Source organism: Pinus tabuliformis, chromosome 3_2 (genome assembly GCF_031772625.1).
Source record: "Pinus tabuliformis cultivar Carrire ecotype Pingquan chromosome 3_2, CPIR1, whole genome shotgun sequence".
NCBI classification, from domain to species: Eukaryota; Viridiplantae; Streptophyta; class Pinopsida; order Pinales; family Pinaceae; genus Pinus; species Pinus tabuliformis.
The window spans coordinates 825,474,589-825,546,677 of record NC_142302.1 but is presented as its reverse complement, the minus strand read 5'-3'; the positions used below and the strand labels follow the sequence as shown (position 1 = coordinate 825,546,677).

At 36.2% G+C, this 72,089-nt stretch overlaps 1 protein-coding gene across 1 annotated transcript; it reads right to left on the bottom strand.

Annotated features, from left to right (window-relative positions):
* Positions 1-37,738: 37,738 nt before the first annotated feature.
* Positions 37,739-38,319, bottom strand: LOC149183211 (antimicrobial ginkbilobin-2-like protein). Its single transcript, XM_089414870.1, has 2 exons — positions 38,237-38,319; positions 37,739-38,120 (listed from the first exon to the last, which is right to left on the bottom strand). Exons 1-2 carry the CDS (start codon positions 38,317-38,319, stop codon positions 37,739-37,741), a joined length of 465 nt encoding a protein of 154 aa, XP_089270996.1.
* Between the last annotated feature and the right edge of the window lie 33,770 nt (positions 38,320-72,089).

Here is a 72,089-nt window from a genome sequence, read left to right as displayed (position 1 = left end):
AATGAAATCTTACCAAAACAAAAGTGTACTTGCTAGACAATGGGGCCCTTCCAAGGATTCGTAAGCACATCAAAAGAGAAGTCAAATGTAGGAGATCAAAGAAGCTCCATTTTATTTATCTTCAATTGCAAACTATAATTACAAGTTCTACATTCCAAGAGGTTCTAAAATCTCCGTTACAATGATTCCAAATTCTAACTTCTCATTACAAACTTCTAAATTCTAACTTCTCAATTCTAAATTCTAAATTCCAAAATTACAAATGAAGGAGATAACACTCCTATTTATACAAAAGTTATGATAACAAACTCATAAATGTGGATCCACTATTCCCTCTTCAAATCCACATATCTCTCGACCAATGGTCACACATAACCCTATCCTCCATGATCTTCTCCATGAGGTCCATGAATTCCTCAAATTCGAATTTGAACATAGAGTGTCACATAAGGGTGCCTTAGAAGCTTCCTTTGTACCTACACATGTCAACAAACTCATTCTAATTATTAGGTATAAGTATATGGATATTATTCTCTAAAGTTAACCACAAATTCACTTAAAAATACTAAGAATTAATAATGTTTTGGAAAACACAATGGTAACCCATTTAATGATGAAAGTGAAGCTGATGTGGTGACATGGTGGTGGAATAGAGGTGAGAAAATGTGTGAATGGAGTGAAAGTGGATGTATTTAAAGGATAATTCTTATGCCGAGCAATCTACATGGATGATTCATTCCTTATGGGTGTGACTTCCTGGAGGCTCTCTCTAACCTACAAAAATTCCTAAAGAAGTGCATTGAAATGAACCTCTTGCTTAGTCCTCAAAAGTGTGGATTCTTGATGAATGCATGGATTTTCCTTGGTCATTTGGTATCCCAGGAAGGAATACAAGTGGACCCAATCAAAATTTCCATCATAAAATGGGTCCTTACTCCTTAAAATCATAGGGATGTTAGGAGCTTCTTGGGCTTGGCTAGATATTATAGGAGACATATCAAATACTTCAGAAAAATAGCCTCACCATTATTTGGACTGCTGGCCAAGGACTCTAAATTTTGTTGGTTAGATAGTTTCCAAGAGGCCCTAGAGATCTTGAAAGAGAAATTGACTACTACACCCATACGTACAGGCAAAAATTGGGATCTTCCTTTCCACATCCATGTTGATGCATTTAACAAAGTTGTAGGAGAATCTCTAGTCCAAATAGATGGTAAATTTTCTTATGCCATTTACTTCATTAGAAAAAATGTGTCTAAGGCTAAATTGAATTCCATTGTAACTCATAAGGAACTCCTAAAAATTGTCCACTCCTTGAACAAGTTCAGACACTACATCATTGGTTATCAAACTTTTGTGCATACTAACCGTGAAGCTATCAAGTACCTAATAAACAAGCTTGATGTGAATGCTGGAATTATTAGATGGTTGCTTCTATTATAGCAGTTTGATTTAACTATCATTGATAAGCCAGGTAAAGAAAATGTAGTTGCAGATTTTTTGTCTAGACTTTCTTTTCTTGCGCGTGAGGAAGGGATGGTTGGTGATCAACTTCCAGATGAGCACTTATTTTCTATTTCAGTTCTCTCTCCATGGTTTGATGACATAGCCAACTACCTAGTGGTTGTAGAGTTCCATCCAAATATATTATCTAGGAAGAAGAGAAGATTTTTAAGGAAGAGTGCCCCTTTCACTTGGATTGGGGGAAATCTCTTCAAGCTGGGACTAGATCAAATCTTGAGGAGGCGTGTCAGGGAAGAGGAAGTCTTTGACATCCTATCAGCCTATCATGATGGGACTTGTGGAGGTCACTTTGCTGCTAAGAGGAAAACTTTTAAGGTTATACAAGCTGGCTACTACCGGCCCACTCTCTACCAAGATGCAAGAAGATACACTAGTCGATGTGATTAGTGCCAAGGAATGGGGAAACCTACTCCCAAGGATGAAATTCCCTTACAACCTCAATTGGCTTTAGAGACATTTGAAAATAAAGGGCATGGATTTCATTGGGTCAATTGATCCACCATTAGGGAAAAATTATATAATTGTATGGACTAATTATTTGAAAAAGTGGGATGAGACAAAGGCTATCAAGGTAGGAATAAAGGAGAAAGTGGCTGAGTTCTTAAGGGAGATTGTGTTCTAAAATTTTTGGTACCCTAGAGAGTGAGTCACCAATTAGGGAGCTCAATTGACATCACATCTGATCAAGAATTTATGAAGGAAGAATCATATCAAGCACATAAAATCTATTGTCTATCATCCTCATGCCAATGGACAAGTAGGGGTCACCAATAGGGCACTAGAAGGCATTCTCACCAAGGTTGTGAGCAACAATAGAAAAGATTGGGCAGACATATTAGTGGAGGCCACTTGGGCCTATAATACAACTTGGAAGGAAACTACTAGTTTCACCGCTTATGACTTGGTTTATGGAAAGAGGGATTTGCTCTCCATTGAGTTTGAGTACAATACTTTGACAATGGTAGAAAAATTGGGTTTACATGTTACAAAGGCACATAAGGAAAGGTTGCTCTAGTTAAATGGCTTGGATGAATTTAGAATGTAGGCCCTCCTACATACTAAACTTATCCAATTGTAAAGGAAGGTCCAACGCGATACGAACATCAAGGACATGTTTTTTCAAGAAGGATATTGGTCTTTGCTATATGACTCTAGGTTCAAGTAATTCAAAGGAAAATTGATAGCAAGGTGGTTAGGCGCATACCTAATAGAGAAATTCCATGACAATGGAGCTGTTCAAATCTGGACCATTGATGAGGAAGGGATTCCCTTGCTTGTGAATGGCTATATATTGAAGGTTTACATAAAGCCTCTGTTCAAGGAAGAGTTCATCAGCACCATCAACAAATAGTTGAATGTGATTGAAAGTGTCGTAGCTTCCAAGTCACAACATTCCTAGATACTATTTTTCTTATGAAAAAATGAAGGAAAAAACAATAAGAGGCCAGTGTGAAAACCTCCATGAGGAATATAAGGTCAACTCTTCGGTTGAAAACCTCCTTGAGGCAGCCTGAGAGTGAAAAAATAAAAAATAAAATATTAAAGATCCCCAGGTGAAACCCTCCCTTGAGGTGCCCAGGGAATACATGTGGATTGAAAACCTCTCTTGAGGTAGCCTATGTGTCCCGAAAAAAGAAAAGAAAAAGAAAAAAAAAGACAATGTTGTTAGAGGGATCTACAACTTGTTAATTAATAATTTATCTCATTTTATAGGATTTGAGGATAGTGGAAAATTGCAGATCTACAAGGATATCATGCTCAAGTTCCACTCAATGTTTCCCTCCATCCACTCCATTACATCCATGTAGACCATGTCCTCACCACTCTCACCCATCCTTGGGGTTCAAAAACCCATATCTAGGCCCTCTTTGGATTGCTACAAGATGTCCTCTAACTCCTAAAGGATTTGAAATTCTACACGAAAATGATCCAATTGGGAAAATCATCATGCATGGCCTATTCTAGGTTAATTAGGGTTCACACATCTTGATCTAACCACTCACCCATCCTCCATGCATCCCTTATTCACAAAAATAACTATCTCTCAAAATTAACCCTAAGCTCTCTCTCCTTCAAAGCAAAAATCAAAAATTCAAAAAAAAACCAGAAGCCTAGTTTTTCTTCCCATCAAGTTGAGGGGATGATACCATCATCCTCAAGCACCTTGGCATTCCAAGGACGACTCTACAGGAGCAACAACAACACCTGGGATATCAACAAAGCTCCTACACACATGAACAACACCAGCAATCAAATACAGAGGGGGAAAGAAAGTATACACAGGAGAAAAAAGACAACAAGGTAACTCCCTGAGCAGCAGCACAACGGTCTAGCACTCTAGCATGCATCGATCGAGCACAAGGTAGGCACATGTATGTTAACCTTTAAGCTCTTCCCTAGGTGTAAAATAATGAAAAATGTATGAATGTCGATGTAAGGTCTTTTTATAAGTTGGAGGTGGCCAGTTAACTTGGCCACCCTCAGTTATTGAATGAAAAGTGATCTATCAGTCATCGTGCAACGTAGGAGTGTCACATCATTCAAAATCAGTTAAGACGGAGTGGGTTTCAATTATGAGGGATGAGAGAATGATCACTCCAGGTGGGCCTACTATCCAAATGAGGAAACTTCGTACTACTTCCAGTCATCACACCGCTCCGAGCCCTACAAGCCCTAGCCACAAATAGAATATACCGTACCAAAGCTAAAATTTCTTGCATATTCACTTATTTTGAAATTAGTTAAAGTAGGAATGAGCTTGGGAATCTACCAAGAGATTAGAACCATACTCTATCATTCCTACAAGAGGCAGCTATAGGAATCAGCTAAAGGATGCTACAGACAATTGCTACAGGAAGCCTCCAAGGGTGCAGGAAAGGTGCCTACAGTCGATTTGGTCTTCAATTATCATTATATCAGGCCTTATTGTGAAAATTAAGTGGCCCCTCTCATTCTTTTGTCCATGATTTACATGTTGGTGCACCTTGAACTCTCTTAGTAATAACCATCATATTTTCGATTAAAATAGTTTTTCTAGCTATAAAATAGAAGGGATATAGATATTTTTCATCAACTAGATGTCCCACCACTCTATTCCTTTTGAATTCATATTGGAGCTAACACAGGATGAAACCCTCCTACACTTAGTTGAAAACAAAGAGGAAGATGAGATGGGGATTCAATAGGAGAGAGCCTAGAAATACTAAGAGAATTCACATTCATCCCCATGTAGTATACCATTTTTAGGAGCCATGAGTGGTTAGGTTTATTTGAGATTCTAAAAGGATATGATGATTATATCACTTATGCGTTTTCCATGACCCTAAACCCTGAGGCAAGAGCCAATAGTAATGCACCTAGATGCTTACACTGATTTTACCTGTTGGCAATCTAAACATGTAGCCACAAATTATGCCACTTCCTTTTTAAGATCTGGCCAATAGTAGAACCTCTTCACCACTGTTAATGTCTTATAATATCCTAGGTGACCTGAATAATGCTTAGTATGAAATTCCCTCAAGATAAGCTTCTTGAGCTCATTGTATTCTAGCACATAGATCACATTCCTTAATATGATCAAATCATATGTTGTGATATTATAGTCCACTTCGTGACCACCTATATCCTAGTGTAACCTGTGCCTAGGATACCTATAACTGTCATGCTGCTGACCTTCCTGTATGATATGATCTTGTAAATCCATCCCATATGAACTGATAGCTAAAATGTGATTTACCTATAATCTTCTGCTATGAGCATTTGCAACCCTCTTTTCCTTTCCCTTAATGTACATAATATTGAAATCAAACTCACTAATCGTGACCAACCATCTATCTTGTCTGGCACTTAGATCTAGTTGGTAAAACAAGTATCTCAATCCACTATGATCACTCATAAATACCAATATTCTTCCAAGAAGAGAGTGCCTCCACATGTTCAATGCATGGATGATCCCTACTAACTCAAGATCATGTGTAACATAATTTTATCACGGTCATTCAATTTCAATGATTTATAACATTCCACTTGTCACTGCTGCATTACGACTCATCCAAGTCCTCTCTTGCAGGTATTTGCACACACCACCAACTCTTTATCTGGAGCTTCAATCTTGAGAACTGGAGCATTTTTCAATAACTACAATTCCTCAAAACTTGTTGCATATTCGTCTGTCCATTCAAATTTCTTCCCTTTTCACTGCAATGATGTGATAGGATATGCAATCCATGAGAAGTTCATAATGAACCTATTTTAGTAACCTACTAACCCCATCAATGACCTTACCTCATCCACATTCCTAGGAATTTCACATTGCATGATAGCTCTTATCTTTTCTGGACCCACTGCTATGCCTTCCTTGGAAACGTGTCCCATGTAATGCACATTTTTCTAAAAGAAACTACATTTTCTAAGCTTGGCATACAACTGATTCTCGCTTAAAAATCTCAACACTAATGTTAAGTGTTTGGCATGATATTCCTCATTCTTAGAATATATCAATATATCGTCAATGAACACAATAACAAACTTGTCCAGATAAGGACGTAAGACACTATACATCAAGAAAATAAAAGTAGTTGGAGCATTAGTTAGACCAAAAGAAACTAAAAAAAACTAATAATTCCTATACCTCATGTGGAAAGCAGTCTTGTAGCTATCCTTTTCTTTAATGCATACTTGATGATATCTTCGAGAACACTAGTGCTCTTATCAATTGGTTAAATAGATCACTAATCCTCTACAATGGATATATATTATTGATGGTTACCTTGTTTAGTTGCATGTGATCAATACACAACCTTATAGTACCATCCTTTTTCTTCACAAACTACATTGGTGCATTGAAAGGCAATACACTTGGACTAATGTATACCATTTCAAGAATTTCCTTCAACTGCAACTTAGATTCTACTAACTTCAGTGTGCTCATCCTGTAAGTTTTATTTGATTTTGGTTTTGCCCCTTGTACCAAATCAATAGAAAATTCCACTTCCCTATGAGGTGGAAACACTGAAATATCTCTGCGAAATACATAACGAATTTTCTGTAAAACTTGATACATCTTCAAAAATTCTACATCCTTGACATCCTTACCTTTATCACTGGAAATATCTACTATAAATAAAATACACCCTTTCTTATGACTACACTTAGCCTTCATAGTTTTAACCATACTCATTGATTTAGCCTTCTCCTTACCCTATAAGATTCTTTGTTCTCCATCATTATATAAACATTTAATATCCTTGTGCTATTACTTCCACAAACAACCTCCAAAATTTTTCCTACACTCGAATTTTGGAGCCTATTGTGGATATTAGGATCAATCATTCCATATTCATTTCTTGGTCAGTTGATGCTTCTAAGCTCCCTTCTTTGATTAGAACTTGGTCAGTTGATGCTTCTAAGCTCCCTTCTTTGATTAGAAGTGTCAGAGTCACTTTCTCACACATGATCAGTCAACAACAAGTTCATCATCGAATTCTTTCACGCAATCTTGAACAAGCATAGCATGGTGCATCGAGACTATGCATGTGTGATTTCCAATCCATGTCGACAGTTAGGGTGCAATGATAATTTCTCACTTCTACTTGTGTTTGTACTTCTATTTTGGTGAGTTTTCCAAAATGTTTCTTTTGCACACCTTTGTTATCGCTAGTGTCATTTTCATGTTTCCAGCTGTCACTTTTTCTTGCTTTCACTCTAATTATTGTTTTTTTCATGTTATCTTTGCATTGTCATGTGTTCCTTTCGCTTTCGTTTGCATATCGCAAGTGTTGTTCACACTTCAGTAATTGCCTTCTTTTGGCATTTTAAATGTCACACAATGTACATAAGATTGTTTTGGTGGTTTCAAGAGGTTCTCCTTGTGTAAATGAGTCGATCTTACAATGTAAATCCTCGTCACACTGATTTCCAATGTTTTAAGAACTGTCGTACAAGTGTCGTCACGCTCATCGCAAAGTGTATCTTTAGTTTCACACTTGTCATAAGTAGCAGTAAAGGTTGTCATACTAAGGGACTATGTTGTTAGTGTGTTTTGATTGATCTGTGTTGTGTCATAAAGCACTCTAAGTTTGTGATCACAGTCAAGTCCTACTGATATACACATTAGTTTCATTGATCCCACACATAGAAAAATTTCAGAAAATTCCTAGAAACTTAGCCTCATCTGACCTTCCTAAACTGCACATTGCATAGTACCAGCCCCCAAGCTGTATCCCGACCTCTTGACACTAGGAAATATGTAGTTACTACCTTCCAGGACTTCCTACTGTGCAATTTTCTTGCTCAAGCCTAAGCCTTGCCTTCAAAAATTACACAATGCATCCCTCCTTCCTCTCTCCAACTGCACACTCCTCAACCTTTGAGTTCAAGCCCAAACCCTAAGATCTTGAACTGCATGACTGTGAAATCACCAAGCCTACTCTACCTCCCAGAACTACGCATTTGACAAAAATAGTGGAAATAACCTCAAATCTGCACAATTTGCCTGCACACTCTAGCCTATACTGCCATTACGCAGTCTCAAGGCTCAAGGTGCAGGCCCGGGCTCTTGAACTGTACAATTGTGCAATCAACTAGGATCCTAGATCTTCCATAACTGCACAATAAGATAAATCAATGTTCAAGCCCTCGGCCTAACTCCATGATCTCCCCAACTACAAAATATTTTTATTCAATCCAAGCCTAAACTATCCATTGCGCAACCTGAAGGATGAAGCCTGGCCCTTGACTACCCGAGCTACACAATTGAGCAGTCATAGAGGCCCTCTCTCATTCTGTCACCTGGTTCTAGCTCATTCAATGGATCATCATGTGACATCTTAGATTAGGGGTTTATCAGAGTCATGATGTCTTGTCATGAGTGGATTGCAGATGCATAAACTCTATCATGTTGTGGAAAGATGATGAAGAAGAAGATAGAGGAGGACATGCCAGAAGACACATATGGAGCTGAAGAGATACGATGATAATCATATAGGAAGATGAAGGAACATTGGATTACAACAAAAGCCCAAATATCAGGACCAAATGAAGACTTCATCAGATTCAAAACCCTTTGGAGGGAAGATATGAAGAACAAATCATATCTCTCGTGAAGATGAAGCATTAGATACATATATTATTCAAGACACAAAGAAAGAAGTATCAATAAGGAAAACTTCACACTGTTGCATCATCATGCAATCCATGTCATCAATTTCATGTCATGTCTGGTCATGAGTCATCATATGCCACATCATTTTTATGGGCTTTGGAATCATCTATTCGAAATTGATTGTACAGTGGAATTCCAAAGGACACATTCAGAAAAGTCATGGGAAGTCAAACAGTCATGGGGTAGTCAAAGAGTCACAAGGAAGTTAAAGAATCACCTCTTGGTTATATATAAATTGTCATTGTATGAGCAAGGGACTTTTTTCTCCTTAGTTCATTCCACAAGACATTAGAGAGACAAACTAGTCATTTTTGGGAGCAAGGAGTGGCTCCAATGCACCACCATTGAAGCTAGTGGTGTTCATTGTGTACATGTGTCTTGGAGTTTTTACTTCATATCAAAAGCCTCATGGCCAGCATGTTCTTCATGCATGGATTATGAATATTTGTAAGACTATTATGTTGATGTTTGTAATTCATGTTTTCTTGCACCTATGCTAAAGTAGTCCAACTATTTCAGTTATTTTAGTACTTATTATATTGAGAATGTGTTGTAATGGTTGTTATTGCTTTCACATCCTTGTGGACTATTCCGCTAGATATCAGACACATTTTTCTTGTTGATTGACTTTAATGACCATCGCGTCTTGGTGGACTATTCCACTGCATGACAGATCTTTCTTGGTTATGTGTGTCTCTACTAGGGTGGTACTATTACCTCTCTCTTTGAGGCTCATTTTATTTCCTCCATCCTCAATAGAAGAAACTTGACACACTCACAACGAAACACTTACCAAGAATACTCACTTTCTTTTCGAAGGCACATACACGTTCCTCTCTTTTTATGATAGTTAAAGCCAAGCAAAATCTGTAAGGGTACATTGGAACTGGACCAATACTCTAGATGGGGCTCCCATCCCAAATGGTGTGAGGTCTAATTGGGACTTCACATCAGGGAGACCACCTTGGTTGACCAATTTCCAACATCATCAACAAAATGGTGCAAGAAGGGGGGCCAGATGAAAAGTTAAGCCCCTTGAGTGTGTTTTGAATCTCTTATCGTAAATGGCTAATCCTCAAATCATAATCCCATGGTATTTTTCTAAGTTGTCCAATGGTAAACATTCAATCCTCGATGAGTCTCTCCATGACTTGTCACAACTGAGGTTTGATGGTGTGGGTGGTACATCCTTTGCCGAGCATGTATCTCCTTTTCTTAAGTTCTATGAATATTGTAAATTGATTATGAAGATGTGCCTTGTATTGTTTATTTCCTCACCCTTAAAGGTTGAGTTAGTTGATGGTGTCACACTTTACCACCTTCTTCCATTCATTCTCTGAACCATCTCGACAAGGAGCTTCATTTAGCATTTGAGAGGTATGATTACCGACATGCTTATAAAAGAATCGATAATATTAGAATGGATCTTGATGAATCAGTTGAGGATTTCTCTTCTCGATTCCTTCATCTTTGTTAAGAATTCCCTCAAGAAGATATGGATTAATATTTATTGAAACAAAATTTTGAGACTATAGAAGAATTGATATTTTAAATCTAGTTAAGAGATGAAGGAGTCTAAATTAACCATTAGTAAGCTATCAAGTTGTGTTATACTTGCACAACTAGGAAGAAAATGGTTTCCCTTCTATTATAGTGCATTTTGTTCGAAAAATGAGTAGAATGATTAACCATGGATACAAAGAGTTTTTGCATAAAATAGCATCCCACAATCCATAAGTCTCACCCCTTTGTACTTACATCCATTTTCCATTCAAAGAAAAAGAGAGTAGAGAAACCTCTTCTTCTAGTTGGGCTTTCTCTTGAAGTGTTTCTCGTGTCATATCCTACATTATTGTGGTTTGTAAATGGTTTTTATATATGTTCTCTATGTTTTTTGTAATCATAATTTCCATGCATATGAAATAAATAGTAATTAACAAATCTAGAAATCTAAGAAATTAATCCTCATAATTAGAGTTCAAATTTTCAAATATATTTTAGTAGATATGTTGTGACAAACTATCCAATGGAATAAGTTTGGTATTTAATGGATTATATTGGCATTAGAGTAGGTTTCTATGGCTATATTATGGGGAGTTGTAGTGGATCTAAATTTGTTAATCTGAAATTAATAACACCCTAATCATGGCGAAGGAATTTTTTAATAACCCTCAAATTCCTGCATAAAATAGGTTTCTGCAACCTAAAAGCACAATTTATAGATATAAAAAATAATGTGAGCCTCCTCTAGGTGGACCTAAAAATAATCTTAGGCTATTTGGAGAAGATGGAGGTTCTAACATAAAGTTTATATTAGAGGGAGCACACGAAAGAACCTAAAAGGGATCAACCCAATTCAAGTGTCATAAACCATTCACAACTCCTATTCAAAATGAAAATAAAGGTTAACCTCAAGCTATATCAAGGTGATATTGAAACTTTGACCTTAAATCATTGGTTGTAAGAGTTAGAAGTTTTTTTAGTGTTCGTTGTATAGATGGAGAACATAATTTTTTGTTTACTAATCTAAAACTAGAGGGTCATTCCCTGACCTACTGGGAAATCCACATGACGACCCTTAGGCTGGAGGTATATCCTACAATTACCAAGTGGGAGGATTTTCAAACTCTCATAAAGTCATAGTTCTATATTACCATGGATGTAGATGAGAAGTGGACATGTTGCAATTACATTAAGTAGAAATGAGGGAAGAGCGAACAAGAGTACACCATAGAATTTCAAAATGTGTCATACTAATGGGTATCTCCTTACATAATAGTTAAGTAGTCCTCAAGTATTTAGGGGTATGACATAACCATATATATAAGTAATTGTTGTTGTTCAAGCCCAAATAGGTAGACAAAGCTTGTCTACAAGCACTCTGGTTGGAGAACATAGGCAAGAAGTAAAGGAAATAAATTGGTTCAAAGAAAAAGGAGCACCAATATGCTATGAAGGAGTGGAAGAAGTATTGGAAATGGGAAAACACCAAAATATAGTTGCCATAGTGCACCAATGAAAATATCCCAGCAACAACTACAACCAATGCAACATTGATGGTCAACCTAAATAAAGAAAGAAAGAAACTAAGAAACATATCATGGCTACAACTTTGAGCAAACACATGGAAATTATCTTGGAAATGGATGATAATATTGACCGAACATCAATGTATAATGGGGAGAATCATAGTAGCCATAAACAACATAAAGAGAAATAACTGAGCAAACTCTTCCATATAAAGATATAGGTAAAGAAGACAAAATTTGATACTATATTTGACTTGAATCAGAGCTGAATCTCATAGCAACAAATCTGGTTAGGAAACAAGGACTAGAGACTCATGACCATCCTAACCCATATCCATTGGAATGGGTGAATACAGAGGTAGATATAAGAGTAATCAAATAATACATAATCAAATTTTTTATCGCCATGGAATTTATTGACGAAGTAGAATTGGGTGTAGTTCCACTATATGTATGTGGTTTTGTGTTTGGAATTTCCTATATGTACATGTATTATTTCATCTTCATGTAGAAATCTTACCATTAGTGCTTCATCAAGGATGAAAAATTCTTAATTTTAATACCCTCCCCCCACATTTACCGAAGTAACCGACCAAATGGGGTAAACATGTGACAAGAAGATACTATGATCTGATTTAGCCTCCTAGGTCACATTAACGAAGTGGAACCAACGAAACACAACCAAACTAACCATCCATAAATCCTACAAAACTTCCAAGATCTACCCCACCCTTCTAGGTGACTAACCCCTAAGGAAACTAGGCAGTTCAAGGACCTAGAGCCCCAATCACCCCTTGCAAAGCCCTCCAGGTGACTCATGGTCCCATTCGCTCCCAAGAGCCTACCCGAGCATGACTGCAGCCTTTTTTTTCCAGTGCTATGCCAAGGACTATGAGATTTAAGGCTAAACTCTAGGGCTAGGACCGAGTCACTCCCCAGAACTTCATGGAATTTACAAAAATGAAAATAAACATACAGACAATGATGCCAATGCAAATTCTTGAATAAATACTTGACTGGACCCCTACTAGCCATGATAGACATTTCATCAAACATGTCACAAATATACATTCTACAAGACCTAATAACATATGTGAGCATAAGGTTCATATACTTATTTGAGAATCACTAAGAAGCATTGATGCCTTATCACATTAGCTACATTATCATCTATTAGGTTAAATATTCATTTCTCAATCATTTACAAATAAAAACATGATGATAACCATACATTTTCATTTTCATGAAACATATTAATAACTAGCATATAAACAATAAAAATAATGAGGATACAACAACCATAAGTGCCACATATGAACCAATACATTTTCTCATAAAATACCAAGGAAAGGAACTATTATTAATGAATGTAAAAGCCAACTTGGTATGGGACTACCACATTCTACCTCACCATAGATTGGCTGAGCAAAGTCTCTCTTCATCCAATCACCCCCGTGTCATATTCCAAGCATGAATCTGGGACTCAAACCAAAAGAACCAAATAGGGATTCCCAAGGTTAAACCACCTCACCCTCATCAATAGAATCCAGATTTACCGCAATCCTCACCAAGTCATTAGGCCATAAAAAAGCATGGATGCCACCAAATATCTCCACCTACACCATGACAAATTTTCATGTCTCCTAGTCTCTAGGCTTTACCACAATCCACAGTCTGATCTAGGGAAAACTGGGCCATAATTGAGACACCACCCTCCAAGCTTTACCATATACCCCACCATTCACCAGTAAGGATTCCTAAGCCTCATCAAGGGAAACCACCTCTAGGATTTATTATATATCTATCCATTCATCGGTCGAGCATTCCTAGGCCCACTGAGGCACACAATACCTAGATTTACCACAACCCACATTCTAGTTCACGGGTAAGTAGGCCAGTATATTTACCACAATTCACATTCTAGTTCAGGGATCACTAGGCCATGTGTTCTTTCATTCAAACATCCACCTCACTCAACTTCGAATACATCCGTCAATCCAACTCAACCAAAACATGATAACCCCATCACACCATGGCTATCTAGAAATGGAAAGGCAAGGATGAAGAAAACTACCACAATTGTAAAAACCCATGTCCATGATAGCAAGAGAACCAAGAACACACATGCATAACCATGCATGACAAATCTAGCAAGGAAGTCACAACATGCAAATTGATACCTGAAAGTAAACCCGTTGTGGCTGCTTGATCCTACTCTTCCTTCCTTGATGTTTGCTTCCTGTTTTCCTTCTTGCCCTTTCTTGATCCAATGCTGAAGTACTCCAAGGAAACTCTAAGTGTTCAAGAGTGTGAGAGAGAGAATAGAGAGAGAGAGCTTGAAAAATTGAACTGACCAAAAGCCATGAACTAATCCTTAGAAGCCTTTTTATTAATGTGGCCTCTATTTTCTTCATTTTCCATTATTTTCCTTCATTTTCCTCCTCACATGTAACCTGTGACCTTTCACCTTCCTTTTCTCCTAATTTCCATTATTTTCATAAATAAATTACTGAAAATGCCTTTTCTCCTTTCCAAATACTTTTCCATTTCCTTTTCCAATTTCCTTAGCCATAATAAACCAAATGAACATCCACACTAGGATGTCTTTCCCAACATTCAACTTTGAATAAGTGTTCCATAACCGTGGTTATTATGTTTCCTTTACTAATTTTATTTACATGGAATATTCACCATTCTTGTTACATTCACCATCAATAAGCACAAAGGAAAGTAAAAAATCTCACTAGTAAGTTCCACCTAGGCCAAAAAGTTGATTAGTTATAGTAAGGGATATGTTTATGACTTTTAAGAGAAAATTTGTTTGTAAATGATTCCATGAGATTTAAGTCATTTATAGGGGGTGCACTAAGGAATAGAGATAAAAACTAGAATATTTTCTATAGGCAAATAACGGTTTATTCCAAAAGTCTAAATGGCTACCACCCAAGAGGGAAGTGGAGTACAAGATCTAACTATTTTCAAACTCTTTATTTCCAAACATTGGGCTATACAGATAGTCCATTTTAAATAAAAATGAGGTGAAGAAGTAGTTGAAACAAGTATGTGAATAGGGTGTCATTCGACCAAGTGCCCCACCATGTGGGTCAACCATCATCATTATGGTAGGGATGGATGGAACTTGATGACTATGTATTGATTACAAGATGCTAAACAAAATTATGCTCAAGGAAAGGTACCCCGTACACTAGATAAATAATTTGTCGGATTAGTTGCAGCAAACTAAATACTTGACCAAGTAAGAATTAAACTCAAAATATCAGTAGGTTTGGAGTAGAGAAGGTACTTACAGGAACACCATTAAAACTAGGAAAGGTTTGTATGAGTGGTTAGTCATGCTATGTAGCTTATGCAATGCACTAGCTACATTTATGATGTTAATGAATGAGGTAGTTTTCCCTTTCATAAATTCATTTGTTATTTTTATTTGGATGTTATATATGTATATAGTGCTGCTTGGAAGGAGCACATCTCACATTTAATGTGGGTGCTAGAGACATTAAAGAAGCACTATCTACTAGACAATATCAAGAATTTTGAGCTTGCACAACTATGTTTTGTGTTTCTAGGGTATGTAATAGGTGGAAGAGAGGTGAAGATAAATCCTTCCAAGATGGAGGTCGTCATGAAGTGGTTGATCCCTACTAATTTCTCTATGGTTGGGTATCTCATTGTGGTAAAAAAATACCTAAGGACACCAATAGCCTCAATTTAGAATTAACACCACCATTTTATGCCATAAAAATGAGTAGAAAGAGCTTCCAGTGAAGAAATGGTCAACAAAGCACACTTTAAGAGTTAAATAAGAAGATCTCTAAAGGAATTTTTTTGGGATTACTAAACTTACAATAATGCTTTTAAGTGGAGAAAAATGAAATTGGGTATTCTATGAGAGTGATCTTGATGCAAAGGGGGCGATTCCTAAATGCTACAATTATAAAGTATATCATGAGCTGGTTCTTAACTACCATACCTATGGAAAGGAGCTATAGACCCTTGTGCAAGCTATTAAAAAATAAAAATAGTATATGATGGGAAAGGATATAATAATCCCTATATATCACTATCCACTACAATACCTAGAGGCCGCAAGTAAGCTACATCAGACCAATAATTTTAAGTGGTGGAGCATCTCTAGCAATTTCATTTAGCGATCAAGTAAAAGAAGGTAAACAAAAACAAAATGGATGACATGCTTTTGACGCCACCCACATCAAAGATCATAGAATTAGGAACTATTATGAACATGGATCCTTTCACTCATCATGCATATAGAGAGGCATAAACAAAGGATGAGGACATCAAGGAGGTGTTTTAGTATTTGTGGGGCAAAATTCATGTGCATGATGGCGACAACATAGTTGAGTACAACCTCTAGAATGGATTTCTTTACATGTTTAATAAGTTATGTGTTCCTAAGGTGAGTACTTATAACTAATTAGGCAGGCTCACACCTCCAAGGTTGTAGGGAATTATGGTGTAGGGAAAGAACAAGAACACTTGTAGAGGTACGTGTATTGGCATAATATGAAGAAATAGGTGGCTAGGTTCATAAGAGTATTTATGTTTTGTTGTACTAATGAGGCTAGTAACAGAAAATAGGGTCTACATCATCTCTTTCCTTTACCCACTTGTCCTTGGGAAATCATTTTCATGGAATTCGTGGGAGATTTACCAATGACTTGGAAGGGACATGATACCTATTCACGGTTGCCAAGTTTAGGAAGATGTCTTTTCCAATGCACTATAAAAGGACCATTAGCGAGACAAAAGTAATAAACTTGTACCTTGGACAATTTTGGGTGCATTTTGGAATACCAAGGAGCATAATTTTAGATAGGAACACAATATTTCTTAGTGAATTTTGGAATACATTGAGGGAGAATATGGAATGAGAGTTGAAGAGGTCTACAATAGTCCATCCATAGAATGATGGGAAAACATAACTAGTTAGAAGGAATTCGGTACAAATTTTGAGGGGATACAATTAGAAGGTTCTGAAGACATGGGATGGTTTTTTTTATATATACAACACTCTTACAACATATAAATCAATATATCTTCTAGTAAGTCCCCATTTAAAGCCTATTAAGGATATTTTCCAAATTCACCTTTGGGTATTACATATGGAGAAAAAGGAGGAGTGAGGGAAAATCTTGTAGGGGATGCCTTAAGGGAAGAAAAAATTGTTGAGGTGATTAGGAAATCCATCTCCAGGTACATGAGGCATTGCAGAATTCATAGGAAAAATACAAGACTAGGCATGATCCACATATAACAGGGAGGTCATTCAAGGTGGGAGACAGAATATGGTTACATTTGAATAAGGAAAGGCTACAGGGCCCTGGTAAGAAGTAAGAAAATAAAGGGTCTATAATATGGTCGTTTGAGACACAAAAAAAGTGGCAAATAACATCCATAGACCCATTCTACCCCCATACACACACATCTAGTTAGTGGTGAATGTAGAGAATATGAAACTCTATGGACCTTCCATATTGAATGAAGAAGAGGAATAGGTCCTACCCTTATTACAGGATTTCACACTATATGCTCAGTCAAAGTTAACATAAGATACGATTTTGTAGAAGAGGTACAAAAATACACAACAGGGGTAACATGAACTTTAGTAGATTGGGCTGAAAGGATGGTTCCTAGGAAAGGCTAAATGGTACACCTAGGAAAAGGTAAAGGAAAAACTACTTCACCTCATTTAGTGGAATATTTTTGGGACCAAAAGACTCCCAAAATGGGGAGGTGTGATCCAAATAAGATTTTTATATTATTTTTCATCCATCTTGATGCTTTCATAATGGAAAAGATGGAGAAATCAATTCACAAGACCATTTTTACTAGTAGGCCCAAGTTTGGTGAATTTGTGTCCAAAATATTTCGGAAATAGTTTGAGACATCAAGAAACAATTTTGGATGGTAAGGTTTTTCTTCTTAATAATCATGCCATCTAGCCTATTCTATACACAAATACCTTTCTAATGGTGCAAGAAGTGCCTCAAGCATAGTCTAGATGTAAAATTTATGCCGACTTCATGTTTTGACCACCATGATTCAATAGGATGCCATGCATTTCCTCATTATTCATGGAAAAGGTTCTAGTGAAATGATCATGAAGAAGAAGGTGATAGAAGAGTCATTATTTTAACTCTAGTTAAGAATTAAAGGAGTCAAACTTAACTACTGTATTCTATCGAGTTGTGATATAATTTGGCCATGAGGAGAAAAAGGGATTTCATTCAATTCTAGTGCATTTTGTTACATATATGAGGAGAGTAGATGGGAGTGGATAGAGAGAAAAAAGAGAGGATATTTTTTCTCTAGTATCCCATGAGAAATAGGTCTCATTCCTTTTTACTTGCATCCATTTTCCATTTAGGTAAAGAGAGAGCAAAGAAATCTCACCTTCCAACTTGGTTTTTCTCTCGAAAAGGTTTACAATATCGTATCTTGCGTTAATGTGGTTTGTGAATGGCTGCTATATTTTTTCTCTATTTTCTAAAGAATTATAATTTGAATTTATACACAATAAATAATAATTAGCAAATCCAAAAATCTAGGGAGAAAATAACTCTCATAGTGTGAATTTCGTATTTTCAAAAATATTTTAGTACCTCTGTTGTGATGATCTATTTAGTGGAATATCCATAGTAATTTAGAGATCACGAAAGATAAATTCCTAATCCTAGTGTGAGAACTCATTGGAAACTAGTAGGGAAGCCACCTGATATCATCTAGGAGATCTTCCCTTATGTTTTAAGAATAAGGAAAGGTTTCCTACCCTAAATATCATCTTATTGTAAGTTAAAATAGCAATGTTGGTTAGTATAAATACTTTCTTACGGGTAGGACTAACTATGGAAACTTCTTAACCACTCACAAAGATAAATGATCCATTTAGCACATATGATTGGCATGTTGAATTATCCTTGTGAACAAATTTAAAAGATCTTCAAATTAAGCAATAACTTGTTCATGTGATGTTTGTAAATGAAATGTGAACCTAGTTGAACAAACTATGTATGAGATAATTCCAAGAACTTAAGTTGAACCATGAAACAAATACATGTGGTATGTGTCAAAAGATAAGTTATACCATAATTGTTTGTAATTGGATTACAAAATCATTTGTTTATCATAGTTTGACAACATAATTATTACACCAGTACATCAACTCAAAGAAAAATGTATCATGCCTACTGTAGTGATCATAATTTAAAATATCTATGACAACATGCATATTATAAATTTTTCTTACACATAAAGAATCAATGAGTACCTCATCTCTCATTACCAAAGAAAAGAGTGAACATATATTATACTCTTTAAATGACATGGATAAACAATAAATTTTCCCACCATAGAAAAATACGAAAATACCTTTATTCAAATCACACTAGTTACCACAAAGCACGTTGCAACTTGATGTCATGAAGCTCCATTAATAATATCTTAGGATAACATGGAATATTGTAACATATAACACGAAAACACCAATTTCAAGAAAACGTTGTTAAGAAAGGATAGTGAATTCAAATCATCAGTTTTAGCAAAGACATATGAAGCTATGTTTAAAAAAGCAATGTTTTAGTCCATGATAATTTTCCTAAGTATTACCATGGGGGAACAAACATTTACCCTTATAGGTATGTTAAGTTGTAGGATAAAGTATGCTTTCTAGGTTCCTAAGGAAAAGATAGGAAATGTGATGGAAAATCATGGAAAAAGAAGTAGAAATAATTCATGAAATGACTTTCAATGTCTAGTAATGGCGTGAAGGTTTTACATATATGATCATATAGGTTTCAAGAGATAGGAATTTCATGTATACATGCCTCTAAGGAGGGCGCTTAGCATATAGCTACCTTTCCTAACACTCTTTCCTTTTAGCCTTTTTTCCTTTTCCTTCAAGTGCCCATCTTATTGACCATGTCCCATTTGTTTAGATATTAATAGAAAACCTAGAGACTAGGGGAGATGGCCTAAAGGCAAGGTAAGAGGTTGACAACTCAAAACACTCAAGAGGTGCACTCCAATTTTCCCTTAGAGATATTGTTTGGCCACCTCTAGTAGCACTAATATAATTTTCATAAGGAAAAAAGGGAAGCCTCAAACAATGACATGTAGCATAGAAGAACCATGTTTATTTTTTATTGTATTTAATATTTGGATATACTCAAATTTAAAGTTGTGACCATCAATGCATGAAACCATTATAGAACTAAAACAATGCGCTCTACATAATGTCTAGTGAGAATAATATGGATGTGTTGAACATAGAACTATACATCACATGTCACCGGAATGAGTTCCAAAAATCACATCCATTATCATTCAATGGATCTTGATAGTTGTGAGTGATTAGGAAGTCACCACCCCACATATGCTTAACATAGGGAAATACCTTTTGACATAAATAGGAAGCCACTTATATATTCCAAAATATTCCATAAATAGATACAAACAAATAGTAAATGAAAGAGAAGACAATCTCCAACAAGCCTTTGATGATCAAATCATCACCCTATGCATTGAAAAGCATATTTTAAATTTTTGGATGCAATTCGAAGTAAGTGAAACATAGAGATGGGAAAAGGAATGAGGTAGGAGAAATACAACATCATCGGGATCACACAATCACCTAGAGACATGAGGAATGACCATAGGGGAGCTAGAGGAAATAGGAAAGCCTAAATGTGGGAGGATGGAAACCCCCTTCCCCCACCAACCCTCTCACCCACCAACTAACAAAAGATAATACAAATGCAACCATATAAGCGGAATGAGAAGAAGTAATACAAATACACTTGATGTAATTGTACAACAAGTATGAGAGAAAGGACCCAAAACACCCTCGATGCAATCATACAAAAGAGGAAAGACAAAATGTGAGTGAATCGAATGAAAGTATTTACAAAGGATGGAATGATCATTCCACAAAAATAAGATGAGATATATAAACACATATACATTAATTGTCATTGTAAGATATTATTCTGTATATGGACTATAAATTAATTTTATGGTGTAGATGAGTTGGATTTTGTAGCGTTTAGTTCCCATTAGGTCTTAAAATTTCATTGGGAAGGTTTGAGAGTGGGTGTCGTTTTCTAGGGACAAAACATATTCCAACGGACATCCAATACACTTTGTGTGGATAATTCTCACATCATTCTTTCATCGAAAATCGTAACATTTCCATTTGTTTGGATAGTTATCACCTCATTCTTGCATCCAACATTAAGACTCCCCTTCCAAGAAACAACTTAGAAATAAAAACTTCCATGAAGTCAAATATGGGTTTTAAACTATTAAAAAAATTTCATAATGTTGATAATTTATATAATTTATGAATTTTAATTTTTCTTTCTTTTTATTTCCTTGACTTATGGACCATCTAAACCTTGAATCTAATTGTTTACATAATACTTCATAAGGTTACTTCATAACAGAACTATTTCCAATTAAACTATCCCATGAATTAATTTGTGAATTCCCTCTGCGTGCTTGGTAGATGGGCAGTTAGGATGGATCCTGGATGGTATTTATGTAGTTGACATTGAAATATTTTATTTATAATTCATGTTCTCCATATTAAAATGTTAAAACATGCCCTCTCATATTTTTTTCTTGTATGCATATATTTAATTATTTTAATTATTAATATTTTCTAAAATATTATACATCAAATTCATATTAATCATTAAAAAAATTACAAATATCCCTTATACATTAAATTATAAAGTAACTATTGTGCACAGGGCACATTAGCAATCATGAAGATCAGCGAAAAATGGCTCGTGAACCATGGTAGTCTAGGATTTCTGACAAACCCTACCATGGCAAGAGAACAGGTGTGGCAAGCCTCCATTGCAGTGACGTAGTCTCTCGAGCACTGGTTCAGACGCATTGACAAAGTGTACGTAATGAATATTCAGATGGGGGAGGCCATGGGGCCTCCCCCCATAGGTAACAATGACAGCCGAAATCCCAACTTGAATACCAATGAAAATGAAAAACCATTGTCTCGAACAGTGGCACAGCCGCCGAATCAATCTGCCCAACATCAAGAGGTGGAAGCTTCGAACAAAGGGAAGGAGAAGGACTCGACGGGAAAAGAAGAACTTGTGAAGGTGACATCATCCACATGCAAGCCCATAGCAGCAGAGTGCCCCAAGATCGACTTACCAAGCCATCGAATCAATGCCCAAATACAGTTTATGAAGGATCATGCGCTTATAGGTAAATTCATTGGTTTCTGGCCAACAGAGAAAGCCTTGCAGGGATGGATTGCTTCAAAATGGAAACCAAAAGGACATGTTACCCTACAGTTAGGGCCAAAAGGTTTCTTCAATGCTATATTCAACTGCATCAAAGACAGGAATAGAATCTTAGACGGCGACCCTTATTTCTTCAATGCAGTGGGTCTGTATTTAAGGGATTGGATTGAAAGATTTAATCCAGATAAAGAGGACTTCAGCTGGGTGCCGGTTTGGATTCGAATGTAATCTCTGCCTCTGTAATACTGGGATGAAGAATCGCTAAAAGAAATTGGCAATGGCCTAGGAGAATTCATAAAGATTGTAGAGGAAACAAGGCTCAAAAGGTATACCTCGTATGCTCGCATCTCCGTTTACATGTGGCTAGGCAAAGCCCTCATGGATTTGGTAAGCCTATTTCACGATGACTTTGAATGGATTCAGCCCATAGATTATGAACATGTGCCCTTCAGATGTAGTAAATTCCATGCTCATGGCCATCTATTCCGAGACTGTCCATTAAATGCTTCCCCCAAAACCAATGATAACTCAGAGAAGTCTGATTCTGAAGGATTCACCAAGGTTACCAATCGAAAGAAGCATGCCAAAAAGCCCCCATCTGCCCCCAAAAACCCCATGCCCACTTCCTCTGCACCCTCCACTAGTAATAGCTTTTATTTTTTGTCACAACATTCCATGACTGAAGTGGATCTGTCCAAACCTATTGAACCATCCACCACGCCATCTACCTCAACTCAAGCTATTGATTCTAGTATACCTTTGCATGATCCGAAAATAGATCAAAAGATAGCAGCCTCTCCCTCCATCCCCAACCAGGAGACATATATAGTTATATGACATGCAAAAGGAATGGGCATCGATAGCTTTTTATTAGATCCTGCCAAGACAACTGACTCAATGCCTAAGAGTAGCCAACCTAGCCACATGGATGAGGAACCAGAGAGCTTTGACCTAGGAGACCTAGACATCTTTAGTCTTAAACAAGCTTGCCAAAAGAAAGAGTTTGACAAAATTCTGGATAGGCAGCTCGAAAATTTGGAAGTAGTCCTTTCAAGAGCGCATCAGTAGAGAACCTTAGGCATACAACCAGGCAGCAACTGGGATGGGAAAAATCTCCACAAAGATAGCAAGAAAAGGGGAAGAAACACAGATCTGCAAAGAACCATCATCATTGGGGAAACGTTGGTGGAGTCACGAAGATATTCCAAGTTAACTAAGTACTATAGGTCGTTACCCACTGGTCAACTATGAATCTCATCTCATGGAATTTAAGAGTGCTCAATAGCCCTAGGAAATACAGAATGATAAAAAAACATGATACAACATGAAAGACCACAAATCTTCTTTATTCAAGAAACAAAATGCAACAGTAATACATTGGGTTCCATTCTATCTAGAGCTTGGCTAAGATGTCATTCAGTTGTGGTGGATGCTTCTGGCACCTTGGGAGGACTTGCCATCGCATGGAATATGCAGGCTATCTTACTCACAGACTTTCATGCCTCCCATCATCTTATACAAACCACTTTCCACATCATAGGAACCAATATACATGGTCATCTGTCAAATGACTATTTTCCTCAGGATTCATTGCAAAATATTGCGCTGCTAAACACATTGGAAGCTCTCAATTCCACCAGAACACACCCACTATGGATCACAGGTGGGGATTTCAACATTATTACTAAACTGGAAGAGAAAAAAGGCAGTAGAGTCAAACTCGACAATGAAAGTAGCCTTCAGAGACTACATACAAAACAACTGGCTGATAGATTTACCATTCAATAATGGAATCTATACTTGGAATAATAGAATATCAGGATCCCAACAAATTGCATCTTGGTTGGATCGATTTCTCATTTCAGAAAATGCCATTCACTTGGGTGGAGACATCACAGCCTCAATCTTGCCTCTGTCAGGCTCAGACCATTGGCCCATTTCACTTCAGTTGTAAAGACCGGGAGACTCTACTAGAAGGCCTTTCCGGTTTGAAGCTTTCTAGCTCTCTCATCCAGACTTCAAAAATATGGTCAAAACAGCTTGGGAAAACTTCACTCCTCCAGAAGGATCAATCATGTATCAATTCCAACAACAACTAAAGAATCTAAAACAGAAAATCAAGTAATGGAATCATTCCACATTTGGAAATATTTTTCAAGCTCAAAAAAAAGTTGAGCAAAGCATGATTGAGCTCCAGCAGAGAATTATCGAGGAAGGGAGAACCAAAACTCTAGCAAATCAGGAACAAGATCTTCTTACTCAGCTAGAAGACAAAGCAAGAGGAGGTACTTTGGAAGAAAAAAATAAAGAATCAGATGGTTAAAAGAGGGGGAAAGGAATATGAAATTCTTTCATCTCACCACCATACAGAGACGAATGCATAATAACATTGCACAATTTCAGAATCAGCAGGGAGAAAGAATGGAGGAACAAGATGACATTGAGAGAGAACTCCTGACCCATTTTAAATTTGTACATCAAGAGCCTCAAGTAAATAGGCAACCGACCATAAAAAAAATTCTTCAGCATGTGCCTAAAATTATAACAAAAGAGCACAATCAGCTACTACTTCGATTGATTACTCTTCTGGAAGTCGAACCAGCAATAGTTCAATTCAAAGATGGGAAAGCCCCTGGACCTGACAGATTTACCTCCAACTTTTTCCATCACTTCTGCGACCTCATCAAACTAGAGGTTTGGAAAGTTGTGGAAGAATCTCGAACTATGCACTGGCTTCTTCCATCTCTAAATGCAACCTTCATAGCTCTCATTCCCAAAGAAGATCATCCAAATACTCCAGATAAGTTTAGGCCCATAGCGCTCTGCAATGTTATCTACAAAATCATATCGAAAGTCATTGCCAATGGACTCAAGTCGTTGCTCCCTATGCCCATCTCACAGGAACAATCAGGATATGTGTAGGGACGTCAAATCCTAGATGGAATAATTCTGACACATTAGATCATTCACTCCCTAAAGCATAATAAACAAGCATGTATGCTTCTCAAAATTGACTTATCTAAAGCATTTGACAAATTAAGCTTGACATATATAAAACAAATGCTTACAGCCTTTGGCTTCAGCCCAACCTAGGTCAGATGGGTTATGAATCTCATTTCATCCACCTTTTTCTCCATCTTGGTAAATGGCATCCCCTCTTGCCCCTTCTCCCCCTCTAGAGGCATACGTCAAGGTGATCCCCTCTCCCCTTTTCCTTTTGTCCTCATGGTAGAAGGCTTAGGTCGTCTCATAAAGCATGCTCTTCATTCTCAAAACCTTAGAGGCATTTTTGTCCATGGATCCTCTGCCATCACTCATCAACAATTCATGGATGATAATATGTTGTTCGGGCACCCTTCAGTCCAAGAAGCTTATACACTCAAATCCCTGTTAGATACTTTCTCTAAGGTTTCAGGAACTACCATTAACACTATTAAGTCTCAGATCTTCTTCTTTCATACTCCCTCAGTAACACAAAGAAATATTGCTAGAATCTTAGGTTTTACTGTTGCCAATCTTCCTTCCAAATACTTGGGCACACCATTGATCGACTCTGCTATAAAGCACACATCCTAGAAACTACTCCTAGGAAAACTTGAAGGCCACCTCTCTTTACGGACTTATAGAGCCCTCAATATGGCAGGCCGGCTTGTTCTTGTCAAAGCAGTACTACAAACTATGCCTCTATACCTTTTCTCTATTCCTGCAGTGCCGAAGTGGGTGCTCAAAAGGATCAAGGACATACAATGCAACATTCTCTAGGTATCCTCAGGGCAAAATCGCAAATGGGTCTTAGTGAAATGGTCAACATTTTGCACACCAAAAAAGCAGGGAGGCCTTGGATTGTGGGATCCTCAGCATAATAACGTAGTGATGGGGGCGAGACTATGGTGGCAATGGTTATCGGCCCCACACACACCATGGGCCAAATTATGGATAGAAAAATATGCAAATAATCGACCGTCGGAAGAGCTTATCAAACTCACAAATAATGATGTAGGCTCTCTAATTTGGAATGTAGTAAAACAACACAGGGTAATGATACAACAGCATAGTTTTTGGGAGATTAGATACGGTGGCACTACTAGATTTTGGGTTGACTCATGGAAACAATGACCCAAGTTATTAGAATCCATCCATCCCCAAAATCTTGAGGAACATGCTATTCATCAGGATGCCAAAGTCTCTCAGCACTGGACTCAACATATCAACCATAGATACAGGCAATGGAAAAAGGAAAAACAAATCATTCACCAAGAAATGGAGGACTTCTACAAAGCAATGGACACAGAGCTCAACAATAGGAAAATCAGATATTCAGATGGAAAGGACATTTTAAGATGGGGATACACCCCGTGGGGAATTTTTTCAACTAAGGAGGCATATGGTTTGATGATTCAAACTTAGGAACCCATGGACCCAGTCTGGCAACATATGTGGACCCCTTGAATATGGCCCAAAGTATCTACTTTCATATGGTTTCTCTCTCATAGAAGAATTATCACATGGGATAATCTCATTAAAAGAGGTTTCCACGAACCCTCATACTGCCCCAATTGCAATCAACAAAATGAAACCATTCAGAACATCATGGATTTCTGTAAGTCGGCCAAAAGATTATGGGAAAAACTCAGCTTCAGGTGTCAAAGAACTTGCAGAATTTTAGGGTATATTATTAGCACCATCCGTAACTAGGTCTCCGCTCCCTACACCAACAACAAGCTACTAAATTCTCTATGGCAAATCCTTCTAGGTCTGCTTCTTTGAACAATTTGGAAGGAAAGAAATAAGCGAATCTTTAAGAATAAATGCACTCCCCTCGACATCATTTGGAGCAATTTATGCCATAATATTCAAAAAACCTTGGCTCTCCAGAAATTGCAGGCAGATGATCTTCCTACTCAAGCACAGGAACGAAATATTTGGGAGAATTGGCATATCTTGATTTCGCCTATTCTAGATGATCTCAACATCTCTCCCACCACTTCTAGCCCTTCCACTCAATGGAATCCCCCTCCAACAGGTATGATCAAGTTAAACTTTGATGGTGCCTCAAAAGGCAACCCAGGCAAGGCAGGATATGGAGGTATATTCAAGAATCATGAAGGTAGTCCTCTTTTAATTTATTTTGGATCAATTGGCTGGGATACGAATAACTCAGCAGAACTGGAAGGTCTATGGCAGGGACTTTGTTTGGCTCATCAATACAATTTTCACCCTATTGTGATCGAAGGGGATTCCCAAATCCTCATCAACATGGCCAATCAAATTCAACTGGGGACCTCGGCTTCTAAAGTGGCTACTAGCTAGAGACTGGTGGCTCGTTTAGAACTCATTGAGCAATGGTTAAAAAACAGAAGAGTTATCACCTTCAATCATGTCAAGAGGGAAGGAAACAAGGTTGTTGATCTTTTGGCAAATACAGGGGTAGACAACGACCAAGTACTTAGATCAGGATCCCTCACCATCCTCAATGATAGCACTCAATTACAGGAATGCACTACCCTGGTGCACAAAGAAGCAAAAATCCCAGATGTGGGTGTTTTCAATGGTTGATGCAATGGTGGAGATACGGGCCTACAAGTGGCGTAGCCACATGGCCGCCCGTAATCTCACACACTGTGCCATAAAAATGTCTTACAACCCTTCGTAAATGCATTTTAATGCTACACTCACACCAATTTACCACCGCCATCCCGCCTCAGCTCTTCATTATGGAGACCTCAGGTGCTCTTCGGCCCACATCCTCAACTGTTTATGCTCCTCTGCCTCTGAAATGTAAGTGCCCCCTGGCTGTCATGGAGCTAAGCACTCGCACGACAACAAGCAGAAGATGCCAAATTCTCTGTTGTATAGAGTTTGGGAAGGGCAACCATTATTCGCAAAGCATGTTATGTAACTTGACCCTTTCTTCTGAGGCTTCCGCCTTTGATAATGCCACCCTAAGTGACCTTTTCTACTCTGTGCCTACTCCTCATAGTCAGTCCCTTTCTCCCTATGAAATTATGCCTCGGCTGCATCAGTGAATGTGTTGCAGGAGGGGCAGTAGCAGAGGCAGAATGCTCCATTCTTCGCCCTCAATTGTCTCTGACTCCTCCTCCCCCTTGTCATATCATTTCTCGGCTCATTATCCTAATACACGCAGTGGCAGGGGTCGCACTCGTGTTGTTAGCTCACAGCCTTTGCAAACATGTCCATCAGCTACTGCTCTCCCTTCCAGCTCTCAGCATTCCAGCTATATAGCTCACTTCACATACCAATGCTCTCTAGATCGACCTCTTATCAAGGCCACCATAACAGTTACGTTTCAGGAGGAACCTTTTGCTCTCAAATCTGATAGCCCAGTTTCCAAACGCAACCAAATTCAAACAACTGTACACATTGCATAGCAGAATCGAGAAAATCTGGACCATCCCACGGTCGGCAAGAGTGAGAAGGAAGACACGAGTGAACTGCAAAAAGAAGAGGATGACCTCGATGCCTACAAGTGCCTAATTCTTGAAGAACACGTTTCTTCAGGTTTCAGGTTCTCGACACCCAGTTCTGTGGGTTTATTTATGCATTTTTTAGAAAAATAGTTAGTTTTGAAGTTTTTCTCAAAAGAATATCACACTATGTTCACATGCTGGTTTCCCCTACGAGGGCAACAAATCTATTTTGGACTCAACTGGTTTCCCTCTTTTGGGCAGTCTTCATTTTGTTTTGGTTGCAGTATGCCATGAAATTTGGCTAAGAACTACAGAGGCCAGTGCCTCCATGTATCATTTTGTTACAGTAATAGATTTTAGACATATTTAAAAAAAAATAAAATTAGAAAGTAACTATTAATGGAATAATAATTCTCTCAATCATTCTCTCTTTATATATGTTACATATTAAAATCTTTTACTCAACCTGCATATCGAAATTTTATTTATAACCTATGTTAAAATTTTCTTTAAAATTAATTACACATCTCACTAGTTATGGAAAATCAAATAAATTGCCTTATTTTTCTCTTTATTAAATAGATATAAAATTATGTTATTTAATATGGATATTGAAATATTTTACTTATGGTTAATAGTAAAATGTTTTTTTGTTATATATATATATATATATATATATATATATATATATATATATATATATATATATATATATATATATATATATATCATGTAAAGTGAACTTAGAATAAATTAGTACAACCACATTAAAAATATTAATGTAATTGATATAGTGGAAGATTTCTTTTGTATCTACCATTGATAAACATAAATCAAAAAAAATATTGCAACAAAAATATTATTATTAGCTTTGATTTTAATTAACCCTTAGGAATCCTAAGTCTTGATAAAATACTCAAGTCTTGAACAGTTTCTATCATTGGTCCTTAAGAATCAATCTAGGCCATCAATTAAAAAAAAAAAAATTCAACGGATCCTCATCCACCTTAGGTTGAAATAGGAAGTCTTCCACCTTAAGATGAAATAGGAAGTCTTCCGCTAATTACAAAACATGTAATATCAATAGTATTTCTTGTTCCATAAAATTAATGTGCAAATTAAAATATTTTAATTATGATTCACATTAATTTCTTTTTTACTACTATTTTTAATTTGTTAATTTAAATTATCATTTTACCATTTAACCTTATTTGAAAACCTCTCTCCCACAAAATTATTGAATCTATTTCCAAATTAAAAGTAACAATTTTATAAAACTAGTACAACCGCATTAAAAATATTAGTGTAGTTGATATAGCCAAAGGATTCATAAATATAACAAAAATAACTATTGCAACAAGAAGAATGTCTTGCGAATGCATATATTTACATGTAAAAAAAGGTTATGGGTCAACTTTAACTTGAGAAAAAAAAAGGAATTACACATCTTATTGTAAAATGGATCATTTTGCTAAATAAAACTTGCTTATATATTAATTTCCCCATCTAATTAAAATATGAACTTATTAGTATTGGAATAATCTCAAATCCCTATGAAATTGGTCGGTTGGAGCCATGTGTCACAAATCTAATTTAACTTTAGAAAAAAAAGAATTACACATCTTATTGTAAAATGGATCATTTTCCTAAATAAAAATTTACTTATATATTAATTTCTCTATCTAATTAGAACTTGAACTTATTACAATTGGAATAATTTCAAATCCTTAAGAAATTGGTGAGCACGTGGCACGAATCTAATCTTTTAAATTTATTAGAAGTAAATGCAACCTAACAAACTCTAACAAACTTTGTAACACACTACCACGGATAAGCATTCAAATGAAGATTATGTTGGGCATATTCCCTTAAAAATCATCTAGATGGTCAATTAAAAAAAACAAAAAAAAATCAACACATCCTCGTCCACCTTAAATTGAAATAAAAAACCTACAGCAATTAAAATTCCAATTCCAATTTCAATTTATATCACTAAGGGCCTTCTAAAAGTGAAATAAAAATTAAATACGTGTTAGCTTTTATCATTCATATCGCATAGATGCTATAAACCTCTATTCAACTTGCTGGCTTGAGATTATTTGAAACTGGAACCTCGTTTGGCTGGAAAGGCAGTTTGAACCTGTTACCGGACCAAGGGAGATCCAGGTTAATGCGCCAGTCAAAAGGCAGATCTGTCATGCCGAGATCTAAATATAAACACATAAGAGATGTAAATAGAAGTACGAACCCACCAGGTACGTCCAATGCCCTACCCGGCAATTGCTTTATCGTTTTTGCTCTCAGTCTCATTTCGGAATCCCTCTTAAAATGGTATAGCAATGCTTTTGTGGACAAAAACCCATCGAGGGTTGTGTTTTTATCTTTGCTTTTCCAAATAAAGTGGAATGCACTACATCAATCGCTTAAGAAATACGCAATGTATGAAGACTGAACTGACTATGGTTTTTCATTGAGTGTTTCTGAAGAACAGTGCAGCACTTCATTACAGATTATTTGTTGCAAGTTCTACAGATGCATGTATTCTCTACTTTTTCAAGATAATTATCTATTTTTGAAGGTAATTAATCTGGCTGAGGAAAATTTTATGTCTCTCATAGAGTCTAGTGGGTCGTCCAAAAGTAATTTGGATTGTCGCATGTATTGAATGTTACAAACGCAAAAGGAGTATCTCCAAATTTGGCTCCACCATAGAAATCTTCGACCGTTAATTATCAATCCATTCATCAAAACCCTGATTGTGCACGTCGTCGATACAGTCCCGTGAATTTTAAGAAGAAGATTTTTCCGCGGAAAATTATAATTTGCTGACCGGTATGAGATACAATATAAAGCAATAAACAGCATTTCAACAGTGAAGCGATTTTCGGATAAATTTGACGAAATCTAAGCATCAGATAATTTTGAACGAAATCTACGCGTCAGATAAATTTGACGAAATGTAGGCGAACTTTGATATTTTGCGAAGTGTTCCCTATTCAGCAAACTCATTATAATTAATCTGCAAACAATGGACATAGCTGGACAAACCAATTAAGTCCACGTTTGACATTATATGTTATAAATTGCACCCAATCCTCCTCTGCCAATCATGTTTTTTCTGTCACAAATTTGTTGGTTTTAATAGCATGTAACATACACATGAAGAAAGATGAAACAAGGAGCCAAAGATCAGAAAATCTTGATATGAAAAAACTTATTAAATTATATCATTCTCCTGTGTTTTATTTTTTACAAATAGTATCTTGACCATAATCACTTAAGGTTTAGTTATTTTCTTCCTTCCAACCAAATGCATAAAGGTTCATCTCTGACTTCATTTTCTCTAACTTCCTTCAGAATATGAGTTATTCCATCAAGTTTGCAATCGAATTCTTAGAACCTTGTGAAGAAAGATAAAGGCCTCGGTGTAAATGTGTTAGAAAACCTGCACAGATGAATCTAGCTAGTAAAGGTTGAACACACAACTTTGCATAGCAAAAACACTAAAAGAAAATCGAAAGAACAAAAGAATGATTCATTAGAAAATAGGTTACAATGCTCATGATATAGCATTAATGGTTGAAGATCCCAAGGTAATGCACCATAGTGGTGATCAATAAGAGGACTTAACACCTACAATAAGATCCGGAGAGAGCTAGCCAGTTGTAGAGTGAAAGGAGGAGCAAATCAGGGAGTAAATCATGCAGAAGAACTAGCCAGTTGCGGAGTTAAAGAAGGGACAAATCAGGGAGTAAATCATGTAGAAGAACTAGCGAGTTGCGGAGTTAAAGAAGGAGAAAATCAGGGAGTAAATCATGCAGAAGGAATCTTGCATGTAGCCCCATGCTCTAACTAAGTGTCCGCATGTAGGTGCATAGTACCTCCAACACCCCCCCCCCCTAAACACAACTATGGGAAAAAATAGAAAATGGGCCCTGGAAACTAAGGCCAAAGGTCACCCAAAATACAGTGCAACTTGTACTAAAATTGAGGAAAGAGGGAAAACCTCATGGGAAAAACCCCCCCTCAAAATACAATGTAATCAAAGGAAAAGAGGAAGAAAAGACAATTGCTAAGCAACTGTGTCCTTCACTCCAAGACGATCACGTAGAGAGCGAAACTTCTGCTCAGTGAATGTCTTGGTGAAGATGTTTACAGTGTATTCTGCTGAAGGACAGAACTGCAAATCAATGACCTGATCATGTACTAAGTCTCTGATGTAGTGCATATGGATTTCTATGTGCTTCGTTCACTGCTGCTGTACTGGATCCCTGCAAAATTTGAGAGTGCTCCGGTTGTCACACCAGATGACAATGGGCTGGTGGAACTGGATGCCCAACTCAGTGAGGAAGTGTTGTAGCCACAGAGCCTAAATGGTGATGTTGACTACTCCTCTGTACTCGGCCTCGGCTGAAGAAAGAGCAATAGCAGCCTGCTTCTTGCTCGACCAACAGATAGGACCAGACCCTAGACTGAGTGAATATCCAGAGGTGGACTTGCGATCAATGCTATCGCCCGCGCTATCAGAATCAGTGAAGCCAAGGAAATTCAATGCAGTGCCTGCTGCATAGTGAATCCCGATGGTGATGGTGCCCTACACATATCGGAGGATGTGCTTGGCAGCATTCCAGTGTAGCTCATGCAGCTCCTACATTTATCTGGAAACTGCCCCTACTACATGTGAGAGATCTGGTCTGGAGTGGGTGAGGTACAATAAGCTCCCCACTAGCTGTCGGTAGAGAGTACTGTTAACTAATGGAGTGTAACCTCCATCCTCAAGGTGGACCCCAAATAGAAAAGGAGTCGGTACTGGCTTGCAGTTAGCCATGTGAAATCTCTCGAGGAGATCCCGTGCATAGTTATCCTGAGAGAGTTTGATGCTTGTGGCATCCTGGCTAATCTCAAGACCAAGAAAGAAGTGTAATGGACCCATGTCTGTCATCAAGAACCTATCATGCAACGCCCTCTTGACTACAACAATGGCTAAAGCCGAGCTGCCAGTGATCAGGAGATCATCCACATACAAAACTAAGATAAGAAGAGAATCATGTGTCCTGAGCATGTAAACATTCGAATTAGACTTACATCTTTCAAAGTTTTGTGATGAGAGAAAAGAATCCATCTTCGCATAACAAGCTCTCGAGGCCAGCTTAAAGCCGTAGAGAGATTTCTTCAGTCTGCAGACCAAAGATGAATCCTGAATGAAACCATGTGGCTGCTTCATGTAGATCTCCTCAAATAGGTCTCCATAAAAAAAGGCATTCTTCACATCCATCTGATGTACTTCCCACCCCTGGACAGCCCCAATGGCAAGTGCAAGGCGTATGGAATCCATATTTGCTACTGGAGCAAAGGTCTCATCATAATCAATGACATGCACTTGCTAGAAGCCTTTGGCTACTAGCCTAGCTTTCCGTCTGGTGATTTTCCCATCTGCAGCACTCTTGGTCCTATAGAACCATTTGCATTAGACAAGTTTCCTTCCTGAAGGAAGGGGGACGAGATCCTAGATCTGCTTCTTGAGGAGGGAGTTATACTCCTCCTCCATGGTGGACTCTCAAGATGGATGCCTAGTAGCCTCAACATAAGACTGCGGATCAGAAGACTGAACCAAATGACAATGCCAGGATGGCGTTGGTTCAGTGGAAGTGAGGGCAAGAGGGGGCTCAATAAACTCTAAGCTAGTCCTCCGTGTATCAGAATTATCGCCCACAAGACCATTTCTAACAGCTGGGTGGTCTTGTACATATAACTCACGTAATCTCCTTGTTCTCTGATTTATGACAGGGGAAGTTGATTCACTGCTGGAAGCCCGATCTGGGCTTGGATGTGGATCATCATATGCATGCACTGGATTTGTATATGAAGACTCTATCTCTGCATCTGCATGCTCTACCACAGCATCTGTATGCTCTGTCTCTTCATTTGAGTGTACTCAGTCATCATCTTGGACATGAGGTAGATAAAAGTTGTCTGCATGCGGCAATTGAGGTGCATGCGAGAGACTTTCCTCAAATTTGACACTTCACTCAATGATGAGCTTGTCCATAGAGGAAATCAGGAGTCGGTATCCCTTCACACCATCAGGGTATCCAACAAAGATGCACTCAATGCTCTGTGGATCAAGAGCTTTCCTCTTTTCAGAGGGGATCCTGGCCCATGCTCGGGAGCCGAAAACACGGAAGTGGGTGACCTCTGGTTTAGTGCCGCTCCAAGCCTCAAAGGGGGTCTGATCCTTGACAGACCTATGAGGAGATTTGTTCTAGATGTAGTTAGCACAATTAAGTGCTTCAGCCCATAGCTTATGAGGCAGTGACTTAGCATGCAACATGCAGGAAGCCATCTCTTTGAGAGATCGGTTCTTTCTCTCAGCAACTCTGTTATGCTACGGAGTGTATGGAATTGTGTACTACAACTGTATGCCGGACTCAAGGCAAAGGTTCTGAAGTGTTGTGTTAACATATTCCCCCCCAATTGTCTGTACAGAGGGCTTTGATATTTCTCTCTGACTGTGTCTCAACTAGTGCTTTGAAATCTTCAAAGTGCACAAAAGCTTTAGATTTGTCCCTGAGAAGATACACCCAAGTATACTGTGATAAATCATCAATAAATGTAAGCGCATACCTTGATTTGTTGATTGAAGGATGAGGAAAATGCCCCATGAGATCACTATGGATCAGATCTAGAGGAGAGGATGCTCTGTGAGTCTTGCCGGTGTCAAACTTTTCTATAGGATGTTTGCCATGGACACACCCTTCACAAACTCCTTTAGAGAAACTAATATTTGGCAAGCCTTCCACCATCTCATGCTTGCTTAGCTACTACATATACCTGTAACTTAAGTGACCAAACCTCTCGTGCCAAAGCCTACTACTATCATCAACATGTGTAAACAATTAGGAGGATTCAGATTCAATAAATTCAGAAAATGTATACAGTCTCGCTCCATTGTTTACCTCACCGGTTGCAATTTTGGAGCTATTATGTAGGTCATATATGTTCACTGCATCTGGAGTGAATTCCACTCTCTTTCCGGTGCCGGAATGAGTGATCTGATAAACTGAAAGCAGGTTTACCAAAAGTTTTGAAACATGAAGCACATCTTCAAAGCTTCCATGTAAAAGTTCCACTCTACCTTTTTCGGTGACCTCAATAGGTGAGTCATCTCCCATGAGGATGGGAGGTCCTTTGCATGCATCCAAAGAGGAATAGACTTCCTTTGCAGTAGACATATGATGTGATGCACTAAAATCTATAATCCATGCATCAGGGGAAGAATTAATTGCAACTAAATCATGAAAATTTTTACCTTTCCTGTGTGGTGGATCCTGAGTTTTCTTCTTGGCGCCCTGAGAGATGTGGTCCCAAAGGTTGTGCGTCTGAAGGATTTCTACCATTTGGTCAATTTATTTCTTCATGCAGGAGGATTCTGGATGGAATCCTCAGTGGCAGTAGGTGCATTTGTCTCCTTTCTTCCCTTTCTCATTTATGGAGCCGGAGGAGTCATTGAAGGGCTTGGTGTACCCTTCCTTCTTTGGATGGGAATGCACTTTTCCGTTGTCTTTTTGCTACTGATTTTTTTGATTTGAATCAGATCTGTGATTTTTATTGTGGCTGCCATCATGCATAGCTAGTGCCTGCGCTTTTGGAGGTTTGATTTTCCCCATGCCAATGAGTTTATCTTGCTCAAAATTAAGTGACTCCATGAACTCTTTGAGAGAAGGCATAGTGTAGGATTTACCTGTTGCGAGCCTTACTGAATGAAATGTAGACACAAAGACAGAGTATTCCAGTCCAAGCTCTGACATAATAGAGAGAACTTGGCGACTCTCCTCCTTAGATTTGTCAATTCCACAACCCTTGAGTTGCAGCAATAGATCATTATATTTGGTGAAAAAGTCTTGAATTTTGTCATAGTTTCGTGGATCCAATGACAACAACTCCACTTCGAGTAGATGTCCTTTCATCTCGTCCTATTTCCCACAGAGTTATTCAACCTTTTTTCAAATCTCATTGGGAGTATTGCAGGCAGATAGATGAAACTGCAACTCTGGGGAGATGCACATGCATATGGATTTGTGGGCCTCATCCATGCCTTTGAGGTACTTGGATTTCTCTATGGCTAAAGTGGGTTCCACTTCTGCAGCCATGGTAATCCTGTAAAATCCTTTTTTACAAAGGTATCGAGTCATTTGGTCCTTCAATTCGTGATAGTTATATGGTGTTAGGATCGATGCTTTGGGAAACTCCATTTTTCTGCTGATCTTTGATTTCCAAGCTGTAATACCTGCAAAATAAAGTACTAGTGCACCTTTTATCTAGCAACCTGTGGGCTCTAATACCATGTAAATGTGTTAGAAAACCTGCACAGACGAATCTAACTAGTAAAGGTTGAACACACAACTTTGCAGAGCAAAAACACTAAAAGAAAATCGAAAGAACAAAAGAATGATTCATTAGAAAATAGGTTACAATGCTCATGATATAGCATTACTGGGTGAAGATCCCAAGGTAATGCACCATAGTGGTGATTAATGAGAGGACTCAACACCTACAACAATTTCCAGAGAGAACTAGCCAGTTGTGGAGTGAAAGGAGGAGCAAATCAGGGAGTAAATCATGCAGAAGAACTAGCCAGTTGCGGAGTTAAAGAAGGAGAAAATCAGGGAGTAAATCATACAGAAGGAATCTTGCATGTAGTCCCACGCTCTAACTAAGTTTCTGCATGTAGGTGTGTAGTACCTCCAACACTCGAAAATCCCCCTTGCAGGTAAATTTTCATCTGTGCAGAACGTCATAAAAAAATTACAGAGCGTCATCAAAGAAATTTTATTATCGGCATTGTATATGAGCAAGTTAAGGAACTCCGAAGAATTTAGCGTGGAAACAACTACAATGAAAGAATATACATTCACCTGTTTGATCATAGTTATCTCCATGTCTAATATGTCAATAGAATCGTCAGAAGGGTATCGAGCACATCACCCTCACCAGAGCTACTCTGCTAATGCATCCTAACAATATAGGCACTGTTTTCAATGACGATTTCCCCCGACGATGGTGTAAAATTTGGCAATGCTGAGTTTAAAGTGAAAAAAAAAGAAAAAAATTACCAATCAAGATACATGTTATATGAAAATGAAAATCAAATTCCAAATAGTGGTAGCAAATCTAGAAGCTCTTACCCGCAGTCTGGTTATCTGTGAAAAAGGAGTAAATTGAGTAGCACATAAAACAGCCCGCCTCGAGGCCTTGACCATCAAACATTGGAGGACGTTTGAGTACCTAAGTCTGAGCTTGCATCAAGCAGGCTTGGCAACTAAGATTGGTCAGTGAAGGCCAACATTGAGCAAGAACATATAAGGAGCCATCAATGGAGCCAACGACGTAACCATTATCTTTAGAAGCATTGGTTATGAGTTGCGTGGACAAGTACCGGGCTCTTTCAAGGAATGTTTGTGGATCGCTGGAATTTGTTGCGGCACAATAAACATAATTCCCAGGGTCCACACCCTGACTATAAAAAGTATTATTCTCATAGCAGAGAAGACAACCGTCGAAATGAATCCAAGCACCATTAGGTTTAGGACTCATTGCTTTTGCTTCTCTCGCCACTTCATTCACGCACTGGGAGAACTCACTAGCGTTCAAATACTTCCGGCAGGATCTGTTTTTCCAGAATCGATTTGCATTGAAGTAGTGAAGCCATTTGCATAGAGATTTAAAAAGAGGGATTGCAAAACATAATTGAGATTGTCTGCAAACGTTGTAGCATTAACATACATGTGGGGGATGCACCCTTCGCCCACCAATTTAGAATGGGGATCCTCAACTGCAACACTGACTGCAATCATGATCGCTGCCATTATAAGCAGAAGTGGAAAATGAACAAGTTTTACCATCACTCGAGACAATACCTATAAGGTTTGGGATTGGAACCTAGAGTCGTCCTTATATCTCAATAACTTGGAGGATGACTGCATACCATTGAAATCAAATTTCCTCTCAACGCAGACTCGAATGAGGGAGACATTCATTTAGAGGGGAAAAAATAACCTTCAAGTAGCATAATTGATTTTTCCTCTAAGATTTTTTCTCTGTGCTTATGGTCAATATTCAGATCTTCGGAGGTTGAGTTGAGATTTTGAAATGATGAAAGTTTTCTTAATAATTAAAAATAAATATGTTTTATGATTTTAAAAGTTAGCAGTGGAACTAGTCGGTCAAAATTGACGGCTTATTGGTTTTTGTAGAAGAAGAAAAAACAAATTATTTTAATTTTCACTAGATTACAAAAATAGTTTAGGGGACATATTGTTTTTCTATCTGATTTTTATATGTAACGATTTTCTTGTTTGAATAGCTTATTCAAGAGCTAGTTTCTAGAATATCTGTATATTTTGTGAAATATTGGCCCCTATGTAAGCTCTTTAAGAAATATTGGTCCCTATGTATGCTTCTTGTTGTGAGTATGAGTGGGATTAAACCATTCAATATAGTATTTTTTTCTTTCTCCCTACCTCCTTATCCCAAGTACACTTGTGGAATTTACAGAAGTTTTCATCTTAATTTTGTTTGTAAGACACAAGTTCAAGCAAATACCCCATTCAGTAAACCATCTGAGATTTCACTGCATCCAAGTCTTCTTTCTTTTGCACAACATGTCATTAAAAACAATCTTAGGCCATCTTCTCTCTTCCATTTGGTCAATTTTTTTTTAAGTCTTCTTTCTTTTGCACAATATGTCATCAAAGACAACCTTGGGCCATCTTCTCTCTTCCATTTGGTCAAAAAATTTTAAATACTTTATGACTAGCACTATAACAATTGCTTCAATAGGAGGAGCCCCTATTTCACTTTACGAGATAACATAACGAACTACCGTTCTAATTTTGATTTTTTTTTTTTTGTGATCAAGGGATTTTGTATTTTCTCAATTTGTGTCCACTGCATGTGGGATGTACTACTAGCCCACAATTCACAATGATAGAGAATCACCAGAATCACTAAAAGCCCAAAAGGAGTTTGAGTGGTTTTCCACTCCCATAAAAGCATAAAATATTTTCCTTTCCTTTCTATAGTAGTCCCTGGTTAGATTTCTGTTGAAGTCAACTTTGATGTATTTGTGATCCTCAACTTGTTCAAGAGTGTTTCAAAGTAGAACTTACACTTCCAGAGTGTTTCCTTCAAAGTAGAACCTACACTCGTTATGTTTTCTTTTGTTAGAGAAAACCACTACTTTTGTTTTGCTAATATTAACTTGCATCCCCACCCTTCTACAAAAATTTTCATGCAAAAGTAAGTGCTTTTGCAAACCAAGAGAAAATTTAGCAATCAAAATAAGCTCTTATAATAAACTTGCACAAATGGATAAAGTCAACCCCTTGCGAATTTACCCACTCTTCGAGCTTTTCAATATATAAAAAAATTTTAATAACCAAAAAAGATAGGAGACAATGTGCAACCTTGTTTGACTCCAATATTACTTCTAATTCTTTTAAAAATACTTGCTTAAGTTCTAATTTTAACTTTCAATTATTCATACAATTTATGCACGATATTTACACATCTAAACTTTGATAATAGACCCACGATAAATATAATTATTAAAGATCTATACGACCAAACCTCCACACAGAAATGATAAATATCAAATTACAATCGAAGGGAGATTAAGACACGACATTTATAAAATGCATCTTTTGGTATCAATTTCAGTATTAAGATAAGATAGTGTCAACAATATGGGATAGCTTAGCTTTTGGTTTTATGAAAATGGATTATTTATATTATATATTAACTAATTTAATTTATATAAATGTTTATAGGTATTAATTTATAATATATTTTAAAATATTTTTTTTATAATATTTTTTTTATTATAAAAGTTTAAAAAATATGAAAGTTAATTGTATTAAAATTATTAGTAGTGTTTTTGTTTGTCAATGTGTTTGAAGGGATAGTTATAGGTTTATTTTTTGGTTTAAGAATATGTAAGTCGTAAAAATTATGGGGATTATATTTAGCTTATGCCACACTAACATTTAATATAATTGAATTTTTTCTATATAATTTTAAATAGGTGACTTTCACAACATGGAGTGACTTAGCATTATATCTCATTACCATTTATTCTATGCTCCATGGGCTATTATTATTATTAAACATATATAAAATAAAATATAAATGTAACACTATTTTTAATCATGAAGATTCATCTTCATTTTATTGTGCAAATATTTTATGTCTAAATAGGTTTTGTTACAACACCATAGGCTCATATGATGATTTATCAATACCACATGCTTATAAAACCATAACTGATTTCATATGAAACTTGTTCATATATCCATTTCTTTAATTAATCAAATTAATTAAAAAGACAAAATGACTTAATTAATTTTGGGATAAATTTTAAACTTGATTTCAAATTTTATCATGATAATATTTTAGGGAATATTTTGTTGTTTAAAAAGCATTTTTGAATACATAACAGATTAAACAACTTAAATGTTAAAAAATCTCTCCTCGATTTCAATTAAAAATAACAAAAATTTGTCCTGCAAAGAGTCACTTCCTCAATAAATTGCCAATATTAAATATAATTTTCTTTTTTTAGCTCGTGAAATATGATTTAGAAAATTTACATCTATTTTTTAACTTTTTGAATTATTATTTTAGAGAAGATAAAATGTAAATTAACAATTTTTTTAATTGATTATTTTCTTCCTTAAAAGGATTTGAAGATTGGTATTTTTATATTAACTAAATGGCATTAAAACCAAATTTTAGCTTTGCTATAAATAGTGTTGATAGATATTTTATGGGTAAAATTTGATAATTTTTTTTCAAACATGATTAATATTCCTAACATCGTGGGTTGCCTACACTTCAATTTATCACAAATTATTGACTTGAATTTATCATAAGAGCCCATTAAAATAAAGAGACAATTAGAATAATGATATCTAATGATATCTTAGATTTTGGTGGTAGAAAAATGATAGTATTTATAAATCAATCAATGTTGAATATAGATTAAAATTATTGATTGAATTCATCATAAAAATTAAACTGAAAAGTAATTAGTTTAATTTTTAGTTATGATGTAATCAAATATTATTAAATATTTAATTTTTTTTATTTCGTTAGAGTTTCTAATTTTTATGCTGAGGATTTTGAGATCTCTGAGTATCTACAGTATTCGTATTATTTTATTTTTATATTTGTTATTCACTCTAAACTATAAATACACACTATTTTTCTTTTGAAATTTATAAAAAATTGATCATTCTTTTACTCAAAATATTTAAGATTAGCAGCTTGAGAATGACTCAATGAATACACACTATTTTTCTTTTGAAATTTATAAAAAATTGATCATTCTTTTACTCAAAATATTTAAGATTCGCAGGTTGAGAATGACTCAATATAATTGAAAATGAATTTGGAACCCGATATTGAAATGGTGTGTGGGGTAGGTGTTTGATGGATGATTGTTGATTGTTTCCTTCCGTGAAAAAGGACTTAGATGAAAGGACTTTGCACTAACGATGTTCAGGGCGACTCAATAACAGTGAAATCAAATTTAGATTGTAATGTTGATATGACGCCCAATATTTAGATTGTGTGGAGTAGATATTTGATGGATGAGGCAATGTCTAACCAGCTATTCCCAGGGTATTTAATGTTCGGGGATATGCATGTTGGTTAACGCGATAACACGGGAGCGGGGAGTTTCGGCATTAAATAATATTTGGGCTTTAGCGTGTTATTGGGCTAAGCTGAGTGCATATCCCTGGGCATTAAATATCCTGGGGATGGCTGGTTAGGCGTTGCCTTTGATGGATGGTCAAGCATTAATGAATAGATTGACTTTCGAAGGCTGCTAGATGCAATGTCACAGACAGCATTGCGTTTTTGTTACGCAACTGAGGTGGTTCATTCCATTTAATGTAGGAAAAAATTAGAAATAACATAACCATTGGTGGGTTCTTGCGCAGAAAAGCATTGCTATACTATTCCAGAAAAGCCTATTGTTTCATGGACGAGTGTTGATTGCTTTCTTCCATGAAAGGACTTAGCACTAACGACCCATGGACTTAGCACTAGCGACGTTGACCGCGACTCGGTACCGGTGAAATCAAATTTAGATTTTAATGTTGATATGTCAATATCGTTTCAGCATGGATTCCAATATCGAGAAGGTGTCGACAGTATGCGGGGTATTCGATATTGAGATGGTATCAACATTATGCGCGGGAGCTTTTGGAATCTGATATTTGTGTGGCGTAGGTGTTTCATGGATGAGTGTTGATTGTTTTCTTCCATGAAAGGACTTAGCAGCACTAACGACGTTGAACGCGACTCGATACCTGTGAAATCAAATTTAGATTCTAATGTTGATATGACGCCCAATATATAGATTGTGTGGTGTAGATATTTAATGGATGGTCAAGCATTCGTGAATAGATGACTTTCGGGGGCTGCTCGATGCCATCGAAGTCATCAAATAATTAAAGGGTTCAATATGAACCTGATCAATCCGAAGGAGAGCAAGACTAAGGATTGAATGTGATTAAATCAATCCCAAGGAGACTAAGGAATAGCATTCATAGAAAGTAAGTTGAAATATGGTTTCGGGCATGGATTCCAATATGGAGAAGGCGTTTTTTTTATTAGGAGAAGGGTTTAGATAAATGGAATGATAATCAAGTCTAGCGGCCCGAATGGGGAAGATTCCTTGTGTCGGTAACGGTCAATATGTGCGCAGAAACTATGAAAATTCGTTTTGGACCCCACAGCAGACTTTACGATAGACATACCAATTCCCTTCCTGCGAGATTAACTGATTCGGACAAATAGAGCATACGTACTGCATCCCTGGAAAATGCATTTAAAAGTTGTAATAATGTGCCGAACTGTACTTCTTAACGAACACTCAAATGAAAAGTCACAGCCAGTCATGTCTTGATGCATTGCGTATTCGCAAAGCAACTGATGTAGTCCATTCCATTTTATGTAGAAAAAAATGGAAATAACATAACCAATGGTGTGTTTTTGCCCAGAAAAGCATGGCTATATTATTCCACAAAAACCTATTTGACTCACGAAATATTAAAATTATTTTAAAGTATTTATCACACTACGAACTTTATTTATAATTTAAATCAATAAACCTACAATTACACTTATCTCAAAAAATTTTAAGCATAATTACAAAATATTCAAAAATATCGACCTCCTTATTTTACTTTATTAAATCAAATTATATCTATATATATATATATATATAATTTTTAATAGTTAATTTTTGTTTTTAAATGAAATTATATATATATATATTAAAAATTATATATATATATATATATATATAATTTTTAATAGTTAATTTTTATCATGTTTATTTCTTTAAATTAGTTCATTTTAAAATTTCAAAATAATTTAAAACATTTAAAATAAAAAATTACTTTGTACAAATTTTTTATATATGTGAGAATTACAATGGTTCAAACAAAGTTTTTGGGTAAAAATTATATAAGAGATTTTATTTTATATATATATATATATATATATATTTCAGTAAGAAAAATAAGAGAATTTTTTTGTTTATTTTTTTTAGTAAGAAAAAAGTTGTATATTATATTAACTGAGAAAAAATGTACAAATTCACAAGATGATTTGGAAACTTGTTCTCCATCTCTCACGAGAGGAGAAAAGGTGAGCTACTAAATATACATAGTCCATAAAAAAAGATCACATCACCCTAGGTGCATATATTCTTTAGTATTCAGGGAGAGAGGAGCATCCCCATTTGTAAAGCAAAAAAAATACATATATTGTTCAGAACAACAATCAAAAAGTGACATATACAAATCAAAAGAGACATATACAAAATTTGCAGAAAAAGGAGGGAGGTTTAGATTTAACCTGGAAATAGGAATTCCCCCATGTCATATGTGTTGTGCTCCCAGGTGATCTCCAAATACCATTTACCTGACATTCCAAGCAATCCTTTTTTTGATAATCTATCTACTTCCTTGTTTTGGGATCTGTTAGTATGCTGGATTGTGGAACCTTCATGAAGCTGCCAAAGGAGCTCTATTCTCTTCAGCCATCCTTGTAGCATAGGAGTGTTAATGGCGGCTTTTCCCAATACTTGATCAATAATGATCTTCAAGTCTCTGTATATGTGCAAGTAAGGAATATTAAGAAAGTTGCTAAACCACAAGAGGCCCCATAGAGCTATTGCTTCCACCTTGTTGTTGGTGCCACAACCTCCATTCCAAAAGATCCTGTAGGATAGTTCAGCTGATATAGCAATCCAAACACCACTTGCACAGGAACTTCTTTGTAGTGCTCCATCAAAAAAACCCATCGGATACAGAAACTGTGTATTGTTGTGCATTTGAGGGTTGTTGCTGGGACGAGTGGGTTGTGAAGAGAAAACAGAGAAGTTAGATATGATTCTATCAATGACCAAATGGAAATCCTCTAGTGAGTTCTGAAAAAGATACTTGTTTCGCTAGTTCCAGATGGCCCATATGATAAGTAGTGGAATGGCTCTCGAGGAGGACTTCTGAGTGCTCCACCATTGTAGGGAATCCTTGATGGAGGAATGAAGGATATACTGAAAACCAAAAATTTTAGACAACTTCTTCCATACCTGAATAGTATGTAGACAATGTAGGAAAATATGATTGTTGTTTTCAGTATCTCTTTTACAAATAGAGGATATACCTGGCCCATGCCATTTCCTTTTCTGTAGGTTCTCCCAGATCAGATTCTTATTGTGGAAGACCAACCATGAGAAGATGATGACTTTATTTAGATTTTTTGTTTTCCAAAAGGCATAAGGGAAATGGAGTTCTGCTTGCAATGTCGACATCCTGGAAAGAGTAGAATACGTATCAGCAACAATGATATTGTTAGTTGTCATCTTTCCTTTCCAAGTGATTGAGTCCCGGGAGCCTGTGCAGCAAATGCTAATGTGTTTGATAACAACAATAATTTTGTTCCATTCCAGAGCCATATGGCCATTAAGACCAAGGGAGTGAGCTTCTTTCCAAATGGGTAGTGGACCTTGCCAATCACTTATGGCTTGACCCCAGAAGTAAATGCCTTGTCTGTTTAGGTGATTTTTGATGTTCTCAGGGATTGAGAATTCTTCCCTAGCACCAAGGATAGGGTCAACAGTAATGAGCATACAATTCCCAGTTTGAAATTTCCATGCAAGTTGTTGAAAGAAAATTTTATCCATTTTCTGGAAGCTTTTCCAAATGGCACATCCCTACTTGATGCATATGGTGCCCTTTCTATACCAAAACCTGGAATTTTTATCTTTGAGGTATTTGTGTTGTATGATTTTACTCCAAGTACCATCCCCAAAAAAGCCCCTCCATAAAGATTTCATCAACAATGTTCCACCAAATCTACAAAGGTCCATAATCCCCCATCCACCCAATTCCTTAGGGAGAGTAATGTTGGATAGCTTGGTCAGATGATATTTTTTCCTTTCATGGTTCCCCCCCCAAATGAAGTTTGTTGTTAGGCGGTTTAATTCATTAACAATGGATGCAGGGATGAGATATAGATGAGCCCAATAAACTCCCATTTGTTCTAAAACTACTTGGGTGAGGACGACTTGCACCCCCAATGAAAGGCTTTTGAACTCCCACGCAAATATCCTTTTGAAGAAACAGTCTATAATCCATTTCCAATCAACAGTTTTGTAAGAGTAGGGTTTTATGCGATATCCTAGGTATTTCATTCCTTTTTGAAGTGACATTGCCTTGATGCCAAATAAACCTTCTATATATGTTGTAATATCCATAGTGAAAAATCCATGATATATTACAGATTTGCTATTATTTATGTGAAATCCTGTAGCATTTGCGAATTTGTTGAAAATATTAAAGAGACATAACCAGGAAAAGTGACAGAGCATACCCAGGATAAGAATATCATCAACAAAAAGGCTGTGGGAGATGCTGATGTTGCTTCCCATCTTCAGTGGCCGGAACTGTTCCTCCAGAACCGCTCTTTTTATGTGCAGACTTAGGCTATCCATCGCTAGAATGAAGAGAAGGGGGGAGAGTGAGAATCCCTACCGCAAGCCTCGAGTAGCCCGAAAATATTTTGTTGGATAACCATTTATTATGACAACATAATTTACATTGTCCACACATGCCATTATCAAATCTATACATCTAGGTCTTAGTCCAATTTTGATGAGGACGCACCTAAGGAATCCCCAATCCAGGCAGTCTTATGCCTTCCTTAGGTCAATTTGGAAAATTGCCACATTTAGATTCTTGGTGTGGATCGTATGCATACTCACCGCCATGTTTGCAACAACATCGTGGATGAGCCTGTTATGGAGAAAACCATGTTTTTCTGGAGAGATATATCGCGAAAGAGTATTTCGCATTCTACCTACAATAGTCTTTGAAATGATTTGGTATATAATATTGCACAGGGAAATAGGCCTGAATTTCGAGAAACATTTTTCATTGTTTTTCTTTGGAATGAGGGTGATATATGTAGAAGTGATATGTTGATGTATATAGCCCATGGACTTAGATTCTTCCACCATGCTTAATAGATCTTTTTTGAGAATTTCAAAAAAATGAGTAAAGAGCTCTATCGTCCATCCATCAGGACCGAGACTTTTATCACTCTTAAAAGATTTTAGCACATTTAGAAGTTTTTCGTCTGTGACTTCCTTGTAGAAATCATCATTCTGTTCGTCCTCGTACATAGTGGGATAAGGCTCTATCCCCCAAATTAGATCCTCTGCCAATATATTGTCATTTTTGTCATATGCCTTTTGAAAGTAATGTATAGCAGCATTACAAATTCCTTCTTGTGTTTGATGAATTTGGTCGTCCTCATCCATAATCTCCCAGATGGAGTTTATGTTGCAATGATGATTTGCATACCGGTGAAAGAATTTAGTGTTACGATCGCCTTCCTTTATCTAGGTCACCCTCCTTTTCAATCTCCAGGTATATTCCTCAATAGAAAGAATGTTTGTTAGGCCCCTATACTACTAGTGTAACCCCTTATTGTTATTAGTACAACCCCCTTATTATATTGTTGTACCCATGTAGTCCCCATATTGTTACTATTGTGCCCCATAGAAGCCCACTATTGTTATTATTGTGCCCTTACATTATTATTGTTATGTCGGTTCTGATTATATTATGACCCCTTAGACTCCTATATATAGAAAGGAGGTCTTGTCATTTGTATCATCCAAGAATTGTTCATTTGTGTAATGTAAAGGAGGTTGCCCCCTCAAAGAAGCTGAATTCGAAGGCGTTCAACTATCTTTTCTATCTTTTTGTGAGCTGGTTTCATAACATTTGGTATCAGAGCCTTGGATTCTAGGGTTTCGTTGCTCCAAATAGGTCATCGTGGAATTTTCGCTATAACTCTTTTTCTGTGATGTTTTAGAGGTGAACAAAAAAACCCATTTGAGACGAAATCACGTTGAACCTCGCGTCCAAATTTCAGAGATTTTCGCGCTACATTTGCAGAGATATGATCTGACGAAGTTGGTCTTTTTGCAAACTCCTAAATTACATTCCAAACATGTGACCTTGGGAAAATTGTCATAACTTTTGTTTTGAGCATCAGATTGAAATTTCGTAAGAAGTTACAGAAAAAGGACGGATTGTAGTTTCTTGTGTATATTTTTTAGACCTAAAGGTCAAAACAGTGACACATGGCACCTCATAAAAGTTCGCTCTTTTGAAAAGGTATATAATCAGGTCATCTTGGGAGATTGTGCATAACTCTTTCTTGGAGAATCTAATTTCAATCACACTGGTGGCATTGGAAAGAGGACATAGAGGGCTACTACAGATCGTAATTTCAAAATTGAAAGATTTGAAATTACAGAGATACACCATATTCAATATCGAGTGCCTACAAAGTGAAAAAAAGGTGTGTATTTTTTTTAATATTTGCATAAGCTTGGTTTGAAAAATTAGTTTGAAGGAATTCAAAGGGAATAGTGAAGAATTATTATCGGTAATTCATGCCCCAAAGAAAGAAAACGGAAACACCTAGTAAACGATCTGAAAGCTCTAGCATGACTCATGAAGAAGAGGAAGAAATGCTACATGATATATCAAAATTACAAGACCAAGTGCAACAAATGTCACTCTCACAAAAGCTAACAGAAGCTAAGATAAATGGTGTGGAATCTAAGATAAAGGGCGTGGAAGCTAAGATGAATGACGTGGAAGCAAAGATGAATGGCATGGAAGCTAAGATGAATGGTGTGGAAACTAATATCAATGGTAGGGAGGCTAAGATGAATGGCGTGGACGCTAAGATGGATGGCATGGATGATAAGATGGAAGAATTGAAGATAAATTTGAATAAGTTGCTACAGGAAATGGTCACTAATGGTGAAAGAGTAGTAAAGGAAACTCATAATGAGAACAAAAGAAATGTTAATCATGATTTCATAGACACTAATGTTGGATCAAAGACCTGCCATATTCCAAAAATCGATATGAGGAAGTTTCATGGCAAGGATCCCGTAACATGGATACTACAGATGGAGCAATTTTTCGATCTCAATAATGTGAAAAACACACAAAAGGTACGTACTGCAACTTTATATTTGTAACCAAATTAGTTTGTATGGTATCAATGGATTTGCTCTCGTAAACAAATTATCACCTGGGCAATTTTTACGGAAGAAATGACAGCACATTATGAGGATACAAAAAGCAACACATTCTTTAGTCAATTGATAAATCTCAAACAAAAGGGTTCAATGCAAGAGCACATTGAGGACTTTCAAAAGTTGAATAGAAGGGTAAATTATATTCCAGAGAAGCAAAGGATTGATGTCTTCATAGGGACTTTAAAGGATAACGTTCAACATGAGGTTCGTTTTTGGGAACCTGATTCATTGGAGGAGGCATTCGAGTTGGAAAGAAAAATTGAAAACGAAATTATGGAAACAAGCAATTCTACCCCTCACAACTATAAACATGGAAGTCTTGTTTCTCCTAGCCTTCCACAACCTACAAGGGTGACACCATAACATTTGGAAGAAAAACGAGAAGAAGGGCTTTGTTACAATTGTGATAGCAAATGCGCTAAAGGTCATAAGTGTGTTGAGAAGAAATTATTTTACATAGATTATGAAGAGGAGGAAGAAAAGGATCAAGAAACATTGAAAGAAGAGGATATACACTAGGAACCAACCCCAGAGAAAGAAGAAATGAATCTGACCATATCTTGTAAAGCATTGGCAAGAATTACCACTCCTCAAACTCTCAATATAGGAGGACATATCAACAAGAAAAGCGTTCAAGAAGTGAAAGATCATATCGAGAAAGAAGAAATGAATCTAACCATATCTTGTAATGCATTGGCCAGAATTACCACTCCTCAAACTATCAAGATAGAAGGACATATCAAGAAGAAAAATGTTCAAGAAATGAAAGATCACATCGAGCATCAAGAAAGGAATCTAACCATATCTTGTAAAGCATTGGAAGAAATTACCACTCCTCAAACTCTAAATATAGAAGGACATATCAAGAAGAAAAAGGTTCAAGCAGTGAAAGATCACATCGAACATCAACAACAAGTTCTCCAACTTTTAAAGGATAACGCCACTTTGGTACAGAATCGAATGAAACAACAGGTAGATCAACAAAGCAATGAAAAATGTTTTGATGTAGGTGATTGGGAATTTTTATGGCTACATCTCAAGCAAGCTATTTATGAGAATGAAATTTTGGAAATACTACATGCACTTAAGAAATGGCGACCTTACCCAATGGGAAGACACTTCAAGGTAAAAATGGATCATGATAGTCTTAAATACCTTTTAGGAAAAACATTATCTTTAGAAGAACAGAAAAAATGGGTCACAAATATGTTGGGTTATGACTCTGGCATCATCTATAGAAAAGGGAAGCAAAATTTAGATGCAGATGCACTCTCAAGAAAGGATGAGGATGTGGAAGCATTGTTTTGTGCTATTTCTATTACCCAAATAGATTGGATAAACGAAGCATGGGATGAATAGAAGAAGGATGAAGAAGTGTGGCCACTCATTCAAAAGCTGCAGAAGATCCCAGTTCAAACAATATTTCCAGAACTTGAAGAGGAAGAAAAATCATATTGGAACCTGGAGCAATCAAAGAAACAAGAACCCGACAACTATGAAATCGATCGATTTTCAGAGTATCTCATTAAGTGGAAGAACTTACCCATTGAAGATTCCACATGGGAGGACAAAAATTTCATACAAAAGCATCAAGAACTACTCAAGCGTTGAGGACAACAGTTTTTGAAGGAGAGCGGCATGTTAGGCCCCTATACTACTAGTGTAACCCCTTATTGTTATTAGTACAACCCCCTTATTATATTGTTGTACCCATGTAGTACCCATATTGTTACTATTGTGCCCCATAAAAGCCCACTATTGTTATTATTATGCCCTTACATTATTATTGTTATGTCCGTTCTGATTATATTATGACCCCTTAGATTCCTATATATAGAAAGGAGGTCTTGTCATTTGTATCATCCAAGAATTGTTCATTTGTGTATGTAAAGGAGGTTGCCCCCTCGAAGAGGCTGAATTCTAAGGCATTCAACTATCTCTTCTATCTTTTGGTGAGTTGGTTTCATAACAATGTTTTTCTTACAAAGTTCAAGTTCATGTATTCGGAGCCAAATTCTCGTAGGCAGGGGGAGGACATTTTAGGCAACATACAATCCATTTCATTTTGAATATCAACGAGTTCCTTCTTGAGATCCTTATGCTTCTATTTCTGGCAGAGCTTGACATTCCCACGAACGGAGTCCAATTTTTCAAGGAGATTAATCATGGGGGAAGTATCAGGAAGAGTTTGTTGACCCCAAGTCTCTAGAACTACCTTATTAAAATCTAGATCTTCTAACCAGGATTGGTTGAATTTGAAAGGAATGCCCATACAGATGCCTATTTTCCTCCATTGTAGCGAGACAGGCCCGTGGTCAGAAATGAAGTTACTGATGGTTTCAGCGCGAACATCCCCAAGTCATTCTAACAATTGTTCGTGGATAAGGAAGCGATCAAACCTCTTGGCCACATATGTCGTTTTAGAATGACCATTATCCCATGTTGGAGCAATTTTTGTCGGGCATATGTCTACAAAGTTATGCATGAGGATAACATCTTGAATCAATCCGGCCAAAGGGTTTATTTTCCTGTAGCAGCCCCATACTTCATCGCGACTTATGGTACAGTTCAGGCCTCCTACAATGATAAGAGAAACCAATTTGATCATTCGAGAGGAAAAAAGACGATCCCAAAAAATGAATCTGTCTTTGTAGGGGGCATAAACATTGAGAATGTGAACATGGTGAGATATTTTGCAAAAGTCGGCTTCCAGTAGAATACCTGAAAGACACCAGAAGGCCTTTACAAAGACCCAAGAAGGATCCCATAAGGCCACCAGAACCCCAGAGAGACCCGTAGATGCAGTTGCAAAAATGTGCTAGTTCGGAAACATTTTCCGAAAGTATAGAACAACCTGTGTGACGCTATGCATAGATTCCTGTATGAGAATGAGACATGGGTGAAGGGAGAAAAGTAGGCTTTTGAGAGCTAAATATTTTGGTCCAACCCCCAGACCCCAGATGTTTAGGGATATGATGAGAGTCATGTGAGCAGATCATCGGGTTTCCATGCTCTAAGCGCCGCAGAGGATGAAAAGTCTGCAATTGGAACATCAACAAGGAAATGGTCCATTGGAGAAGCGAATGAGATATTCTTGTTTCATCCCCGGAAATGTCGGCTACCTCGGTTTTTCTTCCGACAGATAGTACTGTTAGCCGCCGAGGTAGGGTTGATGTGTGGGGAGGTAGAGTCCCTAGGCTTATGGATAATGAGAGAATGTAGCTCTAGGGTCTTTCTTTGTAAAAGGAAGTCCAACTCACTTCCGAAAGAATTTGTAGGGGATGCAGTAGGTGAGTTGGGGGGGGGGGGGGTTGACACTAAGGGAGGGACCTTTATCCTTGGATTGTCGATGGGGTGGAATAGGGGAGGGTACATATGCAACATGCGAGGTGGATGGAATGTTATGATACGGGTGTGAAAGCGGAAAAGGGTTTGGAAGGTCCTAACAGGGGGTAGGATCGAGAGGAGGGAAGAAATTAAAGTGAGTAGGTCTGCTAGGTAATGGAAAGTCCGACTTATCAAAAATATTTGGGGAGGATGGAATGGAGATTGGAGATGTTACCAAAGAACCAAAAGCAAGTGGGTGATGTGAACTTTTTTCGAGACATACTTGGATGAGGCATATTCTGATTCTATGACTTAAACCTCTGACCCTTTATGCTTAGACGTTCCCTATCTGAGTTGGACAATATGGAGGCGTTATAGCATTTCCATCCATGTAGGCGACCTCCAAGTCGAAGTGGACATTGTTCACGCAGGTGCCCTATTCAGCGATAGAAAGAACATCGAAAAGGAACTCCCTAGCAATCCAGCATTTGATGGAGATTAATATCCTCCCAATGTAGTTTGATGTGATCAAGATATCCCCGATGATATTCCTTTTCAATGAGAATCCAATCGACTCTCTTATGCTATGCACCAAGGCACCTCGGGTCCACGTAGACAAATTCTCCAATGGCATTTCCTATGTTTGTTAGAGCCTGTTTGGTCCATAGTTCAATAGGCAGACTGGGTAATTTAACCCAGATCAATTTATTGATAGGAGTATTGTGCAGGGGATTATATCTTATGTACCAATTACGCAAGGCCAGAAAGCTTTTTCCATGAACCCATGGAATGGACTTGATTTTCTCTAAGTCCTCTTGACTTAGAAAGTGAAAGTTGTACCAGCCTTTCATTAATATGACCATAGTAGGTAGGTACCCGAGCATAGTTTTCCACTTCTTTCCTAACCAATTCTGCATCTCAAAGTCCTCCATTTCCAAGAAATAGCATCGACCAACAAGAGCTTGCTTTTGTAAGATGTTTATGCGGTCTATTAGGGTGGCACTATCTAAAGCCAGAAGTGGAGGTGTTGGAGTGGTCTTTATAGATCGATGCTTATGACGACGCTCATGGAATGCATGTCTGCCACCCTGCAATAAATGCAGCGATAAATCAACAACTGGCACCCGGTCATCCCCGAGTGTAGTACACCATGCATCTAATGAGTGTGGGCCCATGTGAAGTGATTCTGCTTCCATGGTGGCCTATATAAGAGTCGAGTTGGAGGACACGTTGGATTCAACATCCATCCAGGGTGGAAATGCGAGGGAGGGGAGGCGTATGGAGCTGTCAGTCTGTCAAAGAGAAAAAAAAGTGATAGGCCGGATATTAAATTAGACAGGTGTGAATGATCTAAGAGAATTTCATGTTGCATTGGGAAGGACAATATACATAAACGAGGAGACAGAGGGCATGTGCGAGATTAATGTTCGCATACCATGGGAAAACGACACTGTCGTTTGGACAATCCGGATCAGGAAACAAGGCACATGTACTGACAGAAGGAATATCGACCAGATATTGAAAGTAGTGAGGTCAGAGAATGCATGGGAAAGCATACAAGTGATGTGTTTGCATTTACGAGGTGAGGTGTTCGTAGACACACGCTCCACCTATAATGCCGAAAAGTACTGATGATGACCTGAGAGTGTTGTTCCGACAGTCAGAAAAACCAAGGTGAGACCAGAGCATGAACAGAGAGGAAAAAAAATTATGTAATGTCCCTAAATCTTATGCCTGAAAAAATGGGAGAGTTGTTGGATTCAATAATCAGTGAAATGGGCATGAACGGATTTTGGTTTTGAACATAGTACTTGAACAAAGGCTTAAGGATCCCCCTAGAAATGAAGAAACAAACCAGAAAGTGCTTTCTAAGGCTTTCCAAATTAACCAAATTAAAACTTATGAAATTTGAAGATTTAAAGTACAACACAACAGTAGTAACATCCCATACATTTAAACCATAATTTTCATATTGGAAACCTAAAGTCAATGCAAGGTCGAGAGATGACAATAATTTCAGAAAATTGAGGCCAAAGGGGATGGGGTTTGGATAGCCACCAAGAAGAAATAACTGAGTAAGTATTTTAAATGGCCCCAAAACAAGACGAATATGGAAATGTAAAGTGCTTTTAAACTAGAAGGCGATTAACAGAACCAGAAGAAAAACATTTGCATGTTTGTTCACCTATATTTGTTGTTTTGGAGTGGAATTTAGGCATACCTGCTGATTTTCCCCAAGAGAATTTGTGGTTGCAGCGGTCATTTGCCATAGAAGCGGAAACAATTACTTTACCTTTCATTCACCACAGAAGGGAATAGTAACACAGCAACTCAAGAAAAATAACCATCATGAATTGCATTTTCCAGTCGATAGGAAGAAAGAAACACAGATAAGGGGCACCATCTAACGAGGGGGTTGGTCCTCCAAAGTAACCAGCCAATTTTTGAAGCTGAAAAGCATGAAACCCTCATAGAGGACACTGTAATCCCAGTGGCCAGGTGACCTAAAAACCTTTCCTGGACAAGGTTGAACTGCAGAAAGGAGAGAAAATAGATTCAAAAATTGAAGGTGTGATCAGAACCGCCTCTATCCATATCGTCATTTCTCACCTAGATATGCTCAGTCTCACCGTGTCAGGTGAGATTGACTTAATGGACAACAATACTATGTGCAGTGGCACCAATGGCTTTGAAAAAAGTAATAAGACCACTGATGGTGAATCAATTATACAGAATGCCTTCGATTATTCTTCAACTAGTCGCTCTCAGCAGGCTTTCAACATAACAGAAATTTTTGACCGACACGTTTCTAACCAACAAATGTAATCCATCGAATAATTAAATTACCCTACACTTATATAAATATGTTTACCATTATAATTATAATGGAATTGAGAAACACCATATATATTTAGAATTGAATATTAAGAAAAATAAAATAAAATTCTAAATTCTAAAATATATTTAACTATATTAGTACTTTACCATATAAATTTCCTCTAAATTTTATCATAATTTTAGAAATATAAATTTCAAATTAATTTTCTTATTTTCAGTCGATTTTATTTTCATTCAAATGTAACCATTCAACAAGATCAAATTAACATAATATATTTATGTAAAATTAAAAAAACACATGCATATAGATACTATTATAAGATTAAATCAAATGATATCGATTACCTAAAAAAAAAAAATTAGTATGGTTACCTATACAAAGTATCAATGAAAATAAAACACACTAGAATTAAAACTACATCGTTTAATGTTTAATCTCAAATATAGACAAGTCTGAATATGCACCATCTGAATGGCAAAATACTTACCACGTCTTCCTCCAAAAGTGTTTGTGTGTTGCATTCTGCACCCGTGAAATCATTAAGGCTACACCACTAACTGAGCAAAAGCCATGGAACAGCTTCCCACATCACCTAAAAAAAAATAATTTAAGAGGTGGTTAATTATTGTTTTAACCACTTCCTCACTAATGAGATTTAGTTATAGCGGTCTACTAGCCTTGGGCCCTTGCTTGAACATGTATTCTTTAATTTGAGGCTTTTCATCACATTGGAGGAAGGCATGGTTGGACTAGCCATCCTATAACCACACATATGGAAAGTTTGATAATTTTTGGACCATGTTTTAGGAATGATCTAGTGTTGAGGTTGGTAAATGGGTCATTTACGTAATTTAGCATATTTTTCTACATTTTTTAACTTGGGCCACTTCTATTTTTCAATAGTTTTAGTAAATAACATAGTGTTACACTTGTAATGTGGAGGAAATTTTATTTATGTAAGGAGAATGCCTCTCTCATTTCCATTTTGTTGGATATTAATGAAAAAATTAGCTTGAACAAATTTTGAGCATAAATAATATTTTTTAATGGTTATTTCCAGATATCGTTAAATGCATAGAATGGGATATTTTGTAGGATTGTTGAGGACATAAGCTACACCAAATATATATAAGGGTGCCATGCTCCAATTGGAATGAATTTTAATATATAAATCCCTCCCCTTTCCTTTGACTATTGAAGTTTCCCACCTTTTTCATTGAAGTTGGGTGCCTTAGGTCTCTAACCTTTTTCCTTCGCCATTCTTCAATTTCACCTTGGTTTACACAGAGATGATTCTTCATCGATGATATGAAGGATCTAAAGTATGCTCAAAGTTTCAAAAAATTCTCAAAATTCAAAGTTCTCAAAAGCAGATGAAACCAAGCTCAATCTGTAGTGCTCATTCCTCTGATTCCAATGCAACTTGAATAGGGAAAATCATACATCGTATGAAAAATATATGCAAGGTCAAAGTTTGGGTTCAAATAGAGCAAAAATTCAATGGTCAATGCTCGTGATCAAAGTCAAGATTCATGGTTCTGGTTGACATGTAGTGCCCTTAGGTTTTGACAACTGTCATTGTATAGTTGGTGGATGTGGACCAATGGAATTGAGCCATGTCACCCAATTAGAGGGTGACACATGGACCAATTCTGAGTCGCCACATAGCCCTGTGATTGATCCAAAAATTTATGACCAACCAAACTAGAGGGGATGAGATTCGACCTCCTAACTTGCTGCCTACAAATCATGTGCCTCACCACTAGGCCACCAAAGGTTCTTGTTAAGCAATGGCAAAAATATGTTATTTAAAGAATGTCTACGTCAGTTTTGGGATATGCTAACGAACTCACCAAATATATCTGGTGAATGGCATATGGGTTAAAAATGGTGGTGGGTCTATCGACCACGCCACCATATCACACTTAAGGTTTATCGAAATAATTCAACCACCGTCATATCTCTCAACAAAATACACCTATTATGGATAGAACACCTAACCTCCACCTTTATAATCAACTCACCCAACCAACCCACCTATGTGGGTTTTGTTGAATAGTTTACAGATCTATTTTGTTTTAAGTTGTAGGCAGAGAGTATTTTTGGCCTAATTCAGTGATTCAGATTCCAAATTGAGCATTTCAAAAGCCAAAATAGGGGTTTTTTGGTCTTCTGAATGCATTGGAAGCATTTTTTTTGACAAGTTGGAGCTTGTACATAGTTGTAATTGAGCATTTGAGAATATTAATAAAGCGGTCACACTAGAATCAGACCTGAAGATGTAGCCGAGGAGGGGTGAACTCTGTTATCAACTTGTCTTCTTTTTCTTGCTTCTATTTTCAGTCTCCATTATTTTATTTTGCTACAAATTTTTATCAAGTTGATGTGTTTTCACAATTTCGATTCATTGCACAAGATTACATAAACTAACTTGCAATTTTTTTAGTAATACCTTGCAATTTCAATTTTTGGATCAAATTTGGTATCCAGGCTCTTGGTTGTGTGATGGTTTAATAGGGATTGCAAGTTTTCATATGCTCACAATCTCAAATATCAAGAAAGGAAAAGGATTACTTGAAGAATTCAATCCTGAAATTGGCTCAAGAAGACCACCTTCCTATTCTTCTCAAACCATGATAGGCGAAGAAGATGATGATATCTCTCAACTAGATAGAGAATTAAAAAAGGATTTTCTTGACATGGATGACATGGTAAAAATATTGTTTAATGAGAGGGAAATGTGATTGCAGGATGAATGTTCTTGCCAACCAAGAGAGGAAGTTAATGGTTCTCATAAGACACCATATGGTAACGATAATGGTAATGGTGGTGCTCCTCCTCCTCCTCTACCTCCTTTACCTCCTTCTTCACCATATTCCCCTTCATCACCTACTTCTTCACGAAAAGGACATAAAGGACATGCTAAATCCCCTTTAATTAAGCTTGATGTAAAGTTTGAATTGTCAATATATGATGGGGAATTAAATGCTAAAATGTTGGATAACTAGGTAAGGAAAATTGAAGTATATTGCAGGATCCAAAACATTGATGATGATGTCACAAAAAACCAACCTGCTTCTCTTAGGTTGGGAGGAACAACTCTCATATGGTGGGAAGCAAAAATGCAAGAAGATCTCAATAAAAGTGGTAAGATTATTTCTTCTTGGAATGATTTTGTAGCTACTTTGAGAAAACAATTTTATCCATTGGCATATAAACAACAAACAATGATGAGATGGAAAAATCTTAGGCAAGCTAAGGGTCAAAATGTACAAAGTTATACTCAAGAATTTCGTAAGAAAACTTTAATTTTGAGTATTTCTTTAGATACAGAAGAGACACTTATGAAGTATATTGGTGGTTTACATAGCTATATTAGACACACTATTCTTATGCTTAACCCAACCAAGTTAGATGAAGTGTGTGTACAAGCTATGCATATTAAAAGTCGAGGAAAGAATGTGTGAGAATATACTTCAAAGAAACCATCCAAGCCATTTTCTGATAAGTCAAAGGGGAAAGGAAAAGGAAAGGGGAAGATGACAACCACTGTTAAGAAAGAGGAAACAAAGCTCACTTGCAAACATTGCAAGAAAGATGGTCATGATGAAGACCATTGCTGGAATTTGCATCCAAAATTGAGACTAAAAATGCTTGACAACAAGGGGAAACAAAAGAATATTACTACAACTCAACAAGATTTGGGATCTAATTCAGGTGAAGAAACAAAGATCACAACCATGGGAATAAAAGGTATATCTTCTAATGCAAGTACTAGTTCTTCTAATGAGTCCTCTGAATCTCTAACTGATAAGAAAAGGAATGATCTTTTTCATATTAGAGTGGTCATAAAGCATAATAAGATTGATACTCTTTTTGATAGTGGTTCTCAAGTCAATCTTATTCCTGAAGCAATTGTTAAGAAACTTAACTTAGAAACAACACCTCATGTTAAACCTCATGCTTTGGGTTGAGTATGTGATAATGCCAAACTACAAGTAACAAGACATTGTAAACTCAAGTTTTCCATCACTGCTAACTTTGTAGATGAGGTTGTAGTTGATGTTGTACCTCTTGACATTTGTGGCATTGTCTTGGGAAGTCCCTATCTGTATGATCAAAAATCCATATTTTATCGCGACGAGAAAAAATATCATTTCTTCAAAGGAGGAATTGAATACATGGTAAGGGCACATCATAAGAAGATAAATTTATCTGTTGTTAATGTAAGACAAATGAAAATATTTGTTAATGCTAGCAAGAATTATGTATTGCTAGTTATAAAAGCTAAGGATGTTGATAAAACCGAATTCTTCACAGGATGGCATCCTAAACTTAATTATGTATTGAGTGAAATTGTTAATACTTATGGAAAGATGTTTCAAGAACTTGAAGGATTTCCTCCAAAAATAGGATTTCAACATGAGATTTAGTTGTAGCAGGATGCTGCACTTCCTAATATTTGCATGCAAAAAATGTTAGTTTTGGAAAGCATGGAAATTAAGAAGGAGGTGCAAGAGTTTCTTGACAAAGGGGTAATCAGACCATGTACCTCTCCTTATGAGTATCCTATTGTTTTGGTGCCAAAGAAGTATGATACATGGGGAATGTGCGTTAATTTGCAAGCTTTGAACAAAATCACGGTAAAGATTCATTATCCCCTTCCTCGTATTTAGGATTTTCTAGATCAATTGAAGGATGTTGTTTATGTCTCAAAGTTAGATTTAATAAGCGGTTATCATTGAATTATAATTGTTGAAAGTGATATTTGGAAAATTTCTTTTAAAACAAAACAAGGATTATTTGAATGGTTAGTAATTCCTTTTGGGCTTTGTAATGTACCGGCAACATTTATGAGTGTGGTGAATGATGTATTGCGACCATTCCTCAGTAATTTTGTCATAGTCTGCTTAGATGATATTTTGATCTTCAGTAAGACTCATGAAGAGCATGTAAAGCATGTAAAGCAGGTTTTGGATGTCTTAGAAAGGGAAAAGTTGTATTTAAAGATGTCCAAATTTGAACTTTGTAAGACAAGTTTGGTGTATTTAGGTTATATTGTAGGGGGTGGTGAATTGAAAATTGATCCCTTTAAAGTTGAGGTTATTGTAAATTGGCCTAAGCCCAAAAATGTAACTGAAGTCAGAAGCTTCCTGGGAGTAGCCCAATACTGGAGGAAGTTCATTGCAAGCTTCTCATCTATTGCAGCACTGCTACATGCTTTGACAAGTGTGAAACAAGTTTTTTAGTGGGGAGGAAAACAATAGAAAGCCTTCGATGTATTGAAAGAGAAGATCAGTACAACACCGGTTCTAGCACTTCCAGATCTTAAGCAACCATTCGAAATCCAAACAGATGCAAGTGATTATGCCATTGGGGCAGTATTGATGCATCATGATAAGCCTATATGATTTCACTCTAAGACTTTTAAAACTGCAATAATTAACTATCCAACATACGATAAGGAATGGTATGCTTTAGTACAAAGTGTCAAAACATGGAAGCACTATTTAACCGGTAAAGAAACAATCATACATACAGTTCATCAACCATTACAATATCTTCAATCAAAAACTAAGCTACAAAAATCAAGGCACTTTAGATGGATGGGATTTTTACAACAATTTTACTTAGTCATCATATGTAAGAAAGACATGTATAACAAATTTGCAGATATGCTATCAAGACCTATAATCAATGCTTCTACAATTCTTAAGCATAATTCAATCACACATGAAATCTACATTGAACAATATGCTCAAGATGAATATTTTAAATATCTATATGCAACTTTGAGTAAAGGAAATCAAATTGAAGAACTGGATTATCATGTTCATGACAAACTATTATATCATCTTGGCAAGTTATGCATTCCACAAAGTGAAAGAGTTAATATTATAAGGGAAGCACATACATCTCTTATTGCTGGTAATTTTGGTGTAGGAAAAATAGTTTCTCAATTGTAGAGGTATTGTTATTGGCCTCGTATGAATGAAATTGTATCAAGATATGTAAAGGGGTGTTCTATGTGTGCTACTAGTAAGCCAAGTAACAAGAAATTGGGATTGTATACTCCACTTCCTATTCCTTCGCGTCCTTGGGAAAGTGTGTCCATGGATTTTGTGGGGGGGATTACCTATGTCTAGGAAAGGTCATGATTATTTGTATGTTGTAGTGGATAGGTTCAGTAAGATGTGTATCTTAATGCCTTGTAAAAAGCAGGTCACAGCTAGACAAACATATAGTTGTTCTTTCAAAATGTATGGGTTCACTTTGGGTTACCCACATCTATTTTATCTGATCGTGATTCTCGATTTCTCGGGAAATTTTTGTCACAGTTGTGGGAATTGATGGACACCATGTTGAAGAAAAGCACAACATTCCATCCACAAACTGAAGGCCAGATAGAGGTGGTGAACAGAATAGTAGTGCATCTACTACAAGGATACTATGGCAAACATCCTAAGCTTTGGGATGAGAACTTACACTACATTCAACATGCCTACAACTGTGCCAAGCATTCATCGACTCAGACATCTCCATTCGAAGCATGTTATGGTTATTTACCAAAATCTCTTTTAGATTTCATCTTTGGGAAAGATATTGCAGTGGATGGACATAGTAATGTGGAGAAAGCCAAGAACTTCATTGAACAAATGTAGCTGGTACATCAAACTGTGTAAGAATAGTTGGAAAAGAGTTAAGCCAAATACAAATCCAGGTATGAAAAGCATCACGTGGATCACAATTTTCAGGTCAAAGACAAATTTTGGTTATACATTAGCAAAGAAATATTGCAAGGAGAAGGTAAATCTCTCCAACCGATCTGGTATCGTCCATTCTGAATCTTAGAAAATATTGGAAATAATGCTTTTTGATTAGATTTTCCTCCTTAAATGAAAATCTACTATGTAGTAAATGTTGAAAACCTAAGATTGTATGAGCCTCCTATGATCATGGATCAATAGGAAAGAATTCAGGTACCTTCCATAGAAGATTTTTCTCCTGAATACATGTACAAGCTACAGGAAGATACCATTCTTGATAAGAAGACAAGGACTTCTCGTAGAGGTGATGTGCAGTACCTTCATGTGGGGCTTAAAGTTAAAAATCCAAGCAAAGCATGATGGATCGAGATTGGGAAGGTGAGGGAGATTTACCCTCACATATTTTCTAAGTAGTACCAAAATTTTGGTGGTCCAAAAGCTTCCATTGGGGAAGAGTGACCTGAAAATATGCTCAAAGTTTCACAAAATGCTCAAAATTCAAATTTCTCAAATGCAGATGAAACCAAGCTCAATGCGTAATGCTCCATTTTCTTTGATTCCATCGCAACTTGAATGGGCAAAAATAGACATCGTATGCAAAAGTTATGCAAGGTCAAAGTTCAGGTTCAAATAGAGAAAAATGTTAATGGTCAACGCTCGTCATCAAAGTCAAGGTTCATAGTTCCAGTCGACACGTGGCACCCCCAAGTTTTGAGAACTGTCATTGTATAGTTGGTTGATGTGGACCAATGGAATTGAGCCATGTTTCCCAATTAGAGGGCGACACGTGGAACAATTCTAAGCTGCCACATAGCCCTGTGACTGATCAAAAAATTTATTACCAACCAAACTGGAGGGGATGATATTTTACCTCCTCACTCACTGCCTACAGATCATGTTCCTCACCACTAGGCCACCAAAGCTTCATGTTAAACAATGGAAAAAATATGTTATTTAAAGAATGTATACGCCTATTTTGGGGGTAAGGGATATGGTGGGAGCCCACCATATCTAGCGGCTCCGCCATATCCCCACGACATATGCTAATGGACTCACCAAATATATCTGGCAGATGAAATATGGGTTAAAAATGGTGGCGGGTCTGTGGAGCATGCTACCATATCACACTTAATGTTTATCGAAATAAGTTAATCGCCCTCATATCACTCAAGAAAATGTGCCTATTGTGGATTGAACACTTGACCTAAACCTTTATAACCAACGTGCATGACTAACCCACATGTGTGGGTTTTGTTGAATTTTTTACCGAGCTATTTTGTTTTAAGTTACAGGCAGAGAGTATTTTTGCCATAATTCGACCATTCAGAGGCCAAATTGAGCATTTCAAAAGCCAAAAAAGGGGTTTTTGGTTCTTCTGAATGCATTGAAAGCATTTTTTTGATGATTTGGAGCTTGTAAATGTATGTAATTGAGAATTTAAGAATCTCAATTAAGCGGTCACATTCGAAGCGAATCCAGAGACATATACCAAGAGGGATGAAGATCGTTATCAACTTGTCTTTTATTGCTTATATTTTTAGTCTCCATTCTTTTGTCTTGCTGAAAATGTTTATCAATTTTATGTTTTTTCGCAATTTTGATCTCTTGCATAAGAATACCTAAACTAATTTGCAGCTTGTTCAGTAATACCTTCATTTCAATTTTTGGATCAATTGACCAATCCCCCACCATCCTTGTGGAAGGATAAGCCATCGTAAATAGTGTTTGAGAGGACATCCTCTGGGTGACATCAATGCAATCCCCCATTAAGTCTAAAGCCTCACTTGGATTCTTTACTAGAGACTTGATAGCCCCTATAGCACTATTATGTCACTTATATTCAACCAAAAAATAACAGAATTAACAACCTAGGTTTACCTCGTTCTTAAAATCTATAATCTAGTTTTCTTTAATGCAAAGGTTTTTCATTGATTATATATTTTCTTGTTTGAGTCTCTTATGATAATAAATTTATCAAGGAATTCTTTATTTGAATTAGCATGGAAAGGGTTTGTGTGGTTTATTTAAAAGTTTCAGGGTTATCCGTGGATTAACCAACAACTCAATCACTTCATATGCTTGATGAGTTTGTAATGCCTGGAAATGCTAGTGAAAGTAATGATATAACTCTTACCACTCCACTTTTGTGAAAAAATTGAAGTATTTTATGGAAAATAATTGACACTAGGTGAATCAAAACTCAACACCTTAATTCAGATAGCTTGTCTATTTTGCATCTAAAATATTATTTTCATAATATATTTCATATCTGGTTTTTTGTGGTGATGATTAATGGTGATGTATGGAAATAAGTTTTTTACCTTTCACATTGTTTTCCCTAAGATCATCTCAAGGAAAAGAAGTTGCTACTCCATAGATCCCACCTTAGGATCTACCAAAAAGTGGGTGGAATATCCAAGCTAATATCCTAATTACAATTCCATTTCCAACCATACAAATAACAAAAGAAAATAGATGAATTATCATAATTCATACCCTCATAGGCTGATGTGCTTTTTGGACCCTTATTGTGGCTAGAAAACCTACCCCTAACTAGAGATCCCACTCCAACTCCTCAATCCAAACCCATCCACACGTGCACAAATGAACGAGAATGATATTTTCCTAATGAAAGGAAAGCTAGCATGCAATATAAACTTAATATAACAAGTATATTTCATATACATCACATAAATAGCCATAAAATAGAGAAGGAAAATATTTTGCTTTCATATCATAATGAAAGTACATACGAAATTATACATTAACTATAGTATGTGCTCTTCTTTGATCCTTGGTTCTCCTATTCCCTTGACTTACTAACAAACAAGGCTCATTTAAGATGACAGAGAATATTACTCTGATAATATTTCACCAAAAATATTGTGCTATCTTTGATTCCTCTCCCTCTCACCCTTAAGATGATCTCACTAAATTGGCCTTTCCTAGATCTGAGAGGATGTATCTAGATTCTTAGGGAAATGATAAGTTAGGCTTGATGACATGTGAATTAGGTGGATATAAGTCATGGATAGACTTGTTGGAAGGTGATCCAATAAATTACAACTCATGTACAAGTTTCATGCTCAATTATAAGCTTTTCCCAACTTACTAAGAAACTTCTTCTTAATTATGAGCTTTTTTCTCAAATATGAAATAATTGCTATTTCATAATTATGAAATTATCATAAAATAATTATGATAAAATACTCAATTATGTAATTCCATCCCTCTAACGTTTAAAAACTTCCTTCAAACACCCATATGAGCAATAACAAGGGTGAAAGGGGGCACATTCTAGCCATCAACTATGATAAATTGAACTAGGGTTTTTCTCACGGAAATGAAGTTGAAAATATGGTTATAATATATTTCCCATAATGCATGAGTTTAGAAGTAAAATTTATGGGAAAAAAACATTGACATATATAAAAATGTATAAAAGGAGTTAAAACCAAGGGACCAAATTGGCGCCATAATTGATAACCACGTATAAAACATAATAAGGTCATCCTTGAGCTAGGCATATCCATTCTTAAGATAAAGAATAGCTAAAAGTGGATGACATTTAGTTTTTAAACTAAAACAAATAATTCATGCAAACAAATTCTCAATAAAATAGAGAAGATTCATTGGTAAACGTGCATTAAAATGAACATTGTATTCTAAACACCCAAAACGTGGAAAGCCAATGAGATTTTTCAATATATTATCTTTGCAATTCTAAAATACAATACGAACATGCCATGGCATTCATAATCCCCTAATTCATTAAGCCTAGATTATAGTACAATTGTAGTTCTTTTGACTATATCTACATGTAATGTCCCCTAATAATAATAAAAATAATAAATAATATAATATAATATAATATTAAAATATAAGTAAATAAATGATAAACAATAAAGAAAAGATAATTATGGTAAATAAATAATAGAAAAAGTAAAGAAAAGATAATAATAGTAAATAAATAATAAATAATGAAGAGAATATAATAATAATAAATAAATAAAATAGTAAATTATAATAATGGAGTTATATATATATATATATATATATATATATATATATATATATATATATATATATATATATATATATGTATATAAACTATAGAAATAATACAAATAAGTAAAGTTAAGAAAAAATAAAATAAAATAAAAGAGAGCTAAATTATGAAAACTTTGAAAATAGTAAAAATAAGTAAAGCTAACAAAAAGTAAGATGGAATAAAATAAGAAAGAATTAAATTAAGTAAAACTTAAAATAAATCAATAAAAATTGCATGTTGAGACATGAAATGTGTGCATGCAGACCCTTTTCTATTGTTTGGTCTATTTAATGGATGATGAGGAAGATGAGATTTATCACTACATCCATTCTCTTGGGAGAAAAGTGTCGTGAGTCAAAGAATTCCCTGGTAGTAGTACGTTGATTGATGGCTCAGTTGTGGCTAGTTGCAGAAAGATTGTGTGCAACTAAGCCTATGGTTGGGTGGAGAATAGTTCTCCAAATTTTTTGTTGCAGTTAGCAAGATTCAAATAATGTTCAACTCCGAAATTATAAGTAAGGAATATCATCACTAAAGGTAAGTTGTTTTTGCTCATATTTCTCAAAATTCTATGCTAATTAGTTGAATAGAAGTGTGTTGATTATAAATCACATAATTGATCTAATTAATTGTATATTTTAATTTTTGGGTTGTTACATATGGTATTAGAGCAAGTTTTAAGCTCTATTGGACCTTTGAGATTTCATGTTCTTATTTACTAACGTTTATAAATAATATTTGTTAATTAATTAAAAAATGAAAAAATTGATAATATTGATTAAATATATATATCAAAACCATATATATAATATTATTTGTCTTAATTTCAACTAAAAAGTAATTTAAGTTTTATTATTTTTATTTTTTTAAATTGAAAGTTATGTTAAATTAATTATTTATAATTAGTGATAAATAACTAAAATTAATTTGGTTGTCATCTTAAACTTTATGATTTATTTTTGAATAAAAAATTATTTTGAAAATGACTTAAAAAAAATTACAACTAATTATAAATAACTAAAATTTATATTTCAAACTGTAAACTAGTTATACATAAGCTAAATCTACATCTCGAGTTGGAAACCAAAACCCAAGGAGTATCCATCCAACTTATTCCCTTTACAAAATAACATTTTATCATTAACAACTTTGGATTTGGAACCACAATTGCCATCTAGGAAGCTCAAAATCCTAACCATGAGGCGTAGACATGTCTTCTTTTCAGTGGGACCTTCAACTTAGGAGATTCCATCTATAAGACCTTGGCTAGAATTTTTATTGCTTTAACAAAATCATAGTTATCAATGAAAAAATTCATTAAAGAATTGTATATGCAAAATCCATGTAAATCACTTCAACGCTTCCTCTACTATTGGTATATTTTCCCTAGAATGCTAGAGTTGATGCTAAATTACTTCTTCACGACCCCCATTGAGACGTTCCTTAGGGTTTGAAAGCTAGATGTTTGCAACTAACTTTTTATTTAGTACTAAGATTCCTTTTACACTCTCCTTCTTATGATAAATCATTAATTGAATTGAAACTATCCTTGGCTTCAAGGAGTCAATTCGCTTGGCCACAATTTGAAACCACAATTCCAAACCTACCATTCAAATTCATCTCAATTTATGATAGGATGTTGATAATAGTCAAATTCTGTGCAAATTCTTCTCATGAATTGTTTTCTTAAATGTTTCAATATTTAAAGTTTACGCAACAAATTATTCAAAATTTATAGTTATAAACACTGCTTCTGGCAATATTTGTGACACATCCTCAACTTAGTCCATCACTCCTTACAAATTCAATGTCACAAGATCAAAACTCATAAGAACTATATTTAGTGAGTTACTGAAGAGTCTCACCTCTTCGACCAGATTGTAAAGGTCAAATGAAAATAAATGTTTTGACCCTTTTAAAAGCTGTGTAAATTTTGACTTTTATATGACAATTTATGGTAATTTCTCCACAGTACTTACATTCCATGATTTTGCACATTTTGAAGATAGTATTGCACTACATATAATTGAATATTATGTCTAAAGAGCGATTATATTGTAATAAGGTTGAGACATTATAATCGAGATCTACACATTGTCTAGCACTGATCTTTATGGTGCAAAGCTTGAAGTTTCACAAGTATTTCTATTTAATATATAAAGTTCCGTGGATTTTAAATTATTATTCACTCATAATTGAAAGTGAACACCCTGGGTGAGCCAACAATTTGCAATAACAAATAAGGATATTCTCCCAAGATTATCAATCCTGTTATGGTTTTTTTCGACATATGGGATGTTTGATCAATGTATTATCTTAGCATGGATAACAAAAAGATTCAACATGATGATGTCAACCATGGGGGATGATTCAAATTTAGAGGAAAAAAGAAAAAACTATTTTTTCAACTCATATTTTCAAATTATCTCCCTCTGGTTTTACCCAAATTTTGGGCAGGAGCCCTCATTAGGTGTGGAAGTTAATTCCTCATCTAAGGAGTACCCATGTTGCACATTTTTTATGGAACCTACTACATAAAAATGAGAAATACATGAAAAATGTGATTGCAATCACATTTTTGATGTAGTCGGGCACATCAAAGGTATGCGACATGGGTACTCCTTGGACGAGGAATTAAGTTTCACATCCAAAAAGTTCTCCCACTCAAAATTTGAGTAAAACCGTAGGGAGATAAGTTGAAAATATGAGTTCATAGAGTAGTTCTTTCTTTTTTCCCTCTAAATTTGATGATGTAATCTAATTTTATTTCATTATTTCCACAATTATTTTATAATATTCCTTAGGAGACCCATTTTAGGCCTCAAAATTTCTATAATGATAAGAGTGAGATGTCACAAGACACAATGTCTTCTAGTCAACCTTGATGGTATGAATCTATGGCATGTGAATAGATGAGTTGATGTTGATCATGGTAGAATTTGTCCCATTAACACTCATTGAGGTATACCATAAAAAGATGTGAGGGGAACCACCAATAATGAAAATGGAGCCTAGGGTACTTGGTACAATCGATAGAGTGTGTATACATGTGTTAACATTGAAAAATCATGGATTTGACTGATCCAGAGTCAATGAGGTAAACCCATTGTTGATCACGAGGAAGCCTACCATTGGGCAATACAAGATTCAATGTACCTATGTTCCTAGATCAAGATCTTCGATAATAAGTTAGAGTCAATATAAGATGAACTGTTGAAGGAGGGCCTTAATGTGTTTCCCACATATTTACATGAAATATACCAAGATATTATGTTAATGGATGAAGTCAACAAGTAGAATAGACACAGTGATGGAAAGCACAAAAGGCCAATAAGGATTGTAGATGGTCAACCAAGACTTATAATTCTCTTTGAAATTTAATGGCATTAAACAAAAGTGACTTGGAAGCATGGACTAATGAGAGCCACATTACATCATGCAACAACATAGGAGGCATTGAAGCACCCTTCATAGTGACTAGAAAAGTAAGTAGTCAGAGGAGTAAAAGGACTCATATGTATGGTACAACTCCTATGTGAGCTAAAAACCTAGCTGTAAGGTATTGACACAAATAGGTGCCATGTTCGAAGGTGACATGACTAGCACTGCCATTTTCACTGATAGAACAATCAAACAATTTCCCTCCCCTCTCTTTTTATTAATTGGTACTTCCTTCATAATCTAGTGAGAACAAAATGGAAGACAGGTAAGATTGATCGTGTATTTTTTGTTAAGTTCTAACAACCCCCATTAGAGGAAATTTCAATCTAAGAGTGGCCTTCTAAGGAAAAATAATAAAATAATAGTTAAAATAATAAAATAAGAGTTATGAATTTTGGAGGAAAAAAAAAAAAAAACTACTTTTTTTAATTGCATTTTTGTCTTATCTCTTTATAAGTTTACTCAAATTTCAAGTGAAGGCACTCATTGGATGAAAAATTAAATTATGCACCCAATGAGTACCCATTATTCATACTTTTGAGAAGATCCAAAATGACAAAATCTGAAGATACATCAAAAAAATGTGTCAAAGATGTTTTTTTAATGTATCTTCAATTTTTATCAATGTGGGTCTTCTCAAAAGTATGCATAATAGTTACTTGTTCGATGTGAAATTTATTGTTTCATTTAATGAGTGTCTACACTTGAAATTTGAGTAAACCTATAAGGAGATAAGCTAAAAATACAATTAAAAAAAATAGTTTTTCTTATTTTCCCTCCAAAATATTTAAATGTAACTTTTTTTAAATTTAAAGGATTTTGATTGGTTTACATGTTATGACATGGAAATTGTGTGAAAAATTCATGGGCACTTTTAGGCTAAAATTTCCTCTAATGCAAAATGAGATAAAACAATATTCAGTAGGGTGTCTTCTCCGCATGTTAATGAGATTGAAGAAGATATAGTAGTAGGCTCAATATAGGGTGTCTTTTTCATGAGGTTTTAATGAGCTTGAAATAGGGGTAAAAGGATGCTCAGCAACCATCAATGTTTAACAAGCATGAGAAGAATATTAAGGAAGATAATACTAGAGAAACAAGTGGCATAAACAAATAAAAAAATGTTCCAAGTTGATAGAATGATGTTGAGAAAAGTTAATGTTGGCATCCACTAATTGCAATGATCTCTCTAAAAATGGTAAGAACACCAAGAAAAGGCTAGAAATAGGTTCAAGGGAAATTTTATTGCAATGGTGCAAGTGAGACCATGGAATTTCAACATGCATAAGTAAGAAAGGAAATGCATGACAATGGTCACAAGATAAAAGTGGTTGGAATACTCTCATGGTATAGCTAGAAGATGAAAAAGAAGAGGTAATGAGGCTGAGATTTAGAATCATGACATGTAAAAAGGGAAGGATTCTAGGATGATTGAAAGAAAAAACATATACACAAAAATAGAAAACGTGTGTTAAACTAGGGTATTCATGTAGATTAAGTGTAACATACCACCTTACCACCCATATTCCATACTACCTCCAATGTCTAGTTATGGAAATCAAGTCTAAAACTTCGATGCTTTTCAAAATTTTCAAAACTCAGAATAAATAATACCATTGCATTGATCTCGTTGAGACCTTTCCGACGATATAAATTTTTCCTCAATCCGACCACCAAAGCTAAAGTTGTTTCCATTTAAGCATATGTCCCTTTTAATCCTACCATGTTATCATGTATTTCCACGTGGTACCCACGTCATGCCCATGTGATATTATAGCCTAGTGCCATGTCATCTTTGGTGAAGTCCACATCATATCTCTGTGATGTGGAACTCCACCCTAGTGCCATGTCATCTTGGGTGAAGTCCACATCATATCTCTCATTAGGTGGTAGTTCCATGTGGAACATACCACGTTCTTGTGATTGGTCTACACTGTAACCCTACATAGCATGCAAAATATGTAGTTCCTCACTATAATATATTTTGTACCCATTTCTTTTAATAGCCCCATGTAGTCCAAGATGGGAAACTAGATGTTATGAAATGGAGGGATATCCATCTACTAGAGGTTGTCAACATCAACCCTTTGGTCCCTGTTATCACTCAGAGATTTCTCTAGAAGTTATTAGAAGAAAGAAAATGACTGAGGTAAGCACAAACCAACTTTGGAGCATAGGCTCTAGCCAACCTATGGCTCAGAGAGGGCTCTCTGTATATGATTTAGCTTTGTTTGTTGGGATCTTCAGGCTAGTTATGAATGTTTTGGGTGTTTTCTATTGGTATTCAAGATTGGATGGTGGAATCCTTAAAACAGATGGATAGAATGAGGTCTTCATACCATTGGGCTATGGAGTCAACAGAAGGGTAGCAGAACTGGATCAACTCACTAAAGGGAATGCTCAAAGGGAAAGCTAGCAGAGTAAAGTGTAGGTCTTTGGGACAGTGAGGTGAAATGGTTTTAATCAGGGTGAGAGAGAAATTAAGGGTTCTCAGACTGGGATATAAA

Bases quoted from the DNA above. Each gene is read 5' to 3' on its own strand.
- LOC149183211 (XM_089414870.1), bottom strand. From the start codon at position 38,319: ATGGCAGCGATCATGATTGCAGTCAGTGTTGCAGTTGAGGATCCCCAT. The intron at 38,121-38,236 runs GTATGTTAATGC...CTGGAAAAACAG, and splicing joins GAAGGGTGCATCCCCCACAT to ATCCTGCCGGAAGTATTTGA.